The sequence below is a fragment of the Oncorhynchus keta genome, chromosome 22 (genome assembly GCF_023373465.1).
Source record: "Oncorhynchus keta strain PuntledgeMale-10-30-2019 chromosome 22, Oket_V2, whole genome shotgun sequence".
Classification (NCBI taxonomy): Eukaryota; Metazoa; Chordata; class Actinopteri; order Salmoniformes; family Salmonidae; genus Oncorhynchus; species Oncorhynchus keta.
In genome coordinates this window covers 50940871-51012959 of record NC_068442.1, presented here as the reverse complement: position 1 = coordinate 51012959, position 72089 = coordinate 50940871, and the positions used below count along the sequence as shown (strand labels likewise).

General features: G+C 45.0%; 2 pseudogenes; both read right to left on the bottom strand.

Annotated features, from left to right (window-relative positions):
- Window positions 1-40831: 40831 nt before the first annotated feature.
- LOC127910817 (fibroin heavy chain-like) lies at window positions 40832-42260 on the bottom strand (annotated as a pseudogene).
- Window positions 42261-42275: 15 nt separating this feature from the next.
- Window positions 42276-57163, bottom strand: LOC127910816 (fibroin heavy chain-like; annotated as a pseudogene).
- Between the last annotated feature and the right edge of the window lie 14926 nt (window positions 57164-72089).

Below are 72089 nucleotides of genomic sequence, written 5' to 3'. Positions count from 1 at the left end.
CTCACTAAACAGAGAACATCCCTGGTCATCCCTACTGCCTCTGATCTGAAGGACTCACTAAACAGAGAACATCCCTGGTCATCCCTACTGCCTCTGATCTGGAGGACTCACTAAACAGAGAACATCCCTGGTCATCCCTACTGCCTCTGATCTGGAGGACTCACTAAACAGAGAACATCCCTGGTCATCCCTACTGCCTCTGATCTGGAGGACTCACTAAACAGAGAACATCCCTGGTCATCCCTACTGCCTCTGATCTGGAGGACTCACTAAACAGAGAACATCCCTGGTCATCCCTACTGCCTCTGATCGGGAGGACTCACTAAACAGAGAACATCTCTGGTCATCCCAATTGCCTCTGATCTGGAGGACTCCCTAAACAGAGAACATCCCTGGTCATCCCTACTGCCTCTGATCTGGAGGACTCACTAAACAGAGAACATCCCTGGTCATCCCTACTGCCTCTGATCTGGAGGACTCACTAAACAGAGAACATCCCTGGTCATCCCTACTGCCTCTGATCTGGAGGACTCACTAAACAGAGAACATCCCTGGTCATCCCTACTGCCTCTGATCTGGAGGACTCACTAAACAGAGAACATCCCTGGTCATCCCTACTGCCTCTGATCTGGAGGACTCATTAAACAGAGAACATCCCTGGTCATCCCTACTGCCTCTGATCTGGAGGACTCACTAAACAGAGAACATCCCTGGTCATCCCTACTGCCTCTGATCTGGAGGACTCATTAAACAGAGAACATCCCTGGTCATCCCTACTGCCTCTGATCTGGAGGACTCATTAAACAGAGAACATCCCTGGTCATCCCTACTGCCTCTGATCTGGAGGACTCACTAAACAGAGAACATCCCTGGTCATCCCTACTGCCTCTGATCTGGAGGACTCATTAAACAGAGAACATCCCTGGTCATCCCTACTGCCTCTGATCTGGTAGACTCACTAAACAGAGAACATCCCTGGTCATCCCTACTGCCTCTGATCTGGAGGACTCACTAAACAGAGAACACCCCTGGTCATCCCTACTGCCTCTGATCTGGAAGACTCACTGAACAGAGAACATCCCTGGTCATCCCTACTGCCTCTGATCTGGAGGACTCACTAAACAGAGAACATCCCTGGTCATCCCTACTGCCTCTGATCTGGAAGACTTACGAAACAGAGAACATCCCTGGTCATCCCTACTGCCTCTGATCTGAAGGACTCACTAAACAGAGAACATCCCTGGTCATCCCTACTGCCTCTGATCTGGAGGACTCATTAAACACAAATGCTTAGTTTGTAAATTATGTCTGGTTGTTGAAGTGTGCCAATGGCTATCCGTAACGACTTTACAACAAGAAAATTGTGCTGTATGGTTTGATAAATATAAGCCATTTGAAATGTAGTTCTTCTTTTGATGTTTTGTATTTTACATTAAGTTTTGATACTATATTTAAAACCAAACACTTTTAGACTTTTACTCAAGTAGTATTTTACTGTGTGACTTTCACTTTTACTTGAGTCATTTCATATTTAAGGGAACTTTACTTTTACTCAAGTGTGACGTTTGGTGCTTTTTCTGCCACTGTCCAAACGATAGCTCTCGTTATTGTTCTCCACTCTATTATCCTTCTCCACTATTGTCCTTCTCCACTCTATTGTCCTTCTCCACTCTATTATCCTTCTCCACTCTATTGTTCTTCTCCACTCTATTATCCTTCTCCACTATTGTCCTTCTCCACTCTATTGTCCTTCTCCACTCTATTGTCATTCTCCACTCTATTGTTCTTCTCCACTCTATTGTTCTTCTCCACTCTATTGTCCTTCTCCACTCTATTGTCCTTCTCCACTCTATTGTTCTTCTCCACTCTATTGTCCTTCTCCACTATTGTCCTTCTCCACTCTATTGTCCTTCTCCACTCTATTGTTCTTCTCCACTATTGTCCTTCTCCACTCTATTGTCCTTCTCCACTCTATTGTCCTTCTCCACTCTGGTATATTTATCCACTCTATTGTCCTTCTCCACTCTATTGTCCTTCTCCACTCTATTGTTCTTCTCCACTCAGGTATATTTATCCACTCTATTGTCCTTCTCCACTATATTGTACTTCTCCACTCAATTGTCCTTCTCCACTCTATTGTCATTTATCCACTCTATTGTTTCTTCACTCTATTGTCCTTCTCCAGTCAATTGTCATTCTCCACTCTAGTATATTTATCCAGTCTATTGTCCTTCTTCACTCTATTGTCCTTCTCCACTCTATTGTCCTTCTCCACTCTATTATTTATCCACTCTATTGTCCTTCTTCACTCTAATTGTCCTTCTCCACTATATTGTTCTTCTCCACTCAGGTATATTTATCCACTCTATTGTCCTTCTCCACTATATTGTACTTCTCCACTCTAGTATATTTATCCACTCTATTGTCCTTCTCCACTCTAGTATATTTATCCACTCTATTGTCCTTCTCCACTCTATTGTCCTTCTCCACTCTACTGTCCTTCTCCACTCTATTGTCATTCTCCACTCTAGTATATTTATCCACTCTATTGTCCTTCTCCACTCTATTGTCCTTCTCCACTCTAGTATATTTATCCACTCTATTGTCCTTCTCCACTCTATTGTCCTTCTCCACTCTAGTATATTTATCCACTCTATTGTCATTCTCCACTCTAGTATATTTATCCACTCTATTGTCCTTCTCCACTCTATTGTCCTTCTCCACTCTAGTATATTTATCCACTCTATTGTCCTTCTCAACTCTATTGTCCTTCTCCACTCTACTGTCCTTCTCCACTCTAGTATATTTATCCACTCTATTGTCCTTCTCCACTCTATTGTCCTTCTCCACTATTATCCTTCTCCACTATTATCCTTCTCCACTCTAGTATATTTATCCACTCTATTCTATTGTCCTTCTCCACTCTAGTATATTTATCCACTCTATTGTCCTTCTCCACTCTAGTATATTTATCCACTCTATTGTCCTTCTCCACTCTAGTATATTTATCCCCTCTATTGTCCTTCTCCACTCTAGTATGTTTATCCACTCTATTGTCCTCCTCCACTCTATTTTCCTTCTCCACTCTAGTATATTTATCCACTATTGTCCTTCTCCACTCTAGTATATTTATCCACTCTATTGTCCTTCTCCACTCTAGTATATTTATCCACTCTATTGTCCTTCTCCACTCTATTGTCCTTCTCCACTCTAGTATATTTATCCACTCTATTGTCCTTCTCCACTCTATTGTCCTTCTCCACTCTAGTATATTTATCCACTCTATTGTCCTTCTCCACTCTATTGTCCTTCTCCACTCTAGTATATTTATCCACTCTAGTATATTTATCCACTCTATTGTCCTTCTCCACTCTATTGTCCTTCTCCACTCTATTGTCCTTCTCCAATCTTGTAAATGTATCCACTCTATTGTCATTCCCCACTCTAGTATATTTATCCACTCTATTGTCATTCTCCACTCTTGTATATTTATCCACTCTATTGTACTTCTCCACTCTATTGTCCTTCTCCAATCGTGTAAATTTATCCACTCTATTGTCCTTCTCCACTCTATTGTTTTTCTCCACTCTATTTTTCCTTCTCCACTCCAGTATATTTATCCACTCTTGTCCTTCTCCACTCTAGTATATTTATTATTTTTCTCTCTATTGTCCTTCTCCACTCTTTTCCTTCTCCACTCCAGTATATTTATCCACTCTTGTCCTTCTCCATTGTCCTCTAGTATATTTATCCACTCTTGTCCTTTTCCACTCTATTGTCCTTCTCCACTCTATTGTCCTTCTCCACTCTTGTAATTTTATCCACTATTGAGGGACATATATAGGGAAGGGAGGGACATATATAGGGAAGGAACCAATGGGAGGGACATACATAGGGAAGGAACCAATGGGAGGGACATATATAGGGAAGGAACCAAAGGGAGTGACATATATAGGGAAGGAACCAATGGGAGGGACATATATAGGGAAGGAACCAAAGGAAGTGACATATATAGGGAAGGAACCAATGGGAGGGACATACATAGGGAAGGAACCAATGGGAGGGACATATATAGGGAAGGAACCAAAGGGAGTGACATATATAGGGAAGGTAATCAAGGAAGTGATGGAGTCCAGGTGAGTCTGATGACGCGCAGGTGCGCGTAACGATGGCGATAGGTGAGCGCCATAACGAGCAGCCTGGTGACCTAGAGGTCGGAGAGGGAGCACACAGTGACACACACGAGGTAGTTAATAACATTGTGGGATGTTGTAACTCTGATACCTGTGGTACGGATGTTGTCCGGGTAGTTAATAACATTGTGGGATGTTGTAACTCTGATACCTGGGGTGTGTATGGCATGCGTTACAGGCTGCGGGTTGCTAACTGCAGGGGGTATTCTGTAACACAGTGCAGGAGAGAGAGAACGGCTGCATCTGGTTTCTGTTGGAGGAGACTGCCTGGCCCTCCTCGGTGTCCAAGTGCCCACTGACAGAGAGAGAAAGGCTCCCTTGTTCGGGTCCACATAGCTTTACTGAGAGGGTCTAACGACATGCTGAAGGAAATCGTATCAATCCCTTGTCTGATGACAAAGATGAAGACCTTTCTAGGGCCCCTGGGAGGATCCAAGTCAGATAGTGACTCAGTATTTTGGCTTGGACCTATTTTTCCCCTTTCAACCTAGCAACCAGTGTAAATAGAAGGTAGGTGAGCCCAAGGAAAAGTAATCAGGGAGTAGAATGAAAGAACAGTACTCAGGGAGTAGAATGAAAGAACAGTACTCAGGGAGTAGAATGAAAGAACAGTACTCAGAGAATATAATGAAAGAACAGTACTCAGAGAATAGAATGAAAGAACAGTACTCAGAGAATAGAATGAAAGAACAGTACTCAGGTAGTAGAATGAAAGAACAGTACTCAGGGAGTAGAATGAAAGAACAGTACTCAGAGAATAGAATGAAAGAACAGTACTCAGGGAGTAGAACAGTACTCAGGGAGTAGAATGAAAGAACTGTACTCAGGGAGTAGAATGAAAGAACAGTAGTCAGGTTGTAGAATGAAAGAGCAGTACTCAGGGAATAGAATGAAAGAACAGTACTCAGGGAGTAGAACAGTACTCAGGGAGTAGAATGAAAGAACATCACTCAGGTAGTAGAATGAAAGAACAGTACTCAGGGAGTAGAATGAAAGAACAGTAGTCAGGTTGTAGAATGAAAGAGCAGTACTCAGGGAATAGAATGAAAGAACAGTACTCCGGGAGTAGAACAGTACTCAGGGAGTAGAATGAAAGAACAGTACTCAGGGAGTAGAATGAAAGAACAGTAGTCAGGTTGTAGAATGAAAGAGCAGTACTCAGGGAATAGAATGAAAGAACAGTACTCCGGGAGTAGAACAGTACTCAGGGAGTAGAATGAAAGAACATCACTCAGGTAGTAGAATGAAAGAACAGTACTCAGGGAGTAGAATGAAAGAACAGTACTCAGGGAGTAGAACAGTACTCAGGGAATAGAATGAAAGAACAGTACTCAGGGGGTAGAACAGTACTCAGGGAGTAGAATGGAAGAACAGTACTCAGGGAGTAGAACAGTACTCAGGGAATAGAATGAAAGAACAGTAACAGGGGTAGAACAGTACTCAGGGAGTAGAATGAAAGAACAGTACTCAGGGAGTAGAACAGTACTCAGGGAGTTGAATGAAAGAACAGTACTCAGGAGTAGAATGAAAGAACAGTACTAGGTAGTAGAATGAAAGAACAGTACTCAGGGAGTAGAATGAAAGAACAGTACTCAGGGAGTAGAACAGTACTCAGGGAATAGAATGAAAGAACAGTACTCAGGGGGTAGAACAGTACTCAGGGAGTAGAATGGAAGAACAGTACTCAGGGAGTGGAGTAGAATGAAAGAAGGGTACTCAGGGAGTTGAATGAAAGAACAGTACTCAGAGAATAGAATTAAAGAACAGTACTCAGGGAGTAGAGCAGTACTCAGGGAGTAGAATGAAAGAACAGTACTCAGGGAGTGGAGTAGAATGAAATAAGGGTACTCAGGGAGTTGAATGAAAGAACAGTACTCAGAGAATAGAATTAAAGAACAGTACTCAGGGAGTAGAGCAGTACTCAGGGAGTAGAATAGTTTGTGTTGGCAAAGTCACTGAACAAAACAATGAACCACTTTTTTGAACAGGTGTGCTAAAGAGCTGTCTCTCTCTCTCTCTGGTGTCACATTATAATGGACCTGTTTGACCTCGCAGAGGTTAAAGTTACTCTATCTTCACGACCCCAGTATGATTTATCCAATGAGGTGAAAAATGGGAGAGCATATGTTGATTTATTTAAGTAACTTCTATAATGTATAATATAATATAATATAGCCTGATATAGCACTCCTTTGTAATTTTACATTTTCGTAATTTACAAATTAGAGCCAGTGCCATCTTGCTTATCAGAATGTTTTCAACATTATATTTGAACTTTTCTTGTTTTCTCTCTGTAAACTATTGTCATGACATCAGTCTGCTCATGTCCTGTGCTGCCTTCTGTCCTGTGTTTTCAGTGTGGATTTCAATGGCTTTTTAATCCCAAGGGCCTCCTCTGGGTTTTGTACTGAGCTCTCTGAGGTGACAGGAGAGCGTTTACAGCTCAGTGTTTGTGTAATTCAGTGCTCCTGTTCCCTGGTCCGCTTCCCCGGGTTATGAAAAGAAATGAGAAAATAGCAAGAACAAAAAACCTGTAGAGCAAAAATCCAATTATTTTATTAAACAACTCTTATTGAACAGCCAAGCAAGAACCGGCAGCACCGGAACTACAACCAGGGCTGTGTGAATCAGAAGAACTACAATCATGGCTGTGTGAATCAGAAGAACTACAATCATGGCTGTGTGAATCAGAAGAACTACAACCAGGGCTGTGTGAATCAGAAGAACTACAATCATGGCTGCGTGAATCAGAAGAACTACAACAAGGTCTGTATGATTTAGAGGAACAACATACAGGGCTGTAGGAATTAGAGGAACTACAACCACGGCTGTGTGAATCAAAAGAACTACAAACATGCTGTGTGAATCAGAAGATACTACCAGGGCTGTATGAATTACAGGAACTACAATCAGGGCTGTGTGAATCAGAAGATCTACAATCATGGCTGTGTGAATCAGAAGAACTACAACCAGGGCTGTGTGAATCAGAAGAACTACAACAAGGTCTGTATGAATCAGAAGAACTACAACCAGAGCTGTATGAATTACAGGAACTACAATCAGGGCTGTATGAATCAGAAGAACTACAATCATGGCTGTGTGAATCAGAAGAACTTACAACCAGGGCTGTGTGAATCAGAAGAACTACAACAAGGTCTGTATGAATCAGAAGAACTACAACAAGGGCTCTATGAATCAGAAGAAATACAACCATGGCTGTGTGAATCAGAAGAACTACAACCAGGGCTGTGTGAATCAGAAGAACTACAACCATGGCTGTGTGAATCAGAAGAACTACAACCATGGCTGCATGAATTAGAGGAACTACAACAATGGCTGTGTGAATCCTCAGAAATACAACCAGGGCTGTGTGACTCAAAGGAATTAAATGGACCACGCTGCAAATAAATATAAGCCAGATTTTATACATTACCGTTTGGCAGAAAGTGGTGAACTTATTCGGAACGTGGTGCTTGGCTTGAGGTTGTGCGCTCTGATCGAGTCATCAATAACGCTTCAGTGTTTCATCATTATCGTCGCAATAACAGAGCTATTAATTCATCCTCCGTGTTTCTATCCAGTCACCACGGGAGGCAAGGTAAATAAACAGAGAGAAAGAGAAGGAGGAGTGGAGGTTCTGGTGGAGGATGGAAACACTGCTGAGTCAATGATGGATCCGTTCAGACGGAAGCGGAGAGAGAGACGAACAACGGGGCCTGGATATCTGCATAGCCCGACTCGCAGTGTTCTATTTCCACTTAGTTTTATTCACTTAAAGTGCTCTCGTTACTCATGCAGCGCAGGTACAGCTGACATTGCGGTTTGCTCTTGCAAAAAAATAAAAAATTAAGACTGGTGGTGGAGCCAGTCAGAATAAGTAGGACTTAGAAATTCACCTCTGTGTAATAGTGAGAAATCATCTTGACGCTCTGTACTATGGTTCCTTTTTCAATTGGTTCTCTGTGTTAGCTCGATTTCTATTCTCATTATAAGGTTGAACTAAAGAAGGATGTTTGGACATTTAAAGCAGAGTTAATTCGTTCTTGACCCGACTCTGTTTACTTAATAATTTCATCCAGTCCACACGAAAAACAAAGTCTAAGGAAACCTCAATTTCCACATTTCAAAATTGGTCTCCTTACGTATGCAAGGAGACGGATGTCATGTGCTCTTTGATTGTCTTCGATGACTTTTGATTTTCTCGTTTTAAAACGAGAGTCAGTGCTGGCGAGGAATTTAAAACTTTAACAACCACCAAAATGTCAGCAGTCCCTTCCCCCAGCCAATCCGCCGTTCTTTTACCTCATCAGAGCACAACTGTTCGTTAATGGCTGGATATAAAACAAAGGTTAAGTATGAGACTAGGCAGTGCATACCCTTTGGAGTTGTGTACCTGTGAGTATCCCAGATACCCCCCTTCGAGACTTCCCACATAGGGCACTAGGGACTCCGAGAGATTCGGAGAGAGTTTGTCTCTCTCTACCTCTGGTTATCTGGGACTTGAGCTATCGAGAGATTGCATCTTACTTATTACACAAACATACAGTACGTCACGTAAAATACTCCCTATTGAAACTGTTTTAAAGCTTAATAGCCTTTCTCCCATTACTATACATTTGACCTATGGAGAGTTGTAAAGCAGAGTCCCTTCCAGCAACCAATGAAAGTGAGGTAAGGTTACTCTAGTGAAAACAAACAGCAGTACCCAGCGTCTACTATCCCGTTTCTGCCTCAATGTACTGCTTACAGTGTTTGCATCCCAAATGGCACACTAATCCCTATATAGTGCAGTACTTTCGAAAATAGGCCCTGGACAAAAGTAAAGCAGTATATGTAACAGTATAACTTTACACCGTCCCCACGCCCATACACGGGCTCGAACCAGGGACCTTCTGCACACATCAACAACAGTCACCCTCGAAGCATCGTTACCCATCGCTCCACAAAAGCCAAGCAAGGGGAACTACTACTTCAAGGTCTCAGAGCGAGTGACGTCACCCGATTGAAACGCTATTTAGCGCGCACCACCGCCAACTAAGCTAGCCATTTCACATCCGTTACATATAGATAGTGGATAGATGTCATTTGGGACACAGACTCAATGTTTTCTAATCGAATGGGTATCCAGGGAAAGGGCAATCCCTAACGACTGGCTTATTGACACTAACTGACCAATCAGATACACTGCCATCAGACAGTGATTACATAATATCCTGCTGGACCAAGTTAAGCATGTGATTCATCCAGACAGATCTCTCAGATATGCCAAAATAAATGGTTGTTTCCCATGACCTCCCCTTTATGCCCTCAGAACAGCCTCATCTTGTCAGGATATGGACTCTACAAGGTAGATAGGGAAGCTGGTCCATGTTGGCTGGATGTCCTTTGGGTGGTGGACCATTCTTGATATAGACTTTCTTTTTTTTCTGTTGTGTTATTGACTGTACGCTTGTTTATTCCATGTGTAACTCTGTGTTGTTGTTTGTGTCGCACTGCTTTGCTTTATCTTGGCCACGTCGCAGTTGTAAAAGAGAACTTGTTCTCAACTGGTCTACCTGGTTAAATAAAGGTGATCTGGTCTACCTGGTTAAATAAAGGTGATCTGGTCTACCTGGTTAAATAAAGGTGATCTGGTCTACCTGGTTAAATAAAGGTGATCTGGTCTACCTGGTTAAATAAAGGTGATCTGGTCTACCTGGTTAGATAAAGGTGATCTGGTCTACCTGGTTAAATAAAGGTGATCTGGTCTACCTGGTTAAATAAAGGTGATCTGGTCTACCTGGTTAAATAAAGGTGATCTGGTCTACCTGGTTAAATAAAGGTGATCTGGTCTACCTGGTTAAATAAAGGTGATCTGGTCCACCTGGTTAAATAAAGGTGATCTGGTCTACCTGGTTAAATAAAGGTGATCTGGTCTACCTGGTTAAATAAAGGTGATCTGGTCTACCTGGTTAAATAAAGGTGATCTGGTCTACCTGGTTAAATAAAGGTGATCTGGTCTACCTGGTTAAATAAAGGTGATCTGGTCTACCTGGTTAAATAAAGGTGATCTGGTCTACCTGGTTAGATAAAGGTGATCTGGTCTACCTGGTTAAATAAAGGTGATCTGGTCTACCTGGTTAAATAAAGGTGATCTGGTCTACCTGGTTAAATAAAGGTGATCTGGTCTACCTGGTTAAATAAAGGTGATCTGGTCTACCTGGTTAAATAAAGGTGATCTGGTCTACCTGGTTAAATAAAGGTGATCTGGTCTACCTGGTTAAATAAAGGTGATCTGGTCTACCTGGTTAAATAAAGGTGATCTGGTCTACCTGGTTAAATAAAGGTGATCTGGTCTACCTGGTTAAATAAAGGTGATCTGGTCTACCTGGTTAAATAAAGGTGATCTGGTCTACCTGGTTAAATAAAGGTGATCTGGTCTACCTGGTCAGATAAAGGTGATCTGGTCTACCTGGTTAAATAAAGGTGATCTGGTCTACCTGGTCAGATAAAGGTGATCTGGTCTACCTGGTTAGATAAAGGTGAAATAAAACAATAACAATACATGGGAAACTGTTGAGCGTGAAAACCCCAGCAGCGTTGCAGTTCTTGACACACTCAAACCGGTGCGCCTCTCACCTACTACCATACCCCATTCAAAGGCACTTAAATATTTTGTCTCACCCTCTGAATGTCGAACACAATCCATGTCTCAATGCTTAAAAATCCTTCTTTAACTATTTACTGCAGTGGTTTAAATCGTGGTCAGTGTGTTTTATGGTAGTCTTAAACAATCTACTTTGAAACATAAGTCTATATGTCACAGACATGGTTACAGTCTGAAAGAAAGACGACGCCTGTACCATGTCAGATAAAGAGTCCGAAATGTATTACATTTTCAGTTTGTATCCCAATATTACCCTTTATATACATCACAGAAGACTGAAATATAACACAACTGTTTGACACAGAAACACCAGATTTTTTGTGTAAAAAAACAAACAAACATAAAACACATGTTGTGTTGTCATGTGTTGCTGCCATGCTATGTTGTTGTCATAGGTCTATCTTGATGTAGTGTTGTGGTGTCTCTCTTCTATATTTTAATTTTATTTTTGATTTCTAATCCCAGCCCCCATTTCCGCGGGAGGCATTTTGCCTTTTGGTAGGCCTTCGTCGTAAATAAGAATTCGTTCTTAACTGGACTTCAATAAAGGTTCAATTACAATTAAAATAACAAAATCTTGTTAAAGTGTGTTGGCTGTGCCCACTAATTGGCCACAAATGGCTTGCTAGCTCCATTCTGGTGGCCCGTTGGACTAATTCAATTGATAGAGAACAGAAGATCATAGGTTCCAATCTCACTCACCACCTGTCACAACTTCTGCCGAAGTTGATGCCTCTCCTTGTTCAGGCGGTGCTCGGCGGTCGACGTCACCGGTCTTCTAGCCATCGATCCATTTTCCATTGGTTTTGTCTTGTCTTCCTACACACCTGGTTCCACTCCCATTCATGACCTGTTATGTATATAACCCTCTCTTACAGACCAGGCTCCCAGAACGTTAAGGCAGACGCACTGTCGGACGATGCGCTGTCTTGATGGGAGGTACTGGTGGCCCACTTCAGCTAAGGACGTGAGGGTTTATGTGTCCTGCTGCTCAGTGTGCGCCCAGTGCAAGGCTCCTAGAAACCTGCCCAGAGGTAAGTTACAACCCTTACCCGTTCCACAACGGCCGTGGTCACACCTGTCAGTGGATTTCTTAACTGATCTTCCACCTTCACAGGGTGACACCAAGATCCTGGTCGTTGGGGATCGTTTTTCTAAGTCCTGTCATCTCCTCCCTTTGCCTGGTCTCCCTACGGCCTTACAAACTGCGGAGGCCAAGTTTACACACGTCTTCCGGCACTATGGGGTGCCTGAGGATTTAGTGTCTGATCGGGGTCCCCAGGTCACGTCAAGGATCTGTAAGGCGTTCATGGATCGTCTGGGGGTCTCGGTCAGCCTCACCTCAGGTTTTCATCCCGAGAGTAATGGGCAGGTGGAGAGAGTTAACCAGGATGTGGGTAGGTTTCTGCGGTCTTATTGCCAGGACCGGCTGGGGGAGAGGGCGAATTTCGTGCACTGGGCAGAGAGGGCATAGAACTCGCTCCGCCACTCCTCCGATAACCTTTCTCCCTTTCAATGTGTATTAGGCCATCAGCCGGTTCTGGCTCCTTGGAATCAGAGTCAGACCGATGCTCCTGCGGTGGACAATTGGTTTCGGTGCGCGGAGGAAACCTGGGAGGCCGTACTGCGTAGACCGTCACCGCAATGAGGCCTCGGTGTTAGCACCAGGGGACAGGGTCTGGCTTTCGACCCGAAACCTGCCCCTCCGCATGCCCTGCCGGAAGCCGGAAGCCGGAAGCCGGAAGCCTTCAGTACCTCGTGGACTGGGAGGGGTACTGTCCGGAGGAGAGATGCTGGGTTCCGGTGGCGGACGTGTTAGATCCTTCCCTGCTGCGAGAATTCCACCGTCTCCATCCGGATCGCCCTGCACCTCGCTCTCCGGGTCGTCCCCGAGGCCGGTGTCAACGCGCTGCTGAAGCCACACGTCGGAGGAGGGGGTACTGTCACGACTTCCATCGAAGTCGTTGCCTCTCCTTGTTCGGGCAGTGCTCGGCGGTCGACGTCACCAGTCTTCTAGCCATCATTGATCCATTTTTCATCTTCCATTGGTTTTGTCTTTTCTTCCAACACACCTGGTTCCAATCCCATTCATTACCTGTTATGTATGTAACCTTCTGGTTCCCCTCATGTCTTTGTCAGATTGTTTGTATTGGTGCGTCGGGTCCTCATATCCACTTTGTTTTGTGTATTTTTTTCATGGTTTTGGAGTTATGTGTTTTTACGTCATTACACTACTCCATTTTACCAAGATAAATTCTCCTGCGCCTGACTTCCGTGCCACACACGCCTATGACACCGCCGTGTCAAAATAAAAAATAAATGTGTATTGAAAGATTAATACCTCAGCAAATTAAGTTCCTCGTTTCATATCTGTGCTTGGAATTCAAAACAGTTAACTCAAACTAAGCTAGCAGTGATATTAAACATTTGTTTAAACATTTAGTGAAAGTGTTATGGAAGTTATTAAAAAAACTCAAAGTAACCTATGATTTCCGTTTTCAGAACATGACTAAAACATCCCGGGAAAACTTTCAGGGAACCATAGTTAAATGCTTTCAGAGCCTCCCTATAACCTGTAAATGAACGTTCCCAGAACAGGCAACATTTTCAGTAAATGTATAGCTTCCTTCTCAGAACCAATGGGATACCAAAAAATGACGTTACCACAACTTCCAATAAATGAAAATGTGGTAGCTGGGTATACAGCTTTCTCCCATCATGAGCCTCACTGAACACTGTCACCCAAGGGTGGCTTCCTCTCGTTCTCTCCTCTTTGAGCTACTCTATTCTCCTCTCCACACTGCCTTTCTTCTTTAATGGAAACTGTTGTCTCTGTTACCCCTTTGGATTGGAAACTTGTCCTTTACTACCTTTAATGAATGTATGCATCTGTCTCCATGTTTGTTTGTTTTTTAATTATTTTGACTCTTCTTTTTCGTTTGGCTCATTCTCCCTTCCCTCCGTTATCCTTCTCTTTCTTCCCAACTCTCTCCATCTGTATGTCCCTTTGTTCCAAGTTCCTGCATCTCTCTCTTTTTCCTCCCTTCCCTCTATCCTTACTTTCCTTCATCCATTTTCCCCTCTTCCCTTGCTGGCGTTGGGCTAACTAACAGATCTTTGCTGTCAGCAACAGACCCGGTGGTGCTCAGTTTGTTAGGGGGCCCTGATTGAAAAAGGCCCCTTTCTGAAAGGGGAGCATTGGGGTCCTTCCGCATGACTTACCCCATCTGTAGCGTGGCCGAATGATTTTTTTCACGCCATATTACGTTAACACCGCATTGCCAACTAGCCAGGCCAAGACCCGGACACTAATTAAAGGGGGAGAGAGGGGCAGGAAAACAACAGGGGACACCTTTGGCACTCTCTCATATGTTCCTACATATATTTGGCTATCTTTTTCTCTCACATAAACAAGCACACATACAAACATGCGCGTATAATTGTTTACACACACAAATGGAATCCTATATCTCAATGTCTCATTGTCTGTTCCTCTCTGTCCGCATCACCACTTGGTATGGCAACTTCTTGCCATAGAACCTTTAGGCGCTACAGAGGGTAGTGCACAAGGCCCAGTACATCACTGGGGCCGAGCTCCTTGTGCCATCCATGTTCTCTATACCATGCGGTGTCAGATGAAGGCCCTAAAAATGTTCAAAGACTCCAGACTCCAGAAGTCATAGACTATTTTCCCTGCTACCACACGGCAGCCAATGCACCAAGTCTGGAACCAACAGAAACCTGAACAGATTCTATCTCCAAACCATAAGACTCCTAAATAGTTAGTTAAATAGTTAACCAAATATCTACTCAGACTATCTGCATTGAACCTTTTTGCATTTAGTCTTTTTGACTCATCACATACTGTTGATACTGTCTATTATCTATCCTGTTGCCTAGTTACTTTACCCCTACCTACAGTATACTGTTGATACTGTCTATTATCTATCCTGTTGCCTAGTTACTTTACCCCTACCTACAGTATACTGTTGATACAGTCTATTATCTATCTTGTTGCCTAGTTACTTCATCCCTACCTACAGTATACTGTTGATACAGTCTATTATCTATCTTGTTGCCTAGTTACTTCATCCCTACCTACAGTATACTGTTGATACAGTCTATTATCTATCTTGTTGCCTAGTTACTTCATCCCTACCTACAGTATACTGTTGATACAGTCTATTATCTATCTTGTTGCCTAGTTACTTCATCCCTACCTACAGTATACTGTTGATACAGTCTATTATCTATCCTGTTGCCTAGTTACTTTACCCCTACCTACAGTATACTGTTGATAGTCTATTATCTATCCTGTTGCCTAGTTACTTTACCCCTACCTACAGTATACTGTTGAAACAGTCTATTATCTATCTTGTTGCCTAGCTACTTCATCCCTACCTACAGTATACTGTTGATACTGTCTATTATCTATCTTGTTGCCTAGTTACTTCATCCCTACCTACAGTATACTGTTGATACTGTCTATTATCTATCTTGTTGCCTAGTTACTTCATCCCTACCTACAGTATACTGTTGATACTGTCTATTATCTATCTTGTTGCCTAGCTACTTCATCCCTACCTACAGTATACTGTTTGGTAAGTTATTTGGGGATACCTAAAGGGGTCTTACAATTCCCAATCAAATAGCTAAATGATCCATGGTATGACCTTCTTAAAACAATGCCAAATGTCAGCTCAGCAATCCAACAGCTTAGGCTTCTAGAGGTTAAATAGTTGACCAATAGCTGCCCAGACTATCTGCGTTGACCCTTTTTGACTCATCAAATACTTCTGCTCCAAACTGTTTATTATCTATCCTGTTGCCTCGTCACTTTCACGCCCTACCTATATGTACATATCTAGCGTCTGCTAAATGGCATATATTATTATTATATTATTTATTATTATCACTTTCACCCCTACCTATATGTACATATCTACCTCAATTACATCGTACCCCTGCACATGAACTAGGTACTGGTACCGCATGTATACAGCCATGTTATTGTTACTCATTGTATATCTATTCTCAGTGTTATTGTATTTCTATTACATCCATGTTTCTCTCTCCATTGTTGGGAAAAAACCCATTAGCATTTCACTGTTAGTCTACAACTGTTGTTTACCAAGCATGTGACAATTAACATTTGATTTGATTTGATCCTCTGTCTATGGTGTTATTTTCTCCGAAGCCAAGGCCGTTGTTGTTGTTTTGCTATAATATAATGGGAAATGTTTTAATGTTCCGTGGTATTGTTTTGCTATGAAATAATGGGAAATGTTTTAATGTTCCGTAGTATTGTTTTGCTATGATATAATGGGAAATGTTTTAATGTTCCGTGGTATTGTTTTGCTATGATATAATGGGAAATGTTTTAATGTTCCGTGGTATTGTTTTGCTATGAAATAATGGGAAATGTTTTAATGTTCCGTAGTATTGTTTTTCTATGATATAATGGGAAATGTTTTAATGTTCCGTGGTATTGTTTTGCTATGATATAATGGGAAATGTTTTAATGTTCCATGGTATTGTTTTGCTATGATATAATGGGAAATGTTTTAATGTTCCGTGGTATTGTTTTGCTATGAAATAATGGGAAATGTTTTAATGTTCCGTGGTATTGTTTTGCCAATCCTCGCTGCTCCCTCTCCCTCTCCCTCTTTTCTGTCTTAATATAATTGAAACCCTTGAAATTGTGCTACAAATAAACAAAGAACAGGTTTGATGTTTCACTTGATTCATTTGTTTGTTTTATACGCTGGCAGATTCACCGTCAGGTCATAGAGAAGGCAGATTAGTGATTTCAGATGTGATTATGGTGCTGTTTACTGCAGAAAGGCCACAGTACAGGTCACAGCTAAATTGCTTTATGCAGATAATATACCTCACTTTTCTCATCAACAGTGTACGGTGTGTGTGTGTGTGTGTGTGTGTGTGTGTGTGTGTGTGTGTGTGTGTGTGTGTGTGTGTGTGTGTGTGTGTGTGTGTGTGTGTGTGTGTGTGTGTGTGTGTGTGTGTGTGTGTGTGTGTGTGTGTGTGTGTGTGTCTTATTGTCAAAACATTATCCATCTGATCTGAGTTAATTTTGCGTCGTGACTCTTGACCCATAGTGATCATTTACCCTCTTTTCCTTCAAGGGAAAACCCTCTGGACTGATCCACTGACATGCCCTCACCCTCACATGTATTCACACAATACACACATTCACTAATAAGGAAATTAAATTATGTCGTACTCGCGGAGCTACACACAGAATGCACAGGCAGACGCACGCGAAGCACAAACACACACACAGACACACAAGACACACACACACACACACACAAACGTGTGTCTGTATGGCTTCCCCTGTTGACGTTCATGCCTGTTAGACATCATGACATCCGTCGGAGGCTAATCCACCCCGTTGTCGTTGAAAGCCAGCCACCATGGAAACGCCTCAGCCGGAGGCCACGCAGACCCCTGCCATTCCCTAAGTGCACCTGACATCCTGATTCGTGGCAGGTGGGCAGAAACAGACACACAGGCTAATCTCTCGCCCCTCGTTGTTACGGAGCAACACTGGAACGCAGTGGTGGAAAAAAAGTACCCAATTGTCATACTTGAGTAAAAGTAAAGATGCCTGAATAGCAAATTACTCAAAGTAAAAGTGGAAGTCAGTTGAGTTATTGTCTACAAATATTTTGTTTTAAATATACTTATTAAGTAACACAAGTAAATGTAATTGCTTAATTATACCCTGAGTATCAAAATAATAAGTAATATTTATCAAATGAGACGGAACCATTTTCTTGAATGTTTTAATTCACAGATAGACAGGGGAACACTCCAACACCCAGACATTATTTACAGATAGACAGGAGAACACTCCAACACTCAGACATTATTTACAGATAGACAGGGGAACACTCCAACACTCAGACATCATTTACAGATAGACAGGAGAACACTCCAACACTCAGACATTATTTACAGATAGCCAGGGGCGCACTCCAACACTCAGACATTATTTACAGATAGACAGGAGAACACTCAGACATTATTTACAACACTCAGACATCAGACATCATTTACAGATAGACAGGAGAACACTCCAACACTCAGACATCATTTACAGATAGACAGGAGAACACTCCAACACTCAGACATCATTTACAGATAGACAGGAGAACACTCCAACACTCAGACATTATTTACAGATAGACAGGGGAACACTCCAACACTCAGACATCATTTACAGATAGACAGGAGAACACTCCAACACTCAGACATCATTTACAGATAGACAGGAGAACACTCCAACACTCAGACATTATTTACAGATAGACAGGGGAACACTCCAACACTCAGACATTATTTACAGATAGACAGGAGAACACTCCAACACTCAGACATTATTTACAGATAGACAGGAGAACACTCCAACACTCAGACATTATTTACAGATAGCCAGGGGCGCACTCCAACACTCAGACATTATTTACAGATAGCCAGGGGCGCACTCCAACACTCAGACATTATTTACTAGCCAGACATTATTTACAGATAGCCAGGGGCGCACTCCAACACACATTATTTCAGACACTCCAACACTCAGACATTATTTACAGATAGCCAGGGGCGCACTCCAACACTCAGACATTATTTACAGATAGCCAGGGGCGCACTCCAACACTCAGACATTATTTACAGATAGCCAGGGGCGCACTCCAACACTCAGACATTATTTACAAATTAAGGATTTGTGTTTAGTGAGTCCGCCACAACAGAGGCAGACGATGACCAGGGATGTTCTCTGTTTAGTGAGTCCTCCAGATCAGAGGCAGTAGGGATGACCAGGGATGTTCTCTGTTTAGTGAGTGCACCAGATCAGAGGCAGTAGGGATGACCAGGGATGTTCTCTGTTTAGTGAGTCCTCCAGATCAGAGGCAGTAGGGATGACCAGGGATGTTCTCTGTTTAGTGAGTCCTCCAGATCAGAGGCAGTAGGGATGACCAGGGATGTTCTCTGTTTAGTGAGTCCTCTAGATCAGAGGCAGTAGGGATGACCAGGGATGTTCTCTGTTTAGTGAGTCCTCCAGATCAGAGGCAGTAGGGATGACCAGGGATGTTCTCTGTTTAGTGAGTGCACCAGATCAGAGGCAGTAGGGATGACCAGGGATGTTCTCTGTTTAGTGAGTCCTCCAGATCAGAGGCAGTAGGGATGACCAGGGATGTTCTCTGTTTAGTGAGTCCTCCAGATCAGAGGCAGTAGGGATGACCAGGGATGTTCTCTGTTTAGTGAGTCCTCCAGATCAGAGGCAGTAGGGATGACCAGGGATGTTCTCTGTTTAGTGAGTCCTCCAGATCAGAGGCAGTAGGGATGACCAGGGATGTTCTCTGTTTAGTGAGTCCTCTAGATCAGAGGCAGTAGGGATGACCAGGGATGTTCTCTGTTTAGTGAGTCCTCCAGATCAGAGGCAGTAGGGATGACCAGGGATGTTCTCTGTTTAGTGAGTCCTCCAGATCAGAGGCAGTAGGGATGACCAGGGATGTTCTCTGTTTAGTGAGTCCTCCAGATCAGAGGCAGTAGGGATGACCAGGGATGTTCTCTGTTTAGTGAGTCCTCTAGATCAGAGGCAGTAGGGATGACCAGGGATGTTCTCTGTTTAGTGAGTCCTCCAGATCAGAGGCAGTAGGGATGACCAGGGATGTTCTCTGTTTAGTGAGTCCTCAGATCAGAGGCAGTAGGGATGACCAGGGATGTTCTCTGTTTAGTGAGTCCTCTAGATCAGAGGCAGTAGGGATGACCAGGGATGTTCTCTGTTTAGTGAGTCCTCCAGATCAGAGGCAGTAGGGATGACCAGGGATGTTCTCTGTTTAGTGAGTCCTCCAGATCAGAGGCAGTAGGGATGACCAGGGATGTTCTCTGTTTAGTGAGTCCTCTAGATCAGAGGCAGTAGGGATGACCAGGGATGTTCTCTGTTTAGTGAGTCCTCCAGATCAGAGGCAGTAGGGATGACCAGGGATGTTCTCTGTTTAGTGAGTCCTCTAGATCAGAGGCAGTAGGGATGACCAGGGATGTTCTCTGTTTAGTGAGTCCTCCAGATCAGAGGCAGTAGGGATGACCAGGGATGTTCTCTGTTTAGTGAGTCCTCCAGATCAGAGGCAGTAGGGATGACCAGGGATGTTCTCTGTTTAGTGAGTCCTCCAGATCAGAGGCAGTAGGGATGACCAGGGATGTTCTCTGTTTAGTGAGTCCTCTAGATCAGAGGCAGTAGGGATGACCAGGGATGTTCTCTGTTTAGTGAGTCCTCCAGATCAGAGGCAGTAGGGATGACCAGGTGTTCTCTGATGTTCTCTGTTTAGTGAGTCCTCCAGATCAGAGGCAGTAGGGATGACCAGGGATGTTCTCTGTTTAGTGAGTCCTCCAGATCAGAGGCAGTAGGGATGACCAGGGATGTTCTCTGTTTAGTGAGTCCTCTAGATCAGAGGCAGTAGGGATGACCAGGGATGTTCTCTGTTTAGTGAGTCCTCCAGATCAGAGGCAGTAGGGATGACCAGGGATGTTCTCTGTTTAGTGAGTCCTCCAGATCAGAGGCAGTAGGGATGACCAGGGATGTTCTCTGTTTAGTGAGTCCTCCAGATCAGAGGCAGTAGGGATGACCAGGGATGTTCTCTGTTTAGTGAGTCCTCCAGATCAGAGGCAGTAGGGATGACCAGGGATGTTCTCTGTTTAGTGAGTCCTCCAGATCAGAGGCAGTAGGGATGACCAGGGATGTTCTCTGTTTAGTGAGTCCTCCAGATCAGAGGCAGTAGGGATGACCAGGGATGTTCTCTGTTTAGTGAGTCCTCTGTTTAGTGAGTCCTCCAGATCAGAGACAGTAGGGAGGACCAGGGATGTTCTCTGTTTAGTGAGTCCTCCAGATCAGAGGCAGTAGGGATGACCAGGGATGTTCTCTGTTTAGTGAGTCCTCCAGATCAGAGGCAGTAGGGATGACCAGGGATGTTCTCTGTTTAGTGAGTCCTCCAGATCAGAGACAGTAGGGATGACCAGGGATGTTCTCTGTTTAGTGAGTCCTCCAGATCAGAGGCAGTAGGGATGACCAGGGATGTTCTCTGTTTAGTGAGTCCTCCAGATCAGAGGCAGTAGGGATGACCAGGGATGTTCTCTGTTTAGTGAGTCCTCCAGATCAGAGGCAGTAGGGATGACCAGGGATGTTCTCTGTTTAGTGAGTCCTCCAGATCAGAGGCAGTAGGGATGACCAGGGATGTTCTCTGTTTAGTGAGTCCTCCAGATCAGAGGCAGTAGGGATGACCAGGGATGTTCTCTGTTTAGTGAGTCCTCCAGATCAGAGGCAGTAGGGATGACCAGGGATGTTCTCTGTTTAGTGAGTCCTCTAGATCAGAGGCAGTAGGGATGACCAGGGATGTTCTCTGTTTAGTGAGTCCTCTAGATCAGAGGCAGTAGGGATGACCAGGGATGTTCTCTGTTTAGTGAGTCCTCTAGATCAGAGGCAGTAGGGATGACCAGGGATGTTCTCTGTTTAGTGAGTCCTCCAGATCAGAGGCAGTAGGGATGACCAGGGATGTTCTCTGTTTAGTGAGTCCTCCAGATCAGAGGCAGTAGGGATGACCAGGGATGTTCTCTGTTTAGTGAGTCCTCTAGATCAGAGGCAGTGGGGATGACCAGGGTTGTTCACTTGATAGGTGTGTGAATTACACCATTTTCCTTTCCTGCTTAGCATTCAGAATGTAATGAGTACTTTTGGGTGTCAGGATAAATGTATGGAATAAAAAGTACATACTTTTCTTTAGGAATGTAGTGAAGTAAAAGTAAAATATTATTTATTTATATTTAAAAACTGTCAAAAATATCAATAGTAAAGGGCAGATACCATAAAAAAAACGACTTAAAACCTCTTAAGGATTAATGCAGGCAAATCAAATCAAATCAAATGTATTTATATAGCCCTTCATACATCAGCTGATATTTCAAAGTGCTGTACAGAAACCCAGCCTAAAACCCCAAACAGCAAGCAATGCAGGTGTAGAAGCACGGGGCCGAGAAGCAAAGGCCCGTCAAGCTCTTCCACACAGATCTAGAGAAACCATTTATGTACAAACCTCTCTTTGTGCACGGGGGCATTGTCATTCTGAAACAGGAAAGGGCCTCCTCCAAACTGTTGCCACAAATTGTCTAGATTGTCATTGTATGTGGTGGCGTCAAGATTTACCTTCACTGGAACTAAGGTGCCAGAACCATGAAAAACAGCCCCAGACCATCCAGACCATTATCCCTCCTCCACCAAACTTTACAGTTGGCACTATGCAATTGGTCAGGTAGTGTTCTCCTGGCATCCGCCTAACCCAGATTCGTCCGATGGACTACCATGTGGTGAGGCGTGATTCATCACTCCAGAGAAAGTGTTTCCACTGATCCAGAGTTGCGCGTGGTGATCTTAGGCTTGTGTGAGGCTGCTTTGCCTCGTAAACCCATTTCATGAAGCTCCCGACGAACAGCTCTTATTCTGACGTTATTCTGACATTGCTTCCAGAGGCAGTTTGGAACTCGGTAGTGAGTGTTGCAACCCGAGAACAGACGGTTTTCAGCACTTGGCGGTACCTTTGCTTTGAGTGTGTGTGGCCTACCACTTCGTGGCTGAGCCGCTGTTTCTCACTTCACAATAGCAGCACTTACAGTTGACCCTAGCAGCTCTAGCAGGACAGTTGACCCTAGCAGCTATAGCAGGACAGTTGACCCTCGCAGCTCTAGCAGGACAGTTGACCCTAGCAGCTCTAGCAGGACAGTTGACCCTAGCAGCTCTAGCAGGGCAGTTGACCCTAGCAGCTATAGCAGGACAGTTGACCCTAGCAGCTCTAGCAGGGCAGTTGACCCTAGCAGCTCTAGCAGGACAGTTGACCCTAGCAGCTCTAGCAGGACAGTTGACCCTAGCAGCTCTAGCAGGACAGTTGACCCTAGCAGCTCTAGCAGGACAGTTGACCCTAGCAGCTCTAGCAAAGTGACTTGTTGGAAAGGTGGCATCCTATGACGGCGCCACGTTGAAAGTCACTGAGCTCTACTGTCTCTGTCTGTCTGTCTGTCTGTCTGTCTGTCTGTCTGTCTGTCTGTCTGTCTGTCTGTCTGTCCGTCCGTCCGTCCGTCCGTCCGTCCGTCCGTCCGTCCGTCCGTCCCGTCCGTCCGCCCCCGCCCGCCCGCCCGCCCCGCCCGCCCCCGCCCGCCCGCCCGCCCGTCCGTCCCCGCCCGCCCGCCCGCCCCCGCCCGTCCGTCCGTCCGTCCGTCCGTCTGTCTGTCTGTCTGTCTAGCCCTGGCAGAGAGGCTTAATGAGGCTGGGAATGACAGATGCTTCAGCCTCTTTTGCTTGCAAGGCGCCTGGACGTTGACCAAATAACGTACATTTCACACCAGACACACACATAGACATAGTACATACTGTACACACACACACACACACACACACACACACACACACACACACACACACACACACACACACACTCACTCACTCACTCACTCACTCACTCACTCACTCACTCACTCACTCACTCACAGACATAGACACACAGACAAACAGACAATACTGCTGCCCACCATGTCTCATCCTTCTCTTCCTCTCTGGTTCCTCATCCTCCTCTTCCTCTATGGTTCCTCATCCTTCTCTTCCTCTCTGGTTCCTCATCTTCCTCTTCCTCTCTGGTTCCTCATCCTCCTCTTCCTCTATGGTTCCTCATCCTCCTCTTCCTCTATGGTTCCTCATCCTTCTCTTCCTCTCTGGTTCCTCATCCTCCTCTTCCTCTCTGGTTCCTCATCCTCCTCTTCCTCTCTGGTTCCTCATCCTTCTCTTCCTCTCTAGTTCCTCATCCTCCTCTTCCTCTATGGTTCCTCATCCATCCTTCTCTTCCTCTCTGGTTCCTCATCCTCCTCTTCCTCTCTGGTTCCTCATCCTCCTCTTCCTCTCTGGTTCCTCATCCTCCTCTTCCTCTCTGGTTCCTCATCCTCCTCTTCCTCTCTGGTTCCTCATCCTTCTCTTCCTCTCTGGTTCCTCATCCTCCTCTTCTTCTATGGTTCCTCATCCTTCTCTTCCTCTCTGGTTCCTCATCCTCCTCTTCCTCTCTGGTTCCTCATCCTTCTCTTCCTCTATGTTTCCTCATCCTCCTCTTCCTCTCTGGTTCCTCATCCTCCTCTTCCTCTCTGGTTCCTCATCCTCCTCTTCCTCTCTGGTTCCTCATCCTCCTCTTCCTCTCTGGTTCCTCATCCTTCTCTTCCTCTATGTTTCCTCATCCTCCTCTTCCTCTCTGGTTCCTCATCCTCCTCTTCCTCTCTGGTTCCTCATCCTCCTCTTCCTCTCTGGTTCCTCATCCTTCTCTTCCTCTCTGGTTCCTCATCCTCCTCTTCCTCTCTGGTTCCTCATCCTCCTCTTCCTCTATGGTTCCTCATCCTTCTCTTTCTCTATGGTTCCTCATCCTCCTCTTCCTCTCTGGTTCCTCATCCTCCTCTTCCTCTCTGGTTCCTCATCCTCCTCTTCCTCTCTGGTTCCTCATCCTTCTCTTCCTCTCTGGTTCCTCATCCTCCTCTTCCTCTCTGGTTCCTCATCCTCCTCTTCCTCTCTGGTTCCTCATCCTCCTCTTCCTCTATGGTTCCTCATCCTCCTCTTCCTCTGGTTCCTCATCCTCCTTTTCCTCTATGGTTCCTCATCCTCCTCTTCCTCTGGTTCCTCATCCTCCTCTTCCTCTATGGTTCCTCATCCTCCTCTTCCTCTCTGGTTCCTCATCCTCCTCTTCCTCTCTGGTTCCTCATCCTCCTCTTCCTCTCTGGTTCCTCATCCTTCTCTTCTCATTGTGAACACCAGTGTGTCTCTGAGTTAATTAATGGCTCTCCCTCAGTACACTGTCTGGGCCAGGACTCTCTTAAATTACCCCAAGCTGTGGAGGAGAGAGAGAATTAAAAATAGAACATGAACTAGGACTTATTTGGGGGGGGGGGGGTTAATGGTCGCCTCCCCCTACATGGTCTCTCCCTTTCTCTCTCTCTCTCTCTCTTTGAAAGTAATGTGTGAAGTGAAGTCGGGGTTATTGATGATTATTCAACAGCAATCCATTCCCTACGTAGACCCCTCCCTCCCTCCCTCCCTCCCTCCCTCCCTCCCTCCCTCCCTCCCTCCCTCCCTCCCTCCATCCCTCCCTCCCTCCCTCCCTCCCTCCCTCCCTCCCTCTCCATCCCTCCCTCCCTCCCCCCTCCCTCCCTCCCTCCCTCCCTCCCCACCTCCCTGCCTACTCCATCTCCCCACAGGTCTCCTCCCTCTCCCCTCTCTCTCCCTGCCTCTCCCTCTCCCTCTCTGTCCTCTCCCTCTCCCCACAGCCTTCCTCTCTCTATCTCTCTCTCTCTCTCTCTCTCTCTCTCTCTCTCTCTCTCTCTCTCTATCTCTCTCTCTCTCTCTCTCTCTCTCTCTCTCTCTCTCTCTCTCTCTCTCTCTCTCTCTCTCTCTCTCATATGACTAATGCTGTCTCACAGTCACAATGAGGTCAGAAGCATAATAGTGGGACGTATCTCACAGTTACGGCTGTCTGCAAAAGGCCCATCCATAACAACGGTCCATACGTTACCCGTTCAGTCATTTTATTGAGGACAGACAGTGCTATTGATTAGCCTTATCAGCTAATCCTGTTAGCTCTAATGCAAGATTCTGAAGGAGGGGAGGTTGGATGACATCCATACAGAAGTATGGGTAAGTGAATCAAAGGCTACGTCCCAAATGCATTTGGGACGCACAAAGTATAGATAGGAGAAAAAGGTCACAATAATGATGTATTTCCCAGTGAGGTCATAACACCTCTGTCTTTCCCAGTGAGGTCACAATACCTCTGTCTTTCCCAGTGAGGTCACAATACCTCTTTCTTTCCCAGTGAGGTCACAATACCTCTTTCTTTCCCAGTGAGGTCACAATACCTCTTTCTTAAGGGATGTTGTTGATTTATTACACTCCTCCCAGGAATCTTTCAAATCAACAGCACTACTCTGTGAAATCAAGGTTAATTGTTATATTCATCAACACCACTCCCCTGTCTCCCACTCAGGCCACATGTTTGTGCTCTCCAAAGTGTGTACTCTGGTATCGGACGCCGAATGGCACACCCCTCTTCGCCTGGTTGACAGATTGAGTGCTATTCCTACAGTTAAAGTGATAGAACCGTAGCTTTGCAAAGGACCGTTTGACCCCCTCACTCTGTCCAACAGCAACCAGACTTGTCATCAAAGGTCCTTTCAGCTCAGATTGTAGCGGTTAACCTACGACCAGTCATCCCCAGTGCCCCTTTGTAAAGTGGGAGCCCTTAACTTTTTTTTTTTTTTTTTTTAAGTTTTCAGGAAGAGTGATTGCAGAAGGTCAGTTGTGTGGAGAGGGGTGGGCTTGGGGACATTTTTCTATTTGATGTACTTAACTAGGCAAGTCAGTTAAGAACAAATTCCTATTTACAATGACGGCCTACCTTGGCCAATCCCGGACGACGCTGGGTCAATTGTTGCGCCGCCCTGTGGGACTCCCAATCACAGCCAGATGTGATGTAGCCTGGATTCGAGTCAGGTACTGCAGTGAGGTGTCTTAGACCGCTGGAGTTTTGTTTTGTAAGAGTCTTAATTGCGACCCCCCCCACCAGCACTCTCCTCAACCTCCTTTTACAAACCGGGACCTTAAATATTTGCAAACAATGCAGTGTTGTGGCTCCCCTGCTTGCCCCCGAAACCCACTGAGCCGCTCTCTCGCCACACTCCTTCCTTCGTCTAGAACACCCCAGTAGAGTGACACGTCAAATCCATTCCTCCTTTTCTCACAGACTTCTTTTTTTTTCCTTATTTCTTCTTTTTCTGATGAATATCTTCAGTTGGGTTTCATTATAATTTCTTGCTCTGGAATTATCTCCAACTGAAAAGACGTCCAATTTCATCATATTTTATTATATTATATTACACTGCCTGTTGAAAATTAAAAGGATTACAATATGGATGTGAATAAATTAATTGAGTTTGAATAGAAAATCTGCTAATAAACTACCAGTAACATCCATGCCTTTGGTTCTCTTTGTTACTAGACAGAGTTCCTGGTTTCCCTTGTTACTAGACAGAGTTCCTGGTTTCCCTTGTTACTAGACAGAGTTCCTGGTTTCCCTTGTTACTAGACAGAGTTCCTGGTTTCCCTTGTTACTAGACAGAGTTCCTGGTTTCCCTTGTGACTAGACAGAGTTCCTGGTTTCCCTTGTTACTAGACAGAGTTCCTGGTTTCCCTTGTTACTAGACAGAGTTCCTGGTTTCCCTTGTTACTAGACAGAGTTCCTGGTTTCCCTTGTGACTAGACAGAGTTCCTGGTTTCCCTTGTTACTAGACAGAGTTCCTGGTTTCCCTTCTTCCTAGATAGAGGTTAAACAGTCCCATTCAGTACCTGGCTCTTAAGCCCTGTTTATATCTGGTTCTAGCATGCGTCCTTTATCCTGATCTTGTCCACATTGGGACTGGAACCACATTGGGGTCTAATTGTGACCAGATCTTCTGACCACCTCTAGAGGAAGTCAAACAGTCTGGATCTTACAAGTGTAGACGGATCATGATCCTGCCTTCTAAAATCCTTGACAAGTAACACTATTGACTTATGGCATCAATTTTATTTTTTATTTGACCTTTATTTAACTAAGTATTTATTTAACTAGGCAAGTCAGTTAAAGAACAAATTCTTATTTTCAATGACGGCCGAGGAACAGTGGGTTAACTGCCTTGTTCAGGGGCAGAACGACAGATTTGTACCTTGTCAGCTTGGGGATTTGAACTTGCAACCTTTCAGTTACTAGCCAAAATGCTCTAACCACTAGGCTACCCTGCCGCCCCATCAATATGTGTCTTAAAAGAAATAAATATTATTTTGAAAGAATATCTGTCATAATTTGCTTATATTGAGGAATCAGGATTTCTGGTTACAACTTGGACACAGTGGATGGAGAAGAGACACATGTTACTGCCTGTAGATGTAACGGGCTACAATGTTGGCATACTCAGAATGTGGATAAGACAAGGACATATGGTGCACGTTAGCACTAGGTATAAATAAGGCTTTAGAACCAGAGACCCCTCAAACAAAACAGTCCAACAGTTTGAAGTGGAAGAGAATTCAAAACAAAAATCTAAACATGTGACATCGGCAGTGCCCCAAATGCCACCCTATTCCCTATATAGTGCACTACTACAAGGGCCCTATGGACCCAGGTCTTAGGTAATGCACGACATAGTGAATAGGGTGGCATTTGGGACACACTGATCATTATCATAGCAGGGCTTGGGATAGGCCTGACAGGCAAGTAGACAAACTGGGCATGTTAAGGTGCTGACTCATGTTCAAATCCTGCTTCAATCTCTCTCTACCTCGCTGACCAAGGCTGGAAAATCAATACCACTCAATTAAAAGGCATCAAAGAGTTGATAGTGCATTCGGAAAGTATTCAGACACCTTATTCTAAAATTGAATATATACAACATTTTCCTCAACAATCTACACACCCCAAAATGAGAAAGCAAAAACAGGTTTTTAAAAATATTCACATAAAGTATTCAGACCTTTTGCTCTGAGACTTGAAATTGAGCTCAGGTGCATCCTGTTTCCATTGGTCATCCTTGAGATGTTTCTACAACTTGATTGGAGTCCACCTGTGGTAAATTCAATTGATTGGACAAGATTTGGAAAAGCACACACCTGTCTATAAAGTCCCGCATGTGGCAATGCATGTCAGAGCAAAAACCAAATCATTAGGTCGAAGGAATTGTCCGTAGAGCTCAGAGACAGGATTGCAACGAGGCACTGATTTGGCGAATTGTACCAAAACATATCTGCAGCATTGAAGGTCCCCAAGAACACAGTGGCCTCCATCATTCTTAAACGGAAGAAGTTTAGAACAACCAAGACCCTTATTGGAGCTGACCGCCCGCCCAAACTGACCAATCAGGGGAGAAGGGCGACCAAGAACCCGAACCCAAGAACCTGATGGTCACTCTAACAGAGCTCCAGAGTTCCTCTGTGGAGATGGGAGAAGGACAGCCATCTCTGCAGCACTCCATCAATCAAGGCTTTATTGTAGAGTGACCAGGCGGAAGCCACTCCTCAGTAAAAGACTCATGGAGTTTACTTGGAGTTTGCGAAAAGGCACCTAAAGGACTCTCAGACCATGAGAGACAATACTCTCTGGTCTGATGAAACCAAGATTGAACTCTTTCGCCTGCATGCCAAGCTTCACGTCTTGAGGAAACCTGCACCCTCCCTACGTTGAAGCATGGCGGTGGCAACATCATGCTGTGGGGATGTTTTCAGTGACAGGTACTGGGAGACTAGTCAGGATCGAGGGAAAGATGAACGGAGCAAATTACAGCAAGATCCTTGATGAAAACCTGCTCCAGAGCACTCAGGACCTCAGACTGGGGCGAAGGTTCACCTTCCAACAGGACAACAACCCTAAGCACACAGCCAAGACAATGCAGGAGTGACTTCGGGACAAGTCTCTGAATGTCCTTGAGTGGCTCAGTCAGAGCCCGGACTTAAACCCGATCAGAGCTTGAGATGATCTGTAGAGAAGAATGGTTAGATATTTTTTCTTAAGCTCAAAGGCTTCCCTAATTATATTGAGAAAGTTTAAAGCTGGTGTTTCTATTCCCCTTAAAAGTCTTGTTAGTCCAAAAGCTTCTCACAGGGGAGCTTGGAATGTGAGTGTGAGAGAGGGAGATGAAGCAGACATTTAGTCTCTTTGTGTGCACATGTCAATAAGAGAGAGACAGAGAGGGAGTATTTCTTTAATGAAACATTCTCATTTCATTAACCCCCACCCCCCCCCACCCATAAAATAAAACACCAACATGTAATCCTGTCCTGCGTACAATACTCACCTTGCCCTCTACCCCACGATACAAAACAACACCACACATCACAATAACCAAAACCTCCCCACTTCTACAACCGTATATCCAAACCATCTCCCCAGCTATACAGACAGCCCCCCCAACACACCATCTCCTGAAACATCTCCACGCTTTTGACCATTTTATAAAACTCATATTCCACCCTAAGGAGCACAGAGACCATCCCATTAAACAATAGTAAAGGGTCTGTTATCCCCCAACCTTTGACCCTGTTCTTCCTTGTTAGACAAATAGACAACTTTGCCTGAGCAAACAGAAAATTCAACAACTCACATTTGACCTTCTACTTATTTGAATACCTGTACCCCATTTATAAACAACCCAACAGTAAACTGCACCCCCAACCTCTCACACAGACATTCCAACAGAGACATTAATGATATTAACCTGGCGCACACAGAAAACACATGAATCACAGTTTCTCTCATAACACAGAAAAGCCACCCCTGTCCGACTCCCGGTTCAACCCGTACCAACCAGCTGTTAGTGGCCAGGGCTCCATGTAGAACCCTCCACTGGAGGTCCCCTGACCTCTTTGGTACTGGGGGTTTGTAGAGCCCCCTCCATCTAAAACCCATTGCTTGTCCAGCACACTCCATGCAGTCTCCTGACTTCACTCCAAACCCCAAAACAGTCATCACATTAAACAGACACTCATGGCCCACTCTATCAAAAGCCTTCTCTTGATCTAAAGAGACCAGTCCAAAGTTCACATTAGAACGTCTCGATAATTCCAACACGTCCCTGATTAAAAACAAGTTATCCCTTATTGACCTTCCCTGTACACAATATGTTTGGTCCTTGTGTACTACCGAGTCCAGATGGGACTTCAGTCTGTTAGAGAGGACCTTAGCAAATATATTGTAGTCCACACAGAGCATTGCAACAGGCCTCCAGTTCTTAAGTTCACACACAAGTCCTTGTTTTTGGGACCCGACGCATTCACGCAACAGAAGTCCAGTCCAATTATTCTCCAGAATTGTTTATAAAACTCTAGGAGTCCATCAATTCCCGGTGCACGACCGGGGGACATCTGGGTTACGGCCTCTGCCAGTTCCTGGGACAACAGAGGAATGTCCATTTCATCCCTCTGTGCCAGAGAGAGCTTAGGGAGTTCTGCAAAGAAGACCTGAGCACACATAGGATCACACTGTTCTGGCCTATACAAACTCAGTATAAATCTCCACAGTCCGCTCCCGTATCTCCCCCACCACAGAGGTCACCCGCCCATCAGACAGCTGTAGACAATACATACCCTTGGCTTCACCGCTCTGTCTTTCCAAACCAAAGAAGAAGGAGCTGGAAGCATCCATCTCCTTGATCATGGAGAACCTAGCTCTTACAAGTGCTCCCTTTGCTTTAACCTGGGGACAAAACTGCCCAGGTCACTATGCAACTCAACTAAATTAGCCTGGAGGCCTACATTGTCTTGCCCCACCATCTCTACTTCCATCTCACTAATACAACAATCGAGTATCCCCAATACTCTCCTAGCCTCTGAGGATGAGAGAGCTGTGTACTGTTGACAGAAAAGCAGAATTTGGACTTTCCCCACATCCCACCATTGACTCAAAGACTCATACTACTCTCTTTTGCTGCCTCCACCTTAGCCCAAACATCTGGAAACCTGAGCAAAAAGTAGCTTGTTGTAAGAGCTTTACATTAAACTTCCAACAGGATGCATGCCGAGGCCCTGGTGAAAGAGACAGCCGCGCCATGGTTATGTGGGGATCTGAAAACCCCACCAGGAGAATGGTGGACATGTACAATTGATCAAGCCGGGCTGCACTCACCCTTTGCCCCAAAGCCCTTTACCCATGTATACTGTCTTGAGTCAGGATGTCTAGTTCTCCAAACATCCACTAGGTCAAACTGATTAATGATGTCCCTTAACACCACCACTGATCCCGAATGAGGCTCTTCCCCATTATTCTCTTTCATAAAATCCATTGTACAGTTCCGGTCCCCACCGACCACCAGCGTCTCCTGTGAGAATTCCTGTCTAAGACACCCAAATAGAAGCCCCCTCTCTCTCCCTGCGTTAGGCTCATACACATTTATAAAGATAAAACCCCTGTTATTAATTTCTTCTTTCACTACAAGCGGTCTACCCAACACACCTCCTTTGAGGAGCACATGTTTACAGACAGACGGAGGTACAAAAAGGACTTGCACCCCTGCACTAACATACCTACTAACATGTGCAGGGGTGAAAACACTTACCCCTTTTGGCTCATGGCTCAACACACTTGCCCTTTTCCAACAGAGCCCCCAATCGACTTCATTCACATCGTCACACCGTTTCCTGGGTTATTAGGACACCATGACCCTCATTATTCGTAGAATGTTGTACTGATCTTACAAACTTTCTTGGATGAAAAAAAAAAGCCTCAAGATGAAGTTTTTTCCCCTTTGTCTCATTCACGAACCTTGTCAGTTCCCTCAACGTGCACTTTGACCCCTCTGCTTGACTGGCTGTCAGCATCGGACCCATTGAAGATATGTCTGGAAAAAAAATGCTTCCTCATCATCCTCTTCCTCAGACTCACTTTCTCCTCCTCATCTCCATCTCATGACCACCTGCCCTTCCTTTCTGGTTAGCCCCCCCCCAGCACAAAGGCAAAGGTTCCTTGGTTCCCTTGACCACACCAGCCTCTCCCTTCCCAACGTCTTTCTTCTCTCCCTATTCCTTTTCCGCTTGACACCCTCCTCCTTCACCCCCAGTCTCTTACACTTCCCCACTATACTCTCCTCATCTACTAGAATAACCTGACGAGACGCAGCCTCATCTACACCACCCTCCTCCTCCTCCCCTCAGTCTCTTACAATTCCCCACTATACTCTCCTCATCTACTAGAATAACCTGACTAGACCCAGCACCATCTACACCACCTTCCTCCTCCTCCCCTCAGTCTCTTACACTTCCCCACTATACTCTCCTCATCTACTAGTATAACCTGACTAGACCCAGCCTCATCTACACCACCCTCCTCCCCCCTAGTCTCTTACACTTCCCCACTATACTCTCCTCATCCACTATCACTACCTGACTAGACCCAGCCTCATCTACACCACCCTCCTCCTCCCCTAGTCTCTTACACTTCCCCACTATACTCTCCTCATCCACTATCACTACCTGACTAGACCCAGCCTCATCTACACCACCCTCCTCCTCCCCTAGTCTCTTACACTTCCCCACTATACTCTCCTCATCTACTAGTATAACCTGACTAGACCCAGCCTCATCTACACCACCCTCCCCCCTAGTCTCTTACACTTCCCCACTATACTCTCCTCATCCACTATCACTACCTGACTAGACCCAGCCTCATCTACACCACCCTCCTCCTCCTCCCCTCAGTCTCTTACAATTCCCCACTATACTCTCCTCATCTACTAGAATAACCTGACTAGACCCAGCACCATCTACACCACCTTCCTCCTCCTCCCCTCAGTCTCTTACACTTCCCCACTATACTCTCCTCATCTACTAGAATAACCTGACTAGACCCAGCACCATCTACACCACCCTCCTCCTCTCCCCTAGTCTCTTACACTTCCCCACTATACTCTCCTCATCTACTAGTATAACCTGACTAGACCCAGCCTCATCTACACCACCCTCCTCCCCCCTAGTCTCTTACACTTCCCCACTATACTCTCCTCATCCACTATCACTACCTGACTAGACCCAGCCTCATCTACACCACCCTCCTCCTCCCCCCTAGTCTCTTACACTTCCCCACTATACTCTCCTCATCTACTAGTATAACCTGACTAGACCCAGCCTCATCTACACCACCCTCCTCATCCCCCCTAGTCTCTTACACTTCCCCACTATACTCTCCTCATCCACTATCACTACCTGACTAGACCCAGCCTCATCTACACCACCCTCCTCCTCCCCCCTAGTCTCTTACACTTCCCCACTATACTCTCCTCATCTACTAGTATAACCTGACTAGACCCAGCCTCATCTATACCACCATCTATAACCTGACTAGCCCCAGCCTCATCTACACCACCATCTATAGCCTGACTAGACCCAGCCTCATCTACACCACCATCTACAGTCTGACTAGACCCAGCCTCATCTACACCACCATCTATAGTCTGACTAGACCCAGCCTCATCTACACCACCATCTATAGTCTGACTAGACACAGTCTCATCTACACCATCTATAACCTGACTAGACCCAGTCTCATCTACACCATCTATAACCTGACTAGACCCAGTCTCATCTACACCATCTATAACCTGACTAGACCCAGTCTCATCTACACCATCTATAACCTGACTAGACCCAGTCTCATCTACACCACCATCTATAGTCTGACTAGACCCAGTCTCATCTACACCATCTATAACCTGACTAGACCCAGTCTCATCTACACCACCATCTATAGCCTGACTAGACCCAGTCTCATCTACACCACCATCTATAGCCTGACTAGACCCAGCCTCATCTACACCACCATCTATAACCTGACTAGACCCAGTCTCATCTACACCACCATCTATAGCCTGACTAGACCCAGTCTCATCTACACCATCTATAACCTGACTAGACCCAGTCTCATCTACACCACCATCTATAACCTGACTAGACCCAGTCTCATCTACACCACCATCTATAGCCTGACTAGACCCGGTCTCATCTACACCATCTATAACCTGACTAGACCCAGCCGTGCTTCTACACCTGCATTGCTTGCTGTTTGGGGTTTTAGGCTGGGTTTCTGTACAGCACTTTGAGATATCAGCTGATGGGCTATATAAATAAAATTTGATTTGATTTGATTTGATTCCACCCTAACTTTGAAAATAACGTGTGGATACCGCTAAAAACAAGTAGGGCATTAACCCTTCACCATAGAAAATGTTTTAAAAAATTAAACACAAGACCAAGGACAGAATCAAGAAAATAAGTTAGGACAGAGCCCTCCACACCAAACACTCAAACTCCCAGCATACACTGCAAGAGAGAGAGAGATTGACTGATTCATTAAAATTAGATGTAAGTGGTATGTGTATATGTGTGTGTTTGTACTGTATGTAGGTGTGTGTGTGTGTGTGTGTGTGTGTGTGTGTGTGTGTGTGTGTGTGTGTGTGTGTGTGTGTGTGTGTGTGTGTGTGTGTGTGTGCTGTATGTAGGTGTGTGTGTATGTACTGTATGTAGGTGTGTGTGTGTGTGTACTGTATGTAGGTGTGTGTGTATGTACTGTATGTAGGTGTGTGTGTATGTACTGTATGTAGGTGTGTGTCTGTGTGTGTGTACTGTATGTAGGTGTGTGTGTATGTACTGTATGTAGGGGTGTGTGTGTATGTACTGTATGTAGGTGTGTGTGTGTGTGTGTGTACTGTATGTAGGTGTGTGTGTATGTACTGTATGTAGGTGTGTGTGTATGTACTGTATGTAGGTGTGTGTGTGTGTGTGTATGTACTGTATGTAGGTGTGTGTGTATGTACTGTATGTAAGGGTGTGTGTATGTACTGTATGTAAGTGTGTATGTACTGTATGCAAGTGTGTGTGTATGTTCTGTATGTAAGTGTGTGTGTATGACACTCATCTCCAACACAAATTCAAAATATAATGAGACAGGAACACGGGTCACCTGGGCTGCCGGTAGAGGGGTCAACCAAGGATGACCCCCATTCTCTTCTTTCTCCTCAAACCCGCTTCCCCACACGAAAAACCTCTCAACTCTCACCATCAAAACTTTCCAAGAAATTCTAACTTTTTTCAGAATTCACTCCTAGACTTTTCCGAAGACACTGACAATGATAGTTGCATGCCTTTTGAATACATTGCTAAGTTCTATACTTATATAGCTTTCAAAGTGGTATTTATTTATCTAATTATATTGCTGTTCTTGTCTGTGGGACCTGTTCAAACAGGACTGTCTAACGTACTGTCAGTTTGAAAAATGATTTTAGACACTAACAGTGTCCTTTCAAACAACATACTAAAATATTAGGGGATCGATAGAGGGCAAGAGAGAAAGAGAGAAAGAGACAGCATACTTGACAACTTAAATAACGACATGGAAACATTACAGATGAATGTCTTTCAAACGCCGCCTTCAATACTCTCTAGAAGGGTTGTTGACCTCGGCTTAACAAGAAGTCTCCTGGGCGCATCTAATTCAAGTTTTAAGGCACACATTCAGTAAGGAGAAAGGAGTCTTCATTGTTCACTATGCAGTATAAACCCACAACCCAACCATGACTTTAGGGGATTGATGTGAAAGTGTTGACGGCTCACATACACTCCTTCCTACAGTACGTTGTCACTGCCACCCAGGCATGTAGTGGGGAGCTTTTAAAACCCTGACTGCCTTAATAAAAGGTATTACGGACCCGCGCCCATTTAAGAAACTTCCAGATTTGTGAAAGACTTAAGATAAGAACCGTGAAGAACCATTAGTGGTCCTAGAGGAACACAATGTTTAAACGCAGCCACCAGCCAGCTAGCTTTATGTTGCCTCTTGACCGTGATATCCACCAGCCAGCTAGCTTTATGTTGCCTCTTTACTGTGATATCCACCAGTCAGCTAGCTTTATGTTGTCTCTTTACTGTGATATCCACCAGCCAGCTAGCTTTATGTTGCCTCTTGACCGTGATATCCACCAGCCAGCTAGCTTTATGTTGTCTCTTTACTGTGATATCCACCAGCCAGCTAGCTTTATGTTGCCTCTTGACCGTGATATCCACCAGCCAGCTAGCTTTATGTTGTCTCTTTACTGTGATATCCACCAGCCAGCTAGCTTTATGTTGCCTCTTGACCGTGATATCCACCAGCCAGCTAGCTTTATGTTGTCTCTTTACCGTGATATCCACCAGCCAGCTAGCTTTATGTTGTCTCTTGACTGTGATATCCACCAGCCAGCTAGCTTTATGTTGCCTCTGACTGTGATATCCACCAGCCAGCTAGCTTTATGTTGCCTCTTGACTGTGATATCCACCAGCCAGCTAGCTTTATGTTGCCTCTTTACTGTGATATTCAGTTAGCTTTATGTTGCCTCTTGACTGTGATATCCACCAGCCAGCTAGCTTTATGTTGCCTCTTTACTGTGATATCCACCAGTCAGTTAGCTTTATGTTGCCTCTGACTGTGATATCCACCAGTCAGTTAGCTTTATGTTGCCTCTTGACTGTGATATCCACCAGCCAGCTAGCTTTATGTTGCCTCTGACTGTGATATCCACCAGTCAGTTAGCTTTATGTTGCCTCTTTACTGTGATATCCACCAGCCAGCTAGCTTTATGTTGTCTCTTTACCGTGATATCCACCAGCCAGCTAGCTTTATGTTGCCTCTTTACTGTGATATCCACCAGCCAGCTAGCTTTATGTTGCCTCTTGACTGTGATATCCACCAGTCAGTTAGCTGTATGTTGCCTCTTTACTGTGATATCCACCAGCCAGCTAGCTTTATGTTGCCTCTGACCGTGATATCCACCAGCCAGCTAGCTTTATGTTGCCTCTTTACTGTGATATCCACCAGCCAGCTAGCTTTATGTTGCCTCTTTACTGTGATATCCACCAGCCAGCTAGCTTTATGTTGCCTCTTGACTGTGATATCCACCAGCCAGCTAGCTTTATGTTGCCTCTGACTGTGATATCCACCAGCCGGCTAGCTTTATGTTGCCTCTGACCGTGATATCCACCAGCCAGCTAGCTTTATGTTGCCTCTTTACTGTGATATCCACCAGCCAGCTAGCTTTATGTTGTCTCTTTACCGTGATATCCACCAGCCAGCTAGCTTTATGTTGCCTCTTTACTGTGATATCCACCAGCCAGCTAGCTTTATGTTGCCTCTTGACTGTGATATCCACCAGCCAGCTAGCTTTATGTTGCCTCTGACTGTGATATCCACCAGTCAGTTAGCTTTATGTTGCCTCTTTACTGTGATATCCACCAGCCAGCAAGCTTTATGTTGCCTCTTGACCGTGATATCCACCAGCCAGCTAGCTTTATGTTGCCTCTTGACTGTGATATCCACCAGCCAGCTAGCTTTATGTTGCCTCTTGACCGTGATATCCACCAGCCAGCTAGCTTTATGTTGCCTCTGACTGTGATATCCACCAGCCAGCTAGCTTTATGTTGCCTCTGACCGAGATATCCACCAGCCAGCTAGCTTTATGTTGCCTCTGACTGTGATATCCACCAGCCAGCTAGCTTTATGTTGCCTCTGACTGTGATATCCACCAGCCAGCTAGCTTTATGTTGCCTCTTGACCGTGATATCCACCAGCCAGCTAGCTTTATGTTGCCTCTGACTGTGATATCCACCAGCCAGCTAGCTTTATGTTGCCTCTGACTGTGATATCCACCAGCCAGCTAGCTTTATGTTGCCTCTGACTGTGATATCCACCAGCCAGCTAGCTTTATGTTGTCTCTGACCGTGATATCCACCAGCCAGCTAGCTTTATGTTGCCTCTGACCGTGATATCCACAAGCCAGCTAGCTTTATGTTGTCTCTTGACTGTGATATCCACCAGCCAGCTAGCTTTATGTTGCCTCTTGACTGTGATATCCACCAGCCAGCTAGCTTTATGTTGCCTCTATAATAATAATAATAATAATAATATATGCCATTTAGCTGACGCTTTTATCCAAAGCGACTTACAGTCATGTGTGCATACATTCTACGTATGGGTGGTCCCGGAATGAACCCACTACCCTGGCGTTACAAGCGCCATGCTCTACCAACTGAGCCACAGAAGGACCATCTCTTGACTGTGATATCCACCAGCCAGCTAGCTTTATGTTGCCTCTGACTGTGATATCCACCAGCCAGCTAGCTTTATGTTGCCTCTTGACTGTGATATCCACCAGCCAGCTAGCTTTATGTTGTCTCTGACTGTGATATCCACCAGCCAGCTAGCTTTATGTTGCCTCTGACCGTGATATCCACCAGCCAGCTAGCTTTATGTTGCCTCTTGACCGTGATATCCACCAGCCAGCTAGCTTTATGTTGTCTCTTGACTGTGATATCCACCAGTCAGTTAGCTTTATGTTGCCTCTTGACTGTGATATCCACCAGCCAGCTAGCTTTATGTTGCCTCTTGTCCGTGATATCCACCAGCCAGCTAGCTTTATGTTGCCTCTGACCGTGATATCCACCAGCCAGCTAGCTTTATGTTACCTCTGACCGTGATATCAGCCAGCCAGCTAGCTTTATGTTGCCTCTTTACTGTGATATCCACCAGCCAGCAGCTTTATGTTGCCTCTTTACTGTGATATCAGCCAGCCAGCTAGCTTTATGTTGTCTCTTGACTGTGATATCCACCAGCCAGCTAGCTTTATGTTGCCTCTTTACTGTGATATCAGCCAGCCAGCTAGCTTTATGTTGTCTCTGACTGTGATATCCACCAGCCAGCTAGCTTTATGTTGCCTCTTTACTGTGATATCCACCAGCCAGCTAGCTTTATGTTGCCTCTTTACTGTGATATCAGCCAGCCAGCTAGCTTTATGTTGCCTCTTTACTGTGATATCCACCAGCCAGCTAGGTTTATGTTGCCTCTTGACCGTGATATCCACCAGCCAGCTAGCTTTATGTTGCCTCTTGACCGTGATATCCACCAGTCAGCTAGCTTTATGTTGCCTCTTGACTGTGATATCCACCAGCCAGCTAGCTTTATGTTGCCTCTTGACCGTGATATCCACCAGCCAGCTAGCTTTATGTTGTCTCTTGACTGTGATATCCACCAGCCAGCTAGCTTTATGTTGCCTCTTGACCGTGATATCCACCAGCCAGCTAGCTTTATGTTGCCTCTTGACCGTGATATCCACCAGCCAGCTAGCTTTATGTTGTCTCTTGACTGTGATATCCACCAGCCAGCTAGCTTTATGTTGCCTCTTGACCGTGATATCCACCAGCCAGCTAGCTTTATGTTGCCTCTTGACCGTGATATCCACCAGCCAGCTAGCTTTATGTTGTCTCTTGACTGTGATATCCACCAGCCAGCTAGCTTTATGTTGCCTCTTGACCGTGATATCCACCAGCCAGCTAGCTTTATGTTGCCTCTTTACTGTGATATCCACCAGCCAGCTAGCTTTATGTTGTCTCTTTACTGTGATATCCACCAGCCAGCTAGCTTTATGTTGTCTCTTTACTGTGATATCCACCAGCCAGCTAGCTTTATGTTGCCTCTTTACTGTGATATCCACCAGCCAGCTAGCTTTATGTTGCCTCTGACCGTGATATCCACCAGCCAGCTAGCTTTATGTTGTCTCTTTACTTTGATATCCACCAGCCAGCTAGCTTTATGTTGCCTCTTGACCGTGATATCCACCAGCCAGCTAGCTTTATGTTGCCTCTTGACTGTGATATCCACCAGCCAGCTAGCTTTATGTTGCCTCTTTACTGTGATATCCACCAGCCAGCTAGCTTTATGTTGCCTCTTGACTGTGATATCCACCAGCCAGCTAGCTTTATGTTGCCTCTTTACTGTGATATCCACCAGCCAGCTAGCTTTATGTTGCCTCTTGACCGTGATATCCACCAGCCAGCTAGCTTTATGTTGTCTCTTGACTGTGATATCCACCAGCCAGCTAGCTTTATGTTGTCTCTTGACTGTGATATCAGCCAGCCAGCTAGCTTCATGTTGCCTCTTGACTGTGATATCCACCAGCCAGCTAGCTTTATAAGTTAGACGGCTGGTGGTACGAGGTAGACGGTAGACGGCAAAACAGATGTCATTGTTTTCAACAGTAAATGTTGTTGAGGCTTACGGTGAATGCTGCCACAGTAGATGGGACTTGACTCCAGACTTAAAATATTTCAACTTTTGTCATCTGCCATAGCGCAGTTTTCTGCCAAATGTTGATTTGCACTGTTTGTTTACTGAAATCACCATAGCAACGCATGCCATTGTGCTGGCTTGCTTATCCGTCACCCTCTTTCTTGCTTTCTTGTCCCGCTACTCCAAATTTTTGCGTTCCTCGTCTAAACGCAGAATTACTGTTCCCTCTTTACCGTGAGATCCACAGAGCCCTCATAGCTCTCATGGCGTTTCCACCACAGAAACCCTCTTCATTCGGCTGTAGGCATCTGAGGACACAGCGACTCAGTTCTCAGGTTGTCCTAGATGGAGAAGGGGGATGTGACAGGGACAGTATGGGTCACACCCTGATCTGTTTCGCCTGTCTTTGTGATTGTCTCCACCCCCCTCCAGGTGTCTCCCATCTTCCCCATTATCCCCTGTGTATTTAAACCTGTGTTCTCTGTTTGTCTGTTGCCAGTTCATCTTGTTTGTCATCAAGCTCCTGCTTTTCCCCAGTCTTTGTTTTCTCGTCCTCCTTGATTTTGACCCTTGCCCGCCCTGACCCTGTACCCACCTGACTGACCACACTGCCTGACCCTGTACCCACCTGCCTGACCACTCTGCCTGCCCCTGCCCCTGAGCCTGACCCTGACCATGTACCCACCTGGCTGACCACACTGCCTGACCCTGCCCCTGACCCTGCCCCTGACCCTGACCATGCCCCTGCCCCTGACCCTGACCCTGACCCTGCCCCTGACCCTGACCGTGCCCCTGACCATGCCCCTGCCCCATTCCCTGCCCCTGCCCCTGAGCCTGTCTGCTCCCTGACCCTGTACCCACCCCTGACCCTGCCTGACCCTGCCCCTGACCCTGACCCTGACCATGCCCCTGCCCCTGCCCCTGCCCCTGACCCCCCTGACCCTGACCCTGACCCTGACCGTGCCCCATTCTCTGCCCCTGCCCCTGAGCCTGCCTGACCTCTCTGCCTGACCCTGTACCCACCTGCCTGACCACTCTGCCTGCCCCTGCCCCTGCCCCTGAGCCTGACCATGTACCCACCTGGCTGACCACACTGCCTGCCCCTGACCCTGCCCCTGCCCCTGCCCCTGAGCCTGAGCCTGAGGCTGACCCTGAGCCTGAGCCTGCCCCTGCCCCTGCCCCTGCCCCTGACCCTGACCCTGACCCTGAGCCTGCCCCTGACCCTGCCCCTGCCCCTGCCCCTGCCCCTGCCCCTGAGCCTGAGCCTGAGCCTGAGCCTGAGCCTGAGCCTGAGCCTGAGCCTGAGCCTGCCCCTGCCCCTGCAGCCTGACCCTGAGCCTGAGCCTGACCCTGCCCCTGAGGCTGAGCCTGAGCCTGAACCTGAACCTGACCCTGACCCTGACCCTGACCCTGCCCCTGAGCCTGACCCTCACCATGTACCCACCTGGCTGACCACACTGCCTGCCCCAGCCCCTGACCCTGCCCCTGCCCCTGCCCCTGTACCCACCTGCCTGACCCCTGAGCCCCTGAGGCCCCTGCCCCTGCCCCTGCCCCTGCCCCTGCCCCTGCCCCTGCCCCTGCCCCTGCCCCTGCCCCTGCCCCTGCCCCTGCCCCTGCCCCTGCTCCTGCTCCTGCTCCTGAGCCTGAGCCTGAGCCTGAGCCTGGCCCTGAGCCTGCCCCTGCCCCTGCCCCTGCCCCTGCCCCTGCCCCTGCCCCTGAGCCTGCCCCTGAGCCTGAGCCTGAGCCTGAGCCTGAGCCTGAGCCTGCCCCTGCCCCTGCCCTTGACCCTGACCCTGCCCCTGCCCCTGCCCCTGACCCTGAGCCTGAACCTGACCCTGAGCCTGACCCTGAGCCTGACCCTGCCCCTGAGCCTGAGCCTGAGCCTGAGCCTGAGCCTGAGCCTGAGCCTGAGCCTGCCCCTGCCCCTGCCCCTGCCCCTGCCCTTGACCCTGAGCCTGCCCCTGCCCCTGCCCCTGAGCCTGACCCTGACCCTGAACCTGGCCCCTGAGCCTGAGCCTGAGCCTGAGCCTGCCCCCCCTGCCCCTGAGCCTGACCCTGAGCCTGCCTGCCCCTGCCCCTGCCCCTGCCCATGACCCTGACTCTGAGCCTGCCTGCCCCTGCCCCTGCCCCTGACCCTGACCTGAGCCTGCCTGCCCCTGCCCCTGACCCTGCCCCTGCCCCTGACCCTGACCCTGACTCTGCCCCTGCCCCTGCCCCTGCCCCTGCCCCTGCCCCTGCCCCTGACCCTGCCCCTGCCCCTGCCCCTGCCCCTGCCCCTGCCCCTGAGCCTGAGCCCCTGAGCCTGACCCTGCCCCTGAGCCTGACCCTGCCCCTGCCCCTGCCCCTGAGCCTGAGCCTGAGCCTGCCCCTGAGCCTGACCCTGCCCCTGCCCCTGCCCTGACCCTGACCCTGCCCCTGAGCCTGCCCCTGCCCCTGCCCCTGCCCCTGAGCCTGACCCTGACCTGAGCCTGAGCCCCTGCCCCTGCCCCTGCCCCTGCCCCTGAGCCTGACCCTGCCCCTGAGCCTGAGCCTGAGCCTGAGCCTGCCCCTGCCCCTGCCCCTGCCCCTGCCCCTGACCCTGCCCCTGAGCCTGACCCTGCCCCTGAGCCTGACCCTGCCCCTGAGCCTGACCCTGCCCCTGAGCCTGCCTGACCCTGCCCCTGACCCTGCCCCTGAGCCTGACCCTGCCCCTGAGCCTGCCCCTGCCCCTGCCCCTGACCCCCTGAGCCTGCCCCTGCCCCTGACCCTGCCTGCCTGACCCTGCCCCTGCCCCTGACCCTGCCCCTGAGCCTGCCTGCCCCTGCCCCTGACCCTGCCCCTGAGCCCCTGCCCCTGAGCCTGACCCTGCCCCTGAGCCTGACCCTGAGCCCCTGACCCTGCCCCTGAGCCTGACCCTGCCCCTGAGCCTGACCCTGCCCCTGAGCCTGACCCTGCCTGCCGTCCTGTACCTCTACCCCGTTTCTGTATTAAACATTGTTACTTCGACAAGGTCTACATCTGGCTCTTACCTTGATACCTGATTGTGTGTCCAAGTCAGTCACAGAGCCCAGGCCATTTCTTTATGGGAAAACAATTTGTGAGGAATAAAGATGGTTGAGGGAGCAGAGAGTGCAGAGATCACGTCATCATCGCCTGATGACGATGGAGTCAGCCCATATGATTATATTATGAAATGGGACTAGTGCCTATGCAGTACAGTTGAGTGGTGGGGTGGGTGTAAATGAGTGGGGGGGTGGAGTTAGATAAGTGGAGGGGTGGAGTTAGATGAATGGGAGGGTGGAGTTAGATGAATGGGGGGTGGAGGGGGTGGAGTTAGATGAGTGGGGGAGGGGTGGAGTTAGATGAGTGGAGGGGTGGGGTTAGATGAATGGGGGTGGAGTTAGATGAATGGGGGTGGATGAATGGGGGTGGAGGGGGGTGGGGTTAGATTAATGGGGGGGTGGAGGGGGGTGGAGTTAGATTGCAAAAAGGTGCCATGGGTTAAGTGTGATGGAACTATTTTTGGCCATGGGAACCTTTATGACTAAATGAATCAATAACTTTGTTATTTTAGCTATAAGGCCTGAGGGGTGTGGTATTTAGCTAATATACCAGGGCTAAGGGCTTTTCTATTAGCACGACGCAGCACAGAGTGCCTGGACACTGCCCTTAGCTGTGGTATATTGGCCACATACCACAAATCCCCAAGTACCTTATTGCTATTATAAACAGGTTACCAACGTAATTAGAGCAGTAAAAACAAATGTTTTGTCATACCCGTGGTATACTGTCCGATATACCACAGCGTTCAGCCAATCAGCATTCAGGGCTCGACCACCCAGGTTATAATATTAGATAGTCGACATATGAACCTTCATGACAAAATGGATCCATAACTTAGTCTAAATATTCCACGTGAAAATTGTTGAAACAGCAAAAGATGAAAGGACAGCGTGTTCAATTACACACGGCGCCCTCCACATTATCTAATCAGCCCTTATTCATTTTTATTTTTATCTGCATTTGATCTGGTTTTCAAATCGTCAAACGGCTTGTCCAATTAGGGTGTTCAGGAATGATTAAAGGCCGCTAATAAGAAACCTTAGCCATAACCCTCCTGCCCTAACACAGTGTAAAGCCTGTGCCCTGGACATGATGTGCGTGCACTGGTAGCATAAATACTCTAATGGCCTCAATGTAGAGCATTTAAACGCCTCAGGAAGATACTGTGATAATACAATTATTTAATCTGTATTCGAGGAGATTATTCAATCTGTATTCGAGGAGATTATTCAATCTGTATTCGAGGAGGTTATTCAATCTGTGTTCAAGGATATTATTTAATCTGTATTTGAGGAGATTATTCAATCTGTATTTGAGATTATTCAATCTGTATTTTCTGTATTTGAGGAGATTAGTCAATCTGGAGGTTATTCAATCTGTGTTCAAGGATATTATTTAATCTGTATTTGAGGATTATTCAAGATTTAGTCAATCTGTATTTGAGGAGGTTATTCAATCTGTGTTCAAGGATATTATTTAATCTGTATTTGAGGAGATTAGTCAATCTGTATTTGAGGAGGTTATTCAATCTGTGTTCAAGGATATTATTTAATCTGTATTTGAGGAGATTAGTCAATCTGTATTTGAGGAGGTTATTCAATCTGTGTTCAAGGATATTATTTAATCTGTATTTGAGGAGATTAGTCAATCTGTATTTGAGGAGATTATTTAATCTGTATTTGAGGAGATTAGTCAATCTGTATTTGAGGAGGTTATTCAATCTGTGTTCAAGGATATTATTTAATCTGTATTTGAGAAGATTATTCAATCTGTATTCGAGTAATGCCGTTGGTTTCATTCCTCTGTTTATGTTACGTTAAAGTAAGTGCCTCGCTATCTAACCCAGAAATCATTATTCATTTGGGACAGTGAAGTTAACACAGTATGTGAATAGACAGTGATATGCTGTTTTTCACTCTGTCAAATTTCATTTCAGACGAAGAGCCTGATGGAAAAATGTCAACTTGATCAAAATAAATGTTTAGAAAGAACCAGTCATTTGCTTTCACCTTTGATAGATGATCGTAGAGGAGAATGTTGACCTCATGAGACAAATCTACTTTCACTAAAAGCCAAGGAAACAAAACCAAAGACATGAATTGATTGTCCTTAGACTGCTTACAGGGTAAGGAGGCCAGTATGATGTTTTGTCATTTGGGTGAACTATTCCTTTAAAGTAATACAGTCATGTGCAGTATGTCTCCTAGTGCATCTGTAGTACACAGTTTGGCACTTGTGTTTTTTTGTTTTTTAACCTTTATTTAACTAGGCAAGTCAGTTAAGAACAAATTCTTATTTTCAATGACGGCCTGGGAACATTGGGTTAACTGGTCTAGGAACATTGGGTTAACTGCCTGTTCAGGGACAGAACGACAGAACGACAGAACGACAGAGCGATTGATGTCCTCTTTAATGATTCTCAAAAAATGCATTTAAGCGTTTTGTGGCAAACGCACTAACAAATTCCTCAGCTGCCAGTTAGCTAAATGTTTATTTATACAGGTCAGAGGGAAAACGTAAACACTGTGGTTTGTGTGAGACGGCTCCCATAGTACGGCCAAGTCTGGAAGTTCTGAGGCAGCACCATCCAACTATCTGTGTTGTTCATGCAACCAGGCAAGGTATTCCCTTTCATCCGGTAAGGATTTAGCTCATTAAATGTCAACAAGGTCCTTAAAAGCTCGGAATACTGGAAGAAATCTCCACGGAAACCACCGTGACGAGCGGATGACAGACAGATTTCTCCCCAGTAGAAGAAGAAAAAAAAAAACGACTCTCCTATTGCAAAAACAAACGTCTGTTTCCTCCTTCGAAACCTGCCCCGGCACGCTACATCAGACGAGATGTTTATCAGTGCCCAGATCATCTGCGATCAAAGTATTTTTTTTTTATAGTGACAAAATAACGTCCCAGCCCGTCAACATACTGTGGTTTTCTCACCGTATGGTGAACAAGCCAGGTGACACAGTTGTTGTCTGCTTGTCTCTCAACACCGGGGCAACTCAGTCAGACCTGACTAAGCCAGCACAGAGGCCCTGTCATCCAATCATCTCTCTCCTATCCTTCAGTGGGGTAAATAACTGGGCTTCAGACATGACCAATCACCAGAAGGAAAATAGGGGATAGAAAAAGAGGATGGAGACAGAGACAGAAAGAGAGAGAGAGAAAGAGAGAGAAAGAGAGAGAGAAAGAGAGAAAAAGAGAGACAGAGAGAGAGACATAGAAAGAGAGAGACATAGGGAGAGAGAGAGAGAGAGAGAGAATTAGAGAGAGAGAGAGAAGAGAGAAAGAAAAAGAGAGACAGAGAGAGAGAGAGAGAGAGAGAGAAAGAGAGAGAAAAGAGAGAGAGAGAGAGAGACATAGAGAGAGAGAGAGAGAGACATTAGAGAGAGAGAGAGAGAGAGAGAGAGAGAGAGAGAGAGAGAGAGAGAATTAGAGAGAGAGAGAGAGAGAGAGAGAGAGAGAGAGAGAGAGGTGAGCTGTGAGTCAGGGACAGGTGGTCAGGGTCAGTGTGTCTCTCAGGTTGGCAGCTCCTCCCCGAGGGCTCTTGACAGGTTTACAGTCATCCACCCACCTGCACAAGCACACATACATATACAGACAGGCACATACTTACACTACACACGCAAACAAACTCTCTGTCTCTCTCTCTCTCTTTCTTTCTGTATCTCTCTCTCTCACACACACACACACACACACACACACACACACACACACACACACACACACACACACACACACACACACACACACACACACACACACACACACACACACACACACACACACACACACACACACACACACACGCACACACACGCACGCACACGCACACGCACACGTGCACAGGGCAGACAGCTCCAGGCTATTGATGTACTCTAGGGGGAATGTCCGGGCTATGCTAATCCGTGCCAGTTCATCAATTTACTGCTGGACCAAACAAGCTTTCTCACCCTCCACCGACAGAGGATCATGCGTCCTTCTCAAGGTGAAAAAGTTCACCACGAGAACATTGGCCACTTCTCTGTGAAAGCATCTTCTTAGCCGCCCTCGGTACATGTGCGTTAGAGATGTCAACGATGAGTATGATGTGTCCTCCTCTCTACCGCCCAGGAAGCTCAGATTCAAACTCCCATTAAGACAGCTCTGCAAGCGTTAGAATTTTTAAAAAATAACACATTCGTTACTTACCAAATATGGAGTTTCGCTGAGCGACTATCTTCATTTAAGTAACATACTTCCAAAGAAAGGTCTAGATACACATTTTTATTTCACCTTTATTTAACTAGGCAAGATAAGTTAAGAACAAATTCTTATTTTCAGTGACGGCCTAGGAACAGTGGGTTAACTGCCTGTTCAGGGGCAGAACGACAGATTTGTACCTTGTCAGCTTGGGGTTTGAACTTGCAACCTTCCACTTACTAGTCCATCGCTCTAACCACTAGGCTACCCACATTTACAAGCAACAGATTAAAAAAAATGCCTGTTCAGCACCTCCAATGTATTGAGTTTCTGCAGACTTCCGACCTGTGTGTGGCAGTAATGAGTGATTTACATTGTGGATGCTGAATAGGCATTTTATTGAAGTCGCACGTCCATTTTTATTAAGTCCTTTTTTCTTATTTTTTTTTGTTTTTACATAATGGTCATAACGGGAGTAAAAAAACAACAACCTGTAGACAAAAACGCCTGAAGGCCAAGGACAGGAACAAGTAGTCCTGCTACGACCACCACAGAGTCATCAAACTGAGCAAAAGGAATATATAACATAGGAATAAAGTTGGAATCCTTTTCGACTCTGACGTTCATCGTATGTGACAGGGGGCTCCAATCCATGACGGATTACGAAGGAAGAGCCAGCTGTGATATGCCTAACAATGCCTCTACCAGGCCAACTCAATGCATTTTAATGCACGCTAAAGACAATTTAAAAAAACATTGTGCCCCGTTTCGAGGTATCGTCACCAACGGATATTGCTCTTTCTCGGAGCACGTGTAACGTCTCCTTGTCCCAGTCTGTGATCCACACATGTTTTAAGATGACCACCATCATCCCTGTCCCCAAGAACTCTAAGGCTTCGTGCCACAATGACTACCACCCTGTAGCCCTCACTTCTGTAATCATCAAGTGCTTTGAGAGGCTGGTTATGGCTCACATCAACTCTATCATCCCAGAACCACTCCAATTTACACACCGCCCCAACAGATCCATAGACGACGCATTCTCGATTGCACTCCACACTGCTTTTACCCCAGGTAGATGAGAGGAATACTTACGTGAGAATGCTGTCCATTGACTAAAGAGCAGCGTTCAACACCATTGTCCCCTCCAAGCTCGTCACCAAGCTTAGGACTCTGGGTCTGAACACCTCCCTCTGCAACTGGGTCCTGGACTTCCTGAAGGGCCGACCCCAGTTGGTGAGGGTAGGCAACATCACGTCCGCGCGCTGATCCTCAACACAGGGGTGTTTAGTCCCCACATGTCCTCCTTGCTTATCCATGTCTCCAACACCAACAAATGTGTGGGGTACAGAGATGGGGTAGTTGTTTCAAAAATCATGTTAAACTGCTATAAATTGTCAATTTCATCTTTACGTGGATCATAATATTACAGTATGTATGCAATTTCCACCAACTGCTGACCTGGTTGTGACAAGGCTACAGTCTGATTTTGCAGCTGTACAGGATGCCTTTACTAATTTAAAACTGGTATTTAATAAATGGCAAAACTAAATATATGTTGTTTTTAAGTTTTGGTAAGATTGTCTCAGAAGGATGACGTCTTTACTCATCAGATGGTTCTATAAATCAATACAAGTCCCTGCGTACAAATACCTTGGTATTTAGATTGACAATGATTTAGCGTTTAAAGAAGGGTTGAGGATACGAACCCGGTTTAGGGTAAGGTTTAGGGGGTAGAGTAGGGTTGAGGATACGAACCCGGTTTACGGTAAGGTTTAGGGGGTAGGGTAGGGTTGAGGATACGAACCCGGTTTAGGGTAAGGTTTAGGGGGTAGGGTTGAGGATACGAACCCGGTTTACGGTAAGGTTTAGGGGGTAGGGTTGAGGATACGAACCCGGTTTATGGTAAGGTTTAGGGGGTAGGGTTGAGGATACGAACCCGGTTTAGGGTAAGGTTTAGGGGGTAGGGTTGAGGATACGAACCCGGTTTACGGTAAGGTTTAGGGGGTAGGGTAGGGTTGAGGATACGAACCCGGTTTAGGGTAAGGTTTAGGGGTAGGGTAGGGTTGAGGATACGAACCCGGTTTAGGGTAAGGTTTGAGGATACGAACCCGGTTTAGGGGATAGGGTAGGGTTGAGGATACGAACCCGGTTTAGGGTAAGGTTTAGGGGGTAAGGTAGGGTTGAGGATACGAACCCGGTTTAGGGTAAGGTTTAGGGGGTAGGGTTGAGGATACAAACCAGGTTTAGGAGGTAGGGTAGGGTTGAGGATACGAACCCGGTTTAGGGGGTAGGGTTGAGGATACGAACCCGGTTTATGGGGTAGGGATGGGTTGAGGATACGAACCCGGTTTAGGGGGTAGGGTAGGGTGGAGGATACAAACCCGGTCTAGGGTAAGGTTTAGGGGGTAGGGTAGGGTGGAGGATACGAGTCCCTGCGTACAAATAACTTGGTATTTAGATTGACAATGATTTAGCGTTTTAAGAACACACGACTGAGGTTTACATTTACATTTACATTTAAGTCATTTAGCAGACGCTCTTATCCAGAGCGACTTACAAATAGGGGGTAGGGTAGGGTTGAGGATACGAAACCAGGTTTAGGGTAAGGTTTAGGGGGTAGGGTAGGATTGAGGATACGAACCCGGTTTAGGGGGTAGGGTAGGGTGGAGGATACGAACCCGGTTTAGGGTAAGGTTTAGGGGGTAGGGTAGGGTGGAGGATACGAACCCGGTTTATGGTAAGGTTTAGGGGGTAGGGTAGGGCTGAGAGTTCAAACCCAGTTTTTAGGTAAGGTTTAGGGGGTAGGGTAGGGCTGAGGATACTAACCCGGTTTAGGGTAAGGGTTTAGGTTTAGGCAGGGGTTGGGTAGAGAACATGAACCCTGTTTATTGACCATTTTATTATAGTGAAAATAACAGGTCCTTGTATCGACCCCTGCGGTACACATTTATGTACTTGTAGACATAACACCATCAATCACGATGGCCTGAGTTCTGTCACTAAGATAATCATGAAACCATCAACAGGCGTTAGCTTTCAGACCTATCGAGGACAACTTATTCAGTAAAATAGCATGATCAACTGTTGCAAAAGCTTATTACTGTTCAGTGCCTTGTTCAAGAGCACATCAACAGTTTTTCCACATTGCCAGCTCGGGTATTCAAACGGTCAACCTTTTGGTTTCTGGCCCAACACTCTAACCGCTAGGCTACCTAACACTCTAACCGCTAGGCTACCTAACACTCTAACCGCTAGGCTACCTAACACTCTAACCGCTAGGCTACCTAACACTCTAACCGCTAGGCTACCTAACACTAACCGCTAGGCTACCTAACACTCTAACCGCTAGGCTACCTAACACTCTAACCGCTAGGCTACCTAACACTCTAACCGCTAGGCTACCTAACACTCTAACCGCTAGGCTACCTTCCACCCTGCCGCCTCGTAGGTGGTGATATTAAGAAATCTCATGCATTTGAAATGTCCATTTCCTATATTCAGATTTGTGTATTTTATTCTGAAGGGGGAAAGCGTCTAATAAATATTTATGAAGATGTCAGTTTGGGTTGTAGAGTTATTTTGCTTTGACAAAATAAACATTTCACGATATTCACTTGACCGAGCAGAGCTAATATTTATTCAGCAATGTGTTCTCTGGACCTTGTTGAATTGAGATAGCGTATTCTGAAACGTATGTAAAAGAAAAGGACAGTTTCCTTGAACTCTTCCGTGTTTTAACATCTGAACATGAAAATGAGGCTGGTAGTCAGTCATATTAATTGCAAAAGTACTATTTGTGTGTGACCACATGCACACACACTGAAAAAAATACCTAAATACAAAAATTAGTTTTATCAGTGATGCTTTCGAAATCTAACTAGTTATTAGTATGTTAACTCCATACCCCACAAGCCCTGAGCCTAGTTTGCATAAATGAAACTTCCACTACTTTAACTTCCCTTCTACAGAATTAGCTCTAGAGTCAGCACATTCTGATCTTAATTCCCAAAGATCAGAGAGTTCCCAGTAAATCCTGTCACTTTCATCGTCCAATATAAGACATGCCATTTGTTTTTCATCAGGCTTTCTGTATGATAGTGGATTTAAAATCTGTAATCATGCTGATAAGGACAGTGGAAGGAGGAAGGAGAGAGAGAGAGAGAGAGAGAGAGAGAGAGAGAGAGAGAGAGAGAGAGAGAGAGAAAGAGAGAGCTGTGCACAAAGTAGGTTCTTGTGCCGATGCTAAAGCTGCTAAAAAAATGATGAGTAGCACAGCAGATGTAAGTTAACTGCATATAGTTAGGGCCTGATAAAATGAGACAGTCAATGGATGACCTTTTCTCTCATAGCCACAGCAAAACACAGAAAGGGGCACCTCATTTAATTTGAAGAGCAAAGGCTTGTGGATTAGAACATGCTTCGCGACCCACAACGCTCCTTGTGTTCTTGACATGATGTTCCACGGTCTCACCCTTGGTAGCAACTGTGTATGTTTGACATCCACAGACGGAGAGGATGATGGCGACTTATTGAAGGTAGACGCAGCAATATGACATCGTCATACGTAATGGGGTGACTTCCTGCTTACAAAAATTTGCAAAAAATGAAGTTCAAATCGACCAAGACAACTACTTTAGGTTTTTCTCAATGTGGACCTGTCTCAAGACTACAACTCTTCTCAATGTGGACCTGTCTCAAGACTACAACTCTTCTCAATGTGGACCTGTCTCAAGACTACAACTCTTCTCAATGTGGACCTGTCTCAAGACCACAACTCTTCTCAATGTGGACCTGTCTCAAGACTACAACTCTTATCAATGTGGACCTGTCTCAAGACTACAACTCTTCTCAATGTGGACCTGTCTCAAGACTACAACTCTTCTCAATGTGGACCTGTCTCAAGACTACAACTCTTCTCAATGTGGACCTGTCTCAAGACTACAACTCTTCTCAATGTGGACCTGTCTCAAGACTACAACTCTTCTCAATGTGGACCTGTCTCAAGACTACAACTCTTCTCAATGCGGACATGTCCCAAGGCTGATTTTGAATTCTGTTGTTGTTCATGTCTGTAAGCAGGAAGTTGCCCTACTACGATGATATCACATTGCTAGATGGACCTTTAAGATTTGTCACAGCCAACCTGCCGTAAACTGATGATCACAAAGGTCCCCCCCCCCCTCGATTTTCTGATTGCAGAATTGGACCCATCTGGCTCCTGTTGGTAGCCCAGCTCAAAGCACTTGACCTAGGGCATATGGCTGGGTTCACATGCCAGACACAACTCCTCATAACCCAGCCCAACTGGCCCCCAGGGGCCATGCAGGAAATAGCTGCTGTCACAAGCAGTTGGGCTTTCATTAGTTTCTCAGCCAGAGGAGCACTTGGGTGGAGAGAGGGAGGAAGAGCGTGAGGCACTGTGAATCTATCCCAACGTAACTTAAACTGCTCCTTCTCCTCTTCTGTTCTCATTCGCCCACTGGGTGTGTCCCAACATAACTTAACTGCTCCTTCTCCTCTTCTGTTCTCATTCGCCCACTGGGTGTGTCCCAACATAATTAAACGGCTCCTTCTCCTCAAAAAGAAAAGTGTGTAAGAACTGGACAAGCTGAGAGAGAATGGTATTGCACAAGATAAGGGAAAGGGTATTTGGAGTAATAAAACATCAGAGAGAGTGAGAGAGAGAGAGAGATGTCTTTCAGCTGATTAGATGATGGTTGCTCAGGTGTGCTGTAAGTACAGAGGCTCCACCCCTAGCTCTATTTGCTACGGTTCATGGGCGTGACCCAATTCCAGGTTGGCACAGGCTTAGACAGGTTGCCAACTTCAAATCCTATGTGATCTGCCTGAAGACACGCATTGATTTTCAATGAGCTCACGCTTGCAATGTTGATCGCAATCTGAAGCCAGGATTATAAATGTGGAAAGAACTTTCCTATGACATAGCACAAGCTAACGTGGGCATAAGTGTTTCCAATGTACATAAACGTGTGCGTTTGCTAACAGGCATGTTGCGATTTCTCTCAGTGTTTGCTGCAAGTGCTGGTGTGACATCATACACACTTACACCCCACCAGACACCCCACCAGGGGTCTTTTCACAGTCCCCAGGTCTAGAACACATTCCAGGAAAAGTACAGTATTATACAAAGCCATGAGTGCATGGAACTCCCTTCCATCTTATATAGTGAACAGCAAACCTGGTTTCAAAACATAAATATAAAGCGACACCTCATGGCACAATGCACCTCTCCCCCATGTGACCTACTTGTTGTGTGTATGTACTGACATGTACGTGTAACTGATAGATCCACACACACACACACACACACACACACACACACACACACACACACACACACACACACACACACACACACACACACACACACACACACACACACACACACACACACACACACACACACACACACACACACACACAACACACACACACATCTTTTCGTAATGTGTCGGACCCCGGTAAGAGTAGCTGTTGCCATTGGCTTTGAGGATCATAATAAATGAAATCATTCAAATGGAGTGTGTAAAGGACCACTACAATATCATAATGAGTAATGTCACTTCCCACTCTGCTAAATGCTGCAGACTCTAAATGAAAAGACCTCCATGCTAACCACACGAGGTGGATTTGACCCGACATCACCTGAGTTCTTACCAGGCAGGCGTCACCTCATACCCATTTAGGCACCTTAATTACAGAGTTTGTGAGCAATTACGCCTCGGGTTTTCTTGTTTTTTTTTTCACACCTGGGAGACCCGTCAAGATTCCTTCACATCAACGAGGTCTCCATGCGTGTTCGGGTTGGCGCTGGACGCGCCGTTGGAAGGAGAAAAATGTTTGTCTAAAATGGGAGGAGAATGACAGATTTCAACAAAGCTGGAGTTGAGCTATAACTCAGGAATCAAGTCTCAGTATGGCAGTAGCCACACTGTCATACTGATAATAGATTTGGTTATATAGTGAACATTTTGGGTTCTACTCCTGCAGGGATCACACACACTAAGCAGCTTTGGATATAAGTCTGTTAAGTGGTATATATTTTATCATTATTACCCATGTCAACATAGAGCTACATAATCAATCTGGCAAGAAGGCTATGCCAACCTGGCAACCAGGCTATACCAAGCTGGAAACCAGGATATACCAACCTGGCAGCCAGGCTACACAAACCTGGCAACCAGGCTATACCAAGCTGGAAGCCAGGCTATAGCAACCTGGCAAACAGGCTTCATTGTGTTGTCCTCAAATTCAAAAGAGGGTCTCGTTTGAGGTGTTGCCATAGCAATACAGGATATTGTTTATCAATACAGGATGTTATTTATCAATCCCTTTTTTACAGCCCCAAAACATTCACTACAATATAACACATAGCTGTGAAGGCATTACAATATAACACATAACTGTGAAGGCATTACAATATAACACATAACTGTGAAGGCATTACAATATAACACATAACTGTGAAGGCATTACAATATAACACATAACTGTGAAGGCATTACAATATAACACATAACTGTGAAGGCATTACAATATAACACATAGCTGTGAAGGCATTACAATATAACACATAACTGTGAAGGCATTACAATATAACACATAGCTGTGAAGGCATTACAATATAACACATAGCTGTGAAGGCACTACAATATAACACATAGCTGTGAAGGCATTACAATATAACACATAGCTGTGAAGGCATTACAATATAACACATAACTGTGAAGGCACTACAATATGAAGGCAACACATAGCTGTGAAGGCAATATAACAATATAACACAATATAAACATGACGCATAACTGTGAAAGCATTACAATATAAAACATAGCTGTGAAGGCATTACAATATAACACATAGCTGTGAGGGCATTACAATATAACATAAGGCATTACAATATAAACACATAGCTGTGAAGGCATTACAATATAACACATAACTGTGAGGCATTACAATATAACACATAACTGTGAAGGCATTACAATATAACACATAGCTGTGAAGGCAATTCAATATAACACATAGCTGTGAAGGCATTACAATATAACACATAACTGTGAAGGCATTACAATATAACACATAGCTGTGAAAGCATTACAATATAACACATAGCTGTGAAGGAATTACAATATAACACATAGCTGTGAAGGCATTACAATATAACACATAACTGACGCATAACTGTGAAAGCATTACAATATAACACATAACTGTGAAGGCATTACAATATAACACATAACTGTGAAGGCATTACAATATAACACATAACTGTGAAGGCATTACAATATAACACATGACTGTGAAGGCATTACAATATAACACATAGCTGTGAGGGCATTACAATATAACACATAACTGAAAGCATTACAATATAACTGTGAAAGCATTACAATATAACACATAGCTGTGCATAACTGTGGCATTACAATATAAGCATTACATAACTGTGAATTAATTTCAATATAACTGACGCATAACTGTGAAAGCATTACTAAAACATAACTGTGAAGGCATTACAATACAACATATAGTTGTAGTATATAATAGGAGAGTACAGCATTATAGTGTAGTATAACGTATAGTATAACATAGTATAGTATGGTATAGTATAATATATATATGGAATAACATATAGATGTAGTATATAATAGGAGAGTATAGCATTATAGTGTAGTATAATGTATAGTATAACATAGTATAGTATAACATAGCATAGTATAACATAGTATAGTATGGTATAGTATAATGTAGTATGGAATAACATAACTCAGAATAGTATAGTATAGTATAACAGTGTGTGGTGTAGTATACTATAGTATATTGTATGGTATAGTATAAAATAGTATAGTACAGTATTGTCGAGTGGAGTAATGTACGGTATAACAAAGCTTTGCATAAAATATTTTGGTATAGGATAGTTTATAATATTATAAACTGGGTCTATAAGGCCTCAGAACAGCCCTTGTTCAGAACAGACCATCATTATACGGGTATCCTTGATGTATTTGCCGTGGGCTACGGCCAAACAGTAGCCTGTCTTGTGTTTGGTTAATAAACCGTGAATTCGTAAACTCACACATCTGTCTGTACAATTGTTCATTTATGATCTAGCCAGGTCATTACATTGTTGTCAGAAGTAAAAATGTGGATAAAAGTTAGCCAGCTAGCTAGCTGACGTTCCGTGGAGAACAGAGGTTGAACATTTCTTCAAAGGAAGCTGGAGGTAGGAGACAATTGTGACCCGAGGAGGAGGTGCTTGTGCATGGATGCACCTCGGAGGAGGAGTATCTGGAGGAGGAGATCGCCAGGGCAACAGAGCACAGAGGCCGCTTGAGGGTGACTGCTAGAATGATGGCGGCTGAAGAAGGCATGAGTGCCTTGTGGGGATTCTGGTGGGTGGACCGAAGGGGCGACTTCGACGCTGCTTGACGAGAAGGCTGGGGCTCAGAATGTAAATAAACATGGCGGCGCACATGTTCCCGATTGCGTCCGTATCTGTTAATAATAAAGACCCCGGGAAAGCGGATTGGGAAGCTTTTCATGCTTTCAGTTTGAACTGTTTGCTCATTCTAAAGGGGTGGTCGAATGAAGATAGGCCCACTGCAGCTGGCTTTGTGTCTCACAGATGATGCTCTGTCCTGTTTGATATTGATTAGCCCCGAGGACAGGCGGGATTATGGGGCTTTAGTTGGAACACTGAGGATGCGCTTTGGACACTGTGTACAGCCTGGGCTGCTGCACTCTGAACTGAGTAATAGACAACAGGCAGCCTGGAGAACCACTGTGGGTGCTAGCTAATGACATTGAGAGTCTCTCAAAGGAGGCCATATGCTCACATGCCCCACCTCCGTGCAGAGCGAGCTAGCACGGGACCAGTTCATACAGGCGCTCTCTCCTACGGAGCTGCGCATACAGACCCGGCTGGCTCATCCTCTGTCATCGCAGATAGCCTTGGAGAATGCTTTGGAGAGGGAGCTGGTGTAGGATGGGGCTTCGGCTGGGTCTTCTGTTGGGGCTTCGGTGTGGGTGCAGGGAGACACACCCACTATACGGGGCTGTGGTGCAGAGCAGCCCAAAGCCTGAAAAGCCTGCATGGGTGACTGAAATGACTGAACAAAGTAGTACTGTGTCACCACAGCTGGGGGTGTGGCCAGCAAGGGCATCTGCGCCGGGATTTCCCCATGTGTTGGGGGCTTTTGTGATGTCCCTGTCACTGTGGAGGGGGTGTCATGCTCTGCCCTGGTGGACACTGGGGCCACAATAACCCTGGTGAGGCCAGATATTGTGCCATGTTGGACTCAGTTTGAGCCCACACAGTCACAGGTGAGCTTGCACCCATGAACGGGAAGGGAATAATGACTCTGACAGTAGGGGGCCTGGATTGTGTGTCATCCTGTGTGGGTGGCGGCTGTGCAGGACCATTGTTTCCTGGGATTGGACATTCTTAGGAGCACATGCTGAGGGCACGCTGATCATCCCGGGGGGGGCCCATCTCCTAATGTCACATTCTCACAGCTCAACAACCACCTTACTCCAACAGTTAAAGCAACAGAGACTCATGGCTGTCCCCCCTCCCCCCACACATCTGTGTGTGCATTTTCCCCAGCCCCTCTATCACCTATGGCTGTGTGTTACATTCCCCCAGCTACCGCCATGACAGATCCCTACGTGAGCTCCCCCCCCCCCCAGCCCAGCTACCCCAAATGGGAGAGGAGAGGACACTGCCTACACTGAGGGAGATATGGGAGAGGAACTGCGTTGGTCTCGACCCTGAGAAGCAGGAACGGTTGCGGTAGCTGCTGTTTGAATTCAGAGTAATCTTTTGCGCTGAGTGAGGAAGAGGTGGGTCAGACACATCTGGTGCAGCATGATCACAGGTGATGTGACCTGTGTCGGTCACAGGTGATGTTCGGCCCATCAAGGTGCGTCCCCGCCGTACCCCGCTGGCACGCCAGGAGGCGGCAGACAAGGCTGTGTGGGAGATGCAGCGGGAAGACTTCATCAAGCCCCCAGTCGTCACGGTTTCTAAGAAAGGTGTGCAAGCTGAGGTTCTGTGTGGACAACAGACAGCCGAATGAGGTAACCAGGAAGGACTCATACTGGACCTCATACTGGAGTTGCTGGACCTGGCTAGGGGGTCCACCTGGTTCTCCTTACTAGACCTCCGCAGTGACTACTGGTAGGTTTCCCTTTCCCCAGAGGCCAGAGCCAAAACCGCGTTCTCCCTTAACAGAGGACATTGGCAGTTCAAGGTCCTGTGCTTTGGCCTGTGCAACGCTCAAGCTAATTTTGAGCGTTTGATGGACAGGGTGCTGAATGGCATTCCCTGACACGAGTGTCTGGTATACCTCAACGACATCCTGGCCAATGGCAGCTCCTTCCAGTCAGCCCTGGGAGCGCTATGGCGTGTGTTGGAGAGGGTAGCTGCCACAGGCCTGAAACTCCACGCCAAGAAGTGCCACTTCATGGGCCACCGAGTGGGAAGGAGGGGATCAGCACCATGGAGGACAAGGTGGGGGCTGTCTAAGACTGGCCTATCCCCACCGACCAGCATCAGCTGAAGAGCTTCCTGGGCCTGGCCTTGTACTACAAGACGTTTTTACCGGGCTCCCTGGGCCTGGCCTTGTACTACAGATGGTTTGTACGGGGCTTCCTGGGCCTGGCCTCGTACTACAAGAGGTTTTTACGGGGCTTCCTGGGCCTGGCCTTGTACTACAGATGGTTTGTACGGGGCTTCCTGGGCCTGGCCTTGTACTACAGATGGTTTGTACGGGGCTTCCTGGGCCTGGCCTTGTACTACAGATGGTTTGTACGGGGCTTCCTGGGCCTGGCCTCGTACTACAGATGGTTTTTACGGGGCTTCCTGGGCCTGGCCTTGTACTACAGATGGTTTGTACGGGGTTACTCAAGCATTGCTGCTCCCCTGATCCGCCTGCTAGCGCAGGACAAGGCCTTCACTTGGACAGTGGAGTGAGAGGATGCCTTCAACACCCTCAAATGTGCACTGATCAATGTCCCTGTGCTCGCCCCTCTCCTGACTTCACCTTGTCCTTTATCCTGGACACAGACATGAGCAATGTGGGCGTGGTTGGGGAGGGGAAGAGAGTGGTGGCGTAACTTCAGCAAAACATTCAAAAAACATGAGCGCCGCTACTGTGTCACCGAGAGGGAGCTCCTAGCTGTTGTGGCTTCCATCAAACACTTCAAGTACTACCTGGGTTGCCTGCCCTTTACTGGTAGGACTGACCACTCCGATCTCCAGTGGCTCATGTCTTTCAGAGAGCCAGAGGGACAGGTGGCACTGGATGGATGAGCTTCAGCCGTATGATTTCACAGTGGTGCACAGGGCAGGGGAACGCCACTCCAACTCCGACACCATGTTCCGTCAGCCCTGTACTGCAGACGGCTGCCGCCACTGTGAGCGGAGAGAGGGAAGTGAGAGAGAGAAAGCTGTGTGCAGAGGAGGGGGTCTGTGCCACAGTGTGTCGGGCGAGCGGGCCTGTCTGCTGTGAGCTGCAGACTGTCGACGTAGCTGAATGGGGGGCAGCACCAGGGACGGGACACAGACCTACAGCCGGTGCTACAGTGGGTAGAGGCGCAGCTGAGGCCACGGTGGGAGGAGGTGTCAGCACAGAAGGGCCCTTCAGGCCATTCTCATGCTCAGCTCCAAGAGTTCCCAGTTGGAGCCTCCATGGAGAGGGTGGGAGTGGATATAGTTGGGCCTTTCCCCACCACAGACAGTAAAAACCGCTGGGTGCTCACGGCCAAGGACTATTTCACAAAATGGCCCGAGGCCTAAGCTCTGCTTGACCAGGAGCCAAAGACCATCGGCGAGGCAGGGACATTGGGGATGTTCAGCAAGTTTGGAGCTGCTGAGTCCATCCACAGCAACCAAGGCAGAAACTTTGAGTCCTGCGTGTTCGCCACCATGTGTGAGAGGCTGGGTATGCACGAGACCGGCCCCCTGGATAGTGCTCCTGCTCCTCCCGGGGCCGAAGTATGCCCGGAGACTGCAGGACAGCCTGGAGAAAACCCACACCTTCGCCAGAGAGCAGCTGGTGAATGCAGGTGTGAGGCACAAGAGGAACTATGACGTGCACACCCGGGGAAGGCACTTTGTGGTTGGGGAGCTGGTCTGGGTCTACAGCCCCCTGAGAAAGAAAGGCAGATGCCCCAAGTTGGACATCCACTGGGTGGGACCCTGCAGCATCCTGGAGAAGGTAGGGGAGGTTGTGTACCAGGTGCATCTTTCTCTCCTTAGCGCTGCACTGGGACAGGTTAGCCCCTATACTGAGGGGCCTCTTCTCCCCAATCCACAGGGACCCCCACAATTCCCCTCTCAGGCAATGACATTCCCCAAGCACCCACCCTCAGGGGTTTGGCTGGGAGAGGAGCATCACAAGTTTAAGACCATTGCTTATCCATTTTTTTTAGCCATCTGGTCTTAACAAGAGATGGTCACGGTTGTTTTATACGGGTATCCTTGATTTATTTGGCATAGGCTGAGGCCTAACAGTAGCCTGTCTTGAGTTTGGTTAATAAACCGTGAATTCGTAAACTCACACCTCTGTCTAGCCAGGTCATTATATTGGGCGGCAGCGTAGCCTAGTGGTTAGAGCGTTGGATTAGTAACCGCAAGGTTGTGAGTTCAAACCCCTGAGCTGACATGGTACAAATCTGTCCTTCTGCCCCTGAACAGGCAGGTAACCCACTGTTCCCAGGCCGTCATTGAAAATAAGAATATGTTCTTAACTGACTTGCCTGGTTAAATAAAGGAAAAATAAAAAAATATTGACAGGATAGTCAGGTAGATTTGTGTATAGTTTACTATGTAGTAAACATAGTATACTTATTAGTATAGTATACTTATTAGTATAGTATACTTATTAGTATTGTATAATATTGTATAGTATAGTATAACATAGTATAGCAAAATATAGTATTTTATAGAATGGAATAACATAGTAACATCTGTAGTACAGAATTGTAGAGTCGATTAGTGTATAGCTAAGCATAGTATCGTTTGGTATAACATAGTATAACATAATAGTATAACGTAGTGCAGGATAGTATAGCATGGAATAACATTGCATAGTATAACATATTATAGTATATAACAGTATAGGATAGTATAACACAGCGTACCATAGTAAACATAGTATAGTATCGTATAGCATAGTATACTTTAACATAGTATTGTATAATATAGTATAATATGGTATGGAATAACTTAACATAGCATAGTATAGTAGAGTGTTGCATAACATAGTACAGTATAGCCAAGTAGAGTAGTGTATACTATAACATAGTATACCAGAGTATATTGTAAGATAGTACAGCTAAAAGTAGTTGGGTATAACAGCATATAGTATACAGTGCAGTATAGTATAGTGTACTATAGTGTAGTATAGTTAACATAGTTTGCTATAATTTAGTATATTATATATTAACAGAGCATAACATAGTATAGTATAACATTGTATAGTACAAAGTATTATAAACTGTGCCCTTAGCTGTGGTACAGTATATTGGCCATATACCACACCCCCTTGTGCCTTATTACATAAGTATAGTATAGTTTAACATCGTATAGTACAACAAAGTATAGTATAGTAGAGTATACCACATCACAGTGTAATATAACATAGTATAGTATAACATAGTATAATATAGCAATGTGTAGTATAATATTACATAGTATACACTAGCATTGTATAGTATACTATAGTGTAGTGCAGTATAGTTGAGTAGATTAGATAAGTGCGTAGTATACTTCAGTATAGTATAACATAGTACGGTGTTGTATTACATAGTAAAGCATAGTATAGTATAGTGTAACATATTACGGTATAGTATAACATAGTATAGCATAGTATAGTATATTATAGTATGGAATAACAGAGCTCATTATAGTATAGTATTGTATAAAATAGTATAGTTTAACATAGTATATTGTAGTATAGTAAAGTAGAGCAGTGTATTGTATAGTATACTAGATTAGATAAGTGCATAGTATAATACAGTATAGTATAAAATAGTACAGTGTTGTGTTACATAGTATATATAGCATAGTATAGTATAGTGTAACATATTACAGTATAGTATAACATAGTATAGCATAGTATAGTATAGTGTAACATATTACAGTATAGTATAACATAGTATAGCATAGTATAGTATAGTGTAACATATTACAGTATAGTATAACACAGTATAGCATAGTATAGTATAGTGTAACATATTACGGTATAGTATAACATAGTATAGCATAGTATAGTATATTATAGTATGGAATAACAGAGCTCATTATAGTATAGTATTGTATAAAATAGTATAGTTTAACATAGTATATTGTAGTATAGTAAAGTAGAGCAGTGTATTGTATAGTATACTATAGTATAGTGTAGTGCAGTATAGTTGAGTAGATTAGATAAGTGCGTAGTATACTTCAGTATAGTATAACATAGTACGGTGTTGTATTACATAGTAAAGCATAGTATAGTATAGTGTAACATATTACAGTATAGTATAACATAGTATAGCATAGTATAGTATATTATAGTATGGAATAACAGAGCTCATTATAGTATATTATTGTATAAAATAGTATAGTATAACATAGTATATTGTAGTATAGCATAGTAGAGTAGAGCAGAGTATAGTATAGCACAGTATAGTATGGTATAACACAGTATAGTATATCCTAGTGTAGTATAGTGTAGCATGGAACGCCATAGTATAGTATATAGTAGTATTGTATACCACAGTATAGTATAGTATAACGTCGTATAGTGTAGAATAGTATAGTTTAACATAGTATAACACAGTGTAGTATACTAAAGTGTAGGTTAACCAAGATTGGAGAGTAACGGATATAATCCGTTAGATGAAAGGGATTACTAAAATACGGTAACTGTAATCTGCTACGTTACTAGCAAAAAATATAGTAATCAGATTACAGATACTTTTGAAAAACCACATGATTACTTCGAGCATTCCTTTCAAATTCAGAGAGGATGTTTCCAGAAAAAAAAAATCTTTGACATTTCGCTGTTTTTCTTAATGACATTCAAATCAGCGCTGGAAAAAAAATGGCGCAGGTTTCAGTTTGTTCTACCTGAGCGAGTCTTACAACAACAGAGACCAGTGACACACCAAATGTGTTTGATGAATCGCTGGAATGTTTTTTGTTTTTTTAGGCTACAGTCCAAGCTATGTCTTCTAACTGCTGTCGGCATCCAAAGATTATCCAACTTGAATAAACGCTTGGAGGTAAGGATGACAGTAGTGGCGTAGTCTACGGCGATACTGATATCACTTACTATTGATCTATATAGTACATTGATGTGAATCACACTGCTGCTCTCTCATTGAGCGGTTTGCGGCTTACGGATAGTGGTTGTTGTGGTTGTTGTGGTTGTTGTGGTTGTTGTGGTTGTTGTGGTTGTTGTGGTTGTTGTGGTTGTTGTGGTTGTTGTGGTTGTTGTGGTTGTTGTGGTTATTGTGGTTGCTGTGGTTGTTGTGGTTGTTGTGGTTATTGTGGTTGTTGTGGTTATTGGTTGCTGTGGTTGTTGTGGTTGTTGTGGTTATTGTGGTTATTGTGGTTGTTGTGGTTATTGTGGTTGTTGTGGTTGTTGTGGTTATTGTGGTTGTTGTGGTTGTTGTGGTTGTTGTGGTTATTGTGGTTATTGTGGTTGTTGTGGTTATTGTGGTTGTTGTGGTTGTTGTGGTTATTGTGGTTGTTGTGGTTATTGTGGTTGTTGTGGTTGTTGTGGTTATTGTGGTTATTGTGGTTGTTGTGGTTATTGTGGTTGTTGTGGTTGTTGTGGTTGTTGTGGTTGTTGTGGTTGCGGTTGTTGTGGTTGTTGTGGTTGTTGTGGTTGTTGTGGTTGTTGTGGTTGTTGTGGTTGTTGTTTGTGGTTGTTGTGGTTGTTGTGGTTGTGGTTGTTGTGGTTGTTGTGGTTGTTGTTGTGGTTGTTGTGGGTTGTTGTGGTTGCTGTGTTGTTGTTGGTTGCTGTGGTTGTTGTGGTTGTTGTGGTTGTTGTGGTTGTTGTGGTTGCTGTGGTTGTTGTGGTTGTTTGTGGTTGTTGTGGTTGTTATTGTGGGTTGGTTGTGGTTATTGTGGTTGTTGTGGTTGTTGTGGTTATTGTGGTTACATTTGTTGTTTACATTTATTGTGGTCATTGTGGCAGACGCTCTTGTTCCAGAGTTGTGGTTATTGTGGTTGTTGTGGTTATTGTGGTTATGTGGTTCCAGTGGTTGTGGCCACTGTGCATCTAAATGTGGTTGTTTTTTCTTTGGGTTGGGAGTTGCTGGGGGTGGAGAAGGTTATTGTGGTTGTTGTGGTTATTGTACCCTATCCTAGGTATTCCATGAAGAGGTGGGGTTTCAGGTGTCTGGTTGGAAGTTGTGGTTGATTGACTGTGGCTGTTGTGGTTGCTGTGGTTGTTGAGGAGTTTGTTGTTGTGGTTATTGTGGTTATTGTGGTTGTTGTGGGTTGTTGTGGTTGCTGTGGTTGTTGTGGTTGTTGTGGTTATTGTGGTTGTTGTGGTTGTTGTGGTTGTTGTGGTTGTTGGTTGCTGTGGTTGTTGTGGTTGCTGTGGTTGTTGTGGTTGTTGTGGTTGTTGTGGTTATTGTGGTTGTTGTGGTTGCTGTGGTTGTTGTGGTGGTTGTGGTTAGTTATTGTGGATGGGCTGTATTTCAACCCAATAATGGTTGAATTCAAGAAGTTTAAAGATGCCTATCAATCATTGTTTTTAAAAAGTGGACAGCCTGTGAAAAATGTGCTCTTGCAACAGCTGCATAGTGCAGATCCCAATCCATTGGCCTAATGAACACGTGTTCAAACTCATAAACATTTGATAGACATAAAGGGGCAATTTGTAGTTGCAGCATCCATTTTCGGACTAACAAATTATATATACAGTACCTTTATTTAACTAGGCAAGTCAGTTTAAGAACATATTCTTAAATAGAATGACGGCCTACCCGGGCCGACGCTGGGCCAATTGTGCGCCGCCCTATGGGACTCCCGATCACGGGTCGGATGTGATTACAGCCCTGGATTTGATCTAGAGGTGAAAGAAACGCACACCTATTTAGGCGAGGTGCTGGCTAGCGGAGCGGAACACTTGAAAAAAATAAAAGGAGACCCGCACACTCTAGGAGCTCAGATGCAAAAATATTTACGTCCAACGTTTGGACAGACAAGCTGTCTTCATCAGGGTATAACGACAAACACTGTGGGTTGACTCGTTTATATCGTGTCAAAAGACATCTGTCATCATGGCCGGGTTTGGCCTGATATCATTGGTTTCATCTCATATTAAAATAGCATACAAAAAAACATAAATGAATAGCTTATGACCATAGATACAATTTGGCTACATAAGCCCACAAACATTTACAATGGCAAAATCACAATAATCACAACAATAGCTTCAGATCAACTGTCACGCCTTGGTCTTAGTATTTTGTGTTTTCTTTAATTATTTGGTCAGGCCAGGGTGTGACATGGGTTTATGTTGTTATATTTTGTATTGGGGTTTTTGTATTATTGGGATTGCGGCTGAGTTGGGGTGTTGTATGGGCTTGGCTGCCTGAGGCGGTTCTCAATCAGAGTCAGGTGATTCTCGTTGTCTCTGATTGGGGACCGTATTTAGGTAGCCGGGGTTTCTCTGTGTATTTCGTGGGTGATTGTTCCTGTCTCTGTGTAGTTTCACCAGATAGGCTGTAATTAGGTTTCACGTTCCATTTGTTGTTTTGTATTTTGTAATAGTTATTTCATGTATCGCTTTCTTCATTAAAGACCTGAGTAACCACCACGCTGCATTTCGGTCCGACTCTCTTTCGACAAACGAAGAACGATGTTACATCAACGTCTACGAGGAGACCGAAAGGAGGAAAGGTTCTTTAAATTAAAGATCCAGGCAGCCTCTCGTTTTAACAATAAATTGTCGAGGTCACCCCCTCTCCTAGGGAGGGTGATATGTTCGATGCCAATATAACGTAAAGACGAAATCGAGTGGTTTTCTTCCAAAAAGTGGGTCGCAACTGGGTAAGTCCAGTTTCTGCACCGAATAGGGTTCTATGATGCTACGAGATACGTACGTTTCATTTGCGCTTTGTTTAACGCACATAGGACAAGTAATAAGATAAATAACTGCCTTAGTGGAGCACCTGATAACATTGGGGTTGCAGGGTAGCCTAGTGGTTAGAGCGTTGGACTAGAAACCGGAAGGTTGCAAGTTCAAACCCTCGAGCTGACAAGGTACAAATCTGTCGTTCTGCCCCTAAACAGGCATTTTAACCCACTAGGCTGTCATTGTAAATAATAATTTGTTCTTAACTGACTTGCCTCGTTAAAATAAAATATATATATTTTACCTTTATTTAACTAGGCAAGTCAATGGCTGTTATAAAAATAACACCTTTGATTGGGATCTGTTTTCCTGTTTGGGAGTGTTTGAAGCCTCTACATTTGTCGTTTCCATCCAGTAGGGGTGCCAATACACGTTGTGCAGGGATATCTTGGGGTGGTAAATCAGAGTTTACCAGTCTGAGGTTTCTGCGAGACCAAGGGAAGGTCAGAAAACACATTTCTGATACTATCATCGGATCTTAGAATGTGCCAATGTTCGTGAGCGATTCCCTTAATTTGTTCAGAGCACTGAAGCAGTTAGAACGCTAGAATGCTTATTTTTTGCAAAACTGAAAAAGCCTGGATTTGAACCAGGGACGATGCCTCTTGCACTGAGATGCAGTGCCTTAGACAGCTCTGCCACTCAGGAGCCCCGAGTAGAACAGTAATAATAATATTATAGAATAGTATAGTATATTACAGAATAAAATAGAATAATATATTTTAAAATAGGATAGTATATTAAAGGATTGTATAGTATATTATAGTATAGTATAGCATTCAATGTTATAATATATTGCAGAATGGAGTATTATATTACAAAATAGTATAGTATATTATAGTATAGTACAGTATATAGTATTATAATATATTATAGAATAGTATAGTATATCATAGAATAGTATATTAGAGAATAGTTTATTAGAGAATAGTATAGTATAGTGTGAAATAGTATATTCAAAAATACAAAAGTATATGATAGAATGTATAGTATATTATAGAATAGTATAGTATATTATAGAATAGCTTGGTATATTATAGAATAGCTTAGAATATTATATAATAGTTTGGTATATTATAGAATACCTTAGTATATAATGGTACAGTATATAATATTATAGTGTATTACAGAATAGTAAATCATAGTATATTACAGAACAGTTTTTATATGATAGTATAGTATATTATATAATACTATAGTGTAGTATAGTATAGTATATTATTGAATAGTATAGAATGTTATTGAATTGTAAAGTATATTATATTATATAAAAGTATATTATAGAATAGTATAGTATATTATAGAATAATATGGTATATTATAGAATAGTATAGCATATTTTTGAATAGTACAGTATATGATAGAATAGTACAGCATTTTCTATTATGGTATATTATGGAATATTATAGTATATTACAGAATGTTATATTATATTATAGAATAATATAGTATCGTATATTATGAATAGTATTTTATAGTATATTACATAACACTATATTATATAATAGTTAAGTGTGTTATATAATAATATAGTATATTACAGTATATTACAGAACAGTATATTATGTAATACTTTAGTATATTATAGAATACAATCGTATATTATACAATAGTACCGTATAGTATATTTGTGAATAGTATAGTATGTTATTCAATAATAAAGTATATTATATTGTAAAAAAAGTGTATTATAAAATAGTATGTTATAGAATAAAATAGCATAGAATAGTATAGCATAGAATATTATACAATATTATAGTATATTATTGTATATTATAGAATAGTATAGTATGTTTCCCAGCTTTACTCGAACCCCACGCTCATCAGGTGGCCTCCGTGGTACTTCCTTAACAAAGACTCTATTCAGCCCCAAAAGCAAGAGCAGTTGAGTCACTCAAAATGTCAAAACTGCCAAATAGCTGTCAGTCACCAGAACATAATAAGGTCAACAACACAGGGACAATATTATGCTAACTTAAATGTTCTCAAATCTTTCCTTGAGCGTTGAACCACGATATAGGCAAGCAAAGAGTTCTGTTAGTGTCACTCAACCAACTATGTCGCGGTAATGTATTTCATGGCAATGTCATTCATGCTATCAGGTAAATCTTGCCGTATTAGTGATGTGTTGTTTTGTTAACTTTTAATGATTTCTTTCTCCTTTTTAATTCATCCTAAGAAGGATTTGACTTTGGAAAGTTAGATACCACCACTACCACCTGCCAGAAAAAAATAATCTAATATTTTCCGCCTTATTCTTTAGATGAATAAGTGATGAGTGACTATGTGTGTTCTTTCAGAGTGTGAAGCTGAGCTGAAGGTGAGAAAGGAACTAACTGACGAAAAGGGAACAAACAAGGGAACAAAAAGAAACAAATGTCACGTTGTACTGTGACCTGGGTGTTAGTCAATCCTGAGACACGGAACAAAAAGGAACGAATGTCACGTTGTACTGTGACCTGGGTGTTAGTCAATCCTGAGACACGGAACAAAAAGGAACAAATGTCACGTTGTACTGTGACCTGGGTGTTAGTCCATCCTGAGACACGGAACAAAAAGGAACGAATGTCACGTTGTACTGTGACCTGGGTGTTAGTCCAGAATGTCACGTTGGACTGTGACCTGGGTGTTAGTCACTCCTGAGACACGGAACAAAAGAACGAATGTCACGTTGGACTGTGACCTGGGTGTTAGTCACTCCTGAGACACGGAACAAAAGGAACGAATGTCACGTTGGACTGTGACCTGGGTGTTAGTCCATCCTGAGACACGGAACAAAAAAGGAACGAATGTCACGTTGGACTGTGACCTGGGTGTTAGTCACTCCTGAGACACGGAACAAAAGGAACGAATGTCACGTTGGACTGTGACCTGGGTGTTAGTCACTCCTGAGACACGGAACAAAAGGAACGAATGTCACGTTGTACTGTGACCTGGGTGTTAGTCCATCCTGAGACACGGAACAAAAAGGAACGAATGTCACGTTGTACTGTGACCTGGGTGTTAGTCACTCCTGAGACACGGAACAAAAGGAACGAATGTCACGTTGTACTGTGACCTGGGTGTTAGTCAACCCTGAGACACGGAACAAAAAGGAACGAATGTCACGTTGTACTGTGACCTGGGTGTTAGTCACTCTGAGACACGGAACAAAAAGGAACGAATGTCACGTTGTACTGTGACCTGGGTGTTAGTCAATCCTGAGACACGGAACAAAAAGGAACGAATGTCACGTTGTACTGTGACCTGGGTGTTAGTCAATCCTGAGACACGGAACAAAAAGGAACGAATGTCACGTTGTACTGTGACCTGGGTGTTAGTCAACCCTGAGACACGGAACAAAAAGGAACGAATGTCACGTTGTACTGTGACCTGGGTGTTAGTCAATCCTGAGACACGGAACAAAAAGGAACGAATGTCACGTTGTACTGTGACCTGGGTGTTAGTCAACCCTGAGACACGGAACAAAAAGGAACGAATGTCACGTTGGACTGTGACCTGGGTGTTAGTCACTCCTGAGACACGGAACAAAAAGGAACGAATGTCACGTTGGACTGTGACCTGGGTGTTAGTCACTCCTGAGACACGGAACAAAGGAACGAATGTCACGTTGGACTGTGACCTGGGTGTTAGTCACTCCTGAGACACGGAACAAAAAGGAACGAATGTCACGTTGGACTGTGACCTGGGTGTTAGTCACTCCTGAGACACGGAACAAAAGGAACGAATGTCACGTTGTACTGTGACCTGGGTGTTAGTCAACCCTGAGACACGGAACAAAAAGGAACGAATGTCACGTTGGACTGTGACCTGGGTGTTAGTCACTCCTGAGACACGGAACAAAAGAATGTCACGTTGGACTGTGACCTGGGTGTTAGTCACTCTGAGACACGGAACAAAAAGGAACGAATGTCACGTTGTACTGTGACCTGGGTGTTAGTCAATCCTGAGACACGGAACAAAAAGGAACGAATGTCACGTTGTACTGTGACCTGGGTGTTAGTCAACCCTGAGACACGGAACAAAAAGGAACGAATGTCACGTTGGACTGTGACCTGGGTGTTAGTCAATCCTGAGACACGGAACAAAAAGGAACGAATGTCACGTTGTACTGTGACCTGGGTGTTAGTCAACCCTGAGACACGGAACAAAAAGGAACGAATGTCACGTTGGACTGTGACCTGGGTGTTAGTCAATCCTGAGACACGGAACAAAAAGGAACGAATGTCACGTTGTACTGTGACCTGGGTGTTAGTCCATCCTGAGACACGGAACAAAAAGGAACGAATGTCACGTTGGACTGTGACCTGGGTGTTAGTCACTCCTGAGACACGGAACAAAAAGGAACGAATGTCACGTTGGACTGTGACCTGGGTGTTAGTCAATCCTGAGACACGGATTAGTCAGAAAGGACTGAAACTGTCACTATAAACACTTTCGAACTTGGTTTTGTTTTCTTGTTCGTGAGGCTCTCAGTCTTTGATATATTCAGTGATCAAGACGTAACGATGACTGCTTTCTGAAATCTGTTTTCAAATAGAGGCCAGCGATCGTTTAGAGGATTTTATTAGGACAATTCGGGGGAGGCGGGGGGGAACAAATTCCCCTTGGGTCTGTTTTTAGTGATGCCATCTTGTCTTGCCTGCCATCTCTTTTTCAGTAAACATCCTCCATCCATTCATCCATCTTTTTACGTGTGTAACTCCATTTCAGGCCTCCTCCTCCCCCTCCACAACAAACCATCGTCCATCAACGAGATCAATGACAAGTCTGCATGTTTTACATTTTTTTTTAAAGACAATTGATTTCATTTTTTTCTCTCACTTTTAACTGAAAACAACAACCAAACATAGAAGAAGACAAAAAAACACACTGATACAAAACACAAATACATAGGGAGATTTTTTTTCCTGATAAAGGATATGCTATTTCTTGGCCAATCTATTTTCCCTTTATCTTCCCCATATCATCTTTGAGTCTGTATTTTTTTCCCCCAGCCTCTTTTGCTAACACGATTTCATACGATTTGATGTTTTTATTTACGTCTGCATCTGAACAGAGTGCCATCTCTGTGCCAGCGGAAGCCATGCAGGAGGGCAGACAACAACAACCAGCTTGCGGGCACATTGTCTGAGTCCTGTCACTGGAGTCTGGA